This window comes from Leptinotarsa decemlineata, unplaced genomic scaffold (genome assembly GCF_025532065.1).
Source record: "Leptinotarsa decemlineata unplaced genomic scaffold, Ldec_3_MD MMD2_tig00000199_RagTag_RagTag, whole genome shotgun sequence".
Classification (NCBI taxonomy): Eukaryota; Metazoa; Arthropoda; class Insecta; order Coleoptera; family Chrysomelidae; genus Leptinotarsa; species Leptinotarsa decemlineata.
In genome coordinates, this window is record NW_027412544.1 from 1,291,101 (window position 1) to 1,363,189 (window position 72,089).

General features: G+C 34.0%; 1 long non-coding RNA gene across 1 annotated transcript; it reads left to right on the forward strand.

The window, feature by feature from the left end:
• The first annotated feature begins 6,555 nt into the window (after window positions 1-6,555).
• Window positions 6,556-30,893, forward strand: LOC141481496 (uncharacterized). Its single transcript, XR_012465020.1, has 3 exons — window positions 6,556-6,754; window positions 15,253-15,498; window positions 30,614-30,893. It is a non-coding gene; the product is annotated as an uncharacterized lncRNA (long non-coding RNA).
• Window positions 30,894-72,089: the final 41,196 nt, after the last annotated feature.

Below are 72,089 nucleotides of genomic sequence, written 5' to 3' on the forward strand. Positions count from 1 at the left end.
CCACTGAACGAAAACCTAATGATCACATAAAAGTTATTTAAATTTCAAGTTTTTATACACAAACCCTCGCTATTTGTTGACGGACGCTGAAACTAAAATATTTTTACCTCATCCTGAAACAACTCACCATCATACCATTCGAATCTATTGGTATGTTTATGTTTCATTATTTTCAGTTAGAAAATAACAGGTAACTGCTCAATATATCAACAGTAACATCTAGGGTTGAATAAACGATAACAGAAGAAAACGTTTTGCGAAATCGTAATCTGTCTTGGAACCCTTGGAACCATTTCATATGTGTGTCATTAAATTTTTACGTATCTATTTTATTCCATTAAATCATTCATTCTTTCATCATGAAGTATATACCGCCAATTTTTCTCCGTCCAACTTTCTTTCTTTCAATCCAACACTAAATATGTATTGCAAATCAGTGATTCACATGGTTTGTGGTTTCATATTGAAAAACAATAAAATTTCAATTCGGAAAGACGAATAACAGGGACGATTTCAAAGCTACCAGACCTTAAAAATCAAAGAGGATCAGTGACAATGCAATATTGAATGCTATGATGAACAAAATCATTAATCACAGATTCCAAAGAACTACCAATTCATTGTCTCTCAATAGAAATGACAACGATAAACCGAGTCTCCAACAAGAAAAATCTGATCGGGCCATTTTCCGCTCATCTCGTCACATCAAACAGAACGGAGACTTTCTGAAAGGCCGTCTCATCACATGAAAATGACAGCGAAATCCAGAAAATTTATTGTCTCGTAATAAAAAAACTGACAGTTTTTCAACGACGCAGCGCACTCCAATGGTTTTTTTCACCTACAGACCATTTATTCTTAACTAATAGTCTAGTTCAATAGGGTCATTTTATTCGGAATATCATCTAAAAATTTATGAAACTTTTGAAGTTATGACCAATTAGGTAAAACAATAGTGATTTGGTATTTTGCATGTATCTTAAAAATTTGTATTGTATTTCAACCGATTCAATCTGGCTCTCAAGGAAAAAATGATTATTATCTAGACACAAGAGTAAACAATAATCCACCAGCAAAAAAGTTCTTCACTTCTAGGAGCAAATTGAGAAATTTTATTCTTTATTTTTTTATTTGATCGAAAGAAATATGAAATTAAAAATATGAATGAGGCATCCGAAAAGTTTTTCAGTTATCCCAATTTTCTGTGTACTCATTGCTATAGGTTGAGTATTAACTATTTTTTGTTAACTTTTAATTACCATTGTTTACAAATTGTTATGATCAAAGACAAAGTTGAATTGAAATCGATCCTTTTTTTAAATGAAGATTCGAAAATTAAAAAAAGATTTCTTGAAAAACAATTATTACTCTAAAATTCATTCAATAATTGAATTTCACTAGTTCGGACTTCCATTGTCTACTATATAAAATGATTTGAAATTCCTGAAACAAGTAAAAAAGAGTAATTAAAAAAGAATAGTTGAAAATAACAATTATATTAAGCAACAATAAACCTGAAATAAAATAATAGTGAAATAACCTACAAGTAAAAATATAATAATTGAATAAATAAAAATTAAAGGAATCAAAAAAGAAAATAATAAAGAATAAAAAAGTGTAGCGATTCCAAGTCACGTTAGTTCACGACGTTTCGATTGTTGGTATCTACAATCGTCTTCGGGTGATGACTGGACTGATTCCCCCGAGAGATGACTATTTTATAGGTCATCACCCGAAGACGATTGTAGATACCAACAATCGAAACGTCGTGAACTAACGTGACTTGGAATCTCTACACTTTTTTTATTCTTTATTATTTTCTTTTTTCATTCCTTTAATTTTTATTTATTCAATTATTATATTTTTACTTGTAGGTTATTTCACTATCATTTTATTTCAGGTTTATTGTTGCTTAATATAATTGTTATTTTCAACTATTCTTTTTTAATTACTCTTTTTTACTTGTTTCAGGGATTTCAAATCATTTTATATAGTAGACAATGGAAGTCCGAACTAGTGAAATTCATCACGAAACATTGTCAATCACCTTCAAACAAATCATTCAATAATTGATGTGTTTACTGCTGAATAATATAATTGAGGAACCATAGAAAAAATAGTATCATTTTTTATACAAAAAACAAAATTATTTGAAAATATATAGTGAAAGTTTTTATCATAAAAAAATTAATGTCTGTTTTTATTACTTATTTGCTTATAACTATTCATTTAATAAACAAAGTATCATCAAAAACGTTTTGAATATTGTGAAAGAACACTTCAAACAAACACTATAATTACTGATTATGTTGAATGATTCCTTAATATCGATATTTCAAAGCAAAAAATTACAGAGAATATTTAGCAAGGGACATTTTAAGGACTGAATTCCATCATTTTTTCAAAAATTGGTTAAACAATGTATTTGTTCATAACAATATTATAAACAAAACAATAGGGAAAAACATCAATATAATTACCATGACTGAGCTTTAAGCGAAACTAAAAATTGTAATAATTGAAAAATTGCTGGTTGCTTCATTCACATTTTCAATTCCAAAATTGTTGATAAAGAAGTTTCAAATCAAAATATTCTTATTTCTTCGAGGATATATGAAGCCTTTAAACAATATCTCCAAGCAGTATAAAATAATCCCAGGTTTTTAATTTAAAAATTATCTATCTTTTTATGTTACCAACCAGCAAATTAATCAATAACCAAAAGCATAGTTAATTGAAAAATTGCGGTGAAATTTTCACTAATTCTTCTTCCTAGATAATATATATATTAATAATAGTATTCAATTTGTGAACATTCACTTGAAAATGTAGATTATATATACAGTATATTCCATAATTATATGCGAATATTCAAGGGTGTAATTCTACACAAAAAAATAATGATAGGTTACAATATAAATTAATGTCAAAAAATGTTCCATCACGAAAATACAAGGGTAGGAATTATTGGTAACCATTTCAATGGTCATTCTTTTTGCCGGGACGACAGGCTTACTTCAACTTCCTTCAACAACAACTGCCACTGCTTCTCGAAAATGTACCTTTGACAACAAGGCATGTAATGCGGTATGTGGTTATATGGTGCACCAGTACATTTCAGTGTACTGGTTCGTAATTATTTGCAAACTGTTTACCCAAATCTTTGAATTGACCGCAGTAGGCCTCAAGAATGGCCCCAAGATCTCTAGATCCCAGTAGCTTAGATTTCTTTTGATGAGGAAATCTTAAGACGCTAGTGTGAGACGCAGCATCTGATGAAATGAAAAATACGTCTAGAAAACGAGTGCGAAGTTTCATAAAAAAAAGGTGAAGCTTCATTATTAAGTGTCGCTGCCTAACCAATTAAAAAACTGAAGTAAGATCCAATTCTATACAATAACTTTTTACAATAAATTCTCTGACAGTAGAAGGGGTTTTTACTCAAAAACGAAGTATCGTACAAAAAACTTACGAGGACTTTTTCATCTCAAATTGAACGAGAAGTTCAAAAATTGATTTTATGTGAGAAAAATCCGTATGTGTATCATTTTTCTCTTCAAAAATATCATATATGAGTCAATTCCCATACTTAATACGCCACTGCTGAAGTTGAACGTTTCTTTTATTGAAAAATATAAACTTTAATCAACCGTTCCTGCTACCAAAGGTTACTACACTATCCTAATTTTAATTTTTTTTCAAAAACTTCAATACCTCGTACTTTCGCAACGAAACGTTTTTGGGCCTCAGTTTATTTAGCAACACATTACTTCTTCATGTAGATCGCATATCATTATCGCATATCATTAAGGAACACCCTGTATATTGATGGTAAAGTTTCGGAACTTCAAGATATTCGTAGAAAAGCAAATCACTCAATCGTTCCTAACTTTTGCAATTGTTGTCGGTCTTTCTTCAGACGCTTCATAACCGAATGAAATTCCAAATCGAATGTATTGTAATTTTAATTTTCAACCTTTGAGCACTTGTGGACTAGACTATAAGAGAAGTGTCTTCTGCTCTAACGGCATTCGACTGTTTCTGATAGCGTTTCGCGACGCTGGCACAACGCAACGGGGTCGAAACGTTATCCGCGACGAAAAGATATTTTCGGTAAGAGAATGACCAAAAGTCAGCACTGTCTAGGGACCCATTTCTCGGCACTTTCGTTTTCTCTTCGCACGTTTTGTGGACTTACATCACGCGATTTGGTCATTGTGTCGGGGGTAGAAGCGCATAAAGATGACAAAACCTCTCTTTAACTATGATGGGCTGCCCAGTTCAAGAAATAACAAGAGAATTGTAGATTGTGGGCATCCGACAACTCTATAATTCAAAATGAATGGTGGACGAAAGTTGAATTTACTATTATTGAGAGCCGTAGAAATAATTCCTGAGCAGAAGTAAATTTTATAGATACCATTCAAGGGTTATACCCCGGTGCACCACGTGCACCAATTCGATGTTGAAAAGCAAAATTCTGAAAACTATGGAATTGACCGCATTTTTGATAAATTGGACTCGTTGTACTGTGGATATTATATCTTGAAAGAGAGAAGTCAATGTAAACTCAAAAAATCTACATTTTAGGATTCATTTGTGAAATAATTCAAAATTAGACATTTTTCATAAATTATAATCAGTACCTATGCTAAAAATTGAACAATTTTCACAAATAAAATGTTTATTCTAGACACATTTTGACAAAACCATATCTTCTTCGAAAGTAATTATAATTAGATGCCTGTCACATTGTCAGGGCTTCTAACGAGTACCGGTTTTATGACCAATTAAAAGTTGAAATAGGTTGGTGAATGGAATCGTGAAACAAATACACACAAGTTCATCAAAGTATTCATTATCAATTATATAAATTTCTAGGAACATGTCATTCACTACTGTTTAATAAGAGTACTAGTTTTTTTCCAATAAAATGCGATCTGACGTGTCAACTATATAAATAGTTTCCAAAATTGAAATGTGAGATATATTTTCCGGTAACCCCATATTTGAAAAACAATTTGAGTATAAAAGGTTGGTGTAGGCGACATAGGAGTGCAAAATATGAATTCGTTAATATTGTTGCTTCATCTCTGAATGTTTTGTATTGGTTCTAGTTGTATTAGAATTGTTTTTGCAGAAAACTGTGACACAAATTACCCTAATGAAATATTCTCCAACTCCTGGTTAACCAATTGAAGCGAATTTAATGACTTGATTTCAAAATTAATCGTAAAAAACAATGATACTGCACTGTTTCAACTTGCTCTTCGGTCTATCACCGTGAACCATGAAAAAACTCAGTTGTCTTTGAGAAACAAAACTCTCAGCCTTTGGACCTCAATGACGTACTACCTAATGATGTGAAACAGTTAAACTGAAGTATCTTAAATATAAAAATAAATAAGATAGGTCAGGGAAATACTGACAAATGCACAAGCATTTGTTATACCGTTTCAATTTGAATAAGGCTATGGCTGTGATTCAATCAAATAAGCCGAATGAATGTTATTTACGAACTGTTATCGATGGGATGGATGGATTCAACCCATTCCGTGACAAAAAGTCGTAATTTCATAAATTAATTGAGTATTTTTTTCTTATAATGTTATCCGTATATGCTACTGGTCAACAAAGCCTGTCATCATATTTATTAAAAAATAATAAGAAGTTGAAGACGAGTGTAAAGTATACCTGGAGACACCTTATGAGTGAAATTTTATATCAATACCCTTTCGTATACTATGTTGTACAGCTTCTTTACGTTTTGATTTAAAAAAAAATTAGTTATGTTCATATATTCAAGTAGTTGTTTCAGATATTTTTTTTCTTATGGATTTTATCTGAGAGGATCTACACATCTTTGTAAAGAGTTTGTATTCATGCATTCTTCTCCATTCTTCTTCCTATATAATTTTGGAGAAATAGAAAGCCAAAACATTTACTTCCAAAAACTAAATCATACAAAATATAGAGAAGTAATTCAACTAGAAATTCTTTTAGTTTTTTTTTATTCTTCATATTATTTGTTTTTTCAACACAATTTTCATTTTATCTCTCGAAAATTGTATATGTTTGCAAGTTTTCTTCTCAAATTTTTTGGATATGTATTTTACTTTTGACTAACTCGTTCAATATTTCGATGGTACCTATTAGTCTTGGTTTTCTTAAATTTTCCACATAATCAAATAATAGGCTCACGTACAAAAAATATAGTTGATGCATTACTGAATATTAATATAGGTTAAATTGTTAGCTAGAGTTTGAAGATTAATATCCTAGAAAATTGTAGATTTTGAATCTATACTTGCTTTATCACAAACTGTCATGGATTCTCAAAATGTTTTCAAAAGCGGATAGAGTGTTTTGCAATGTCACGACTCAAATTATCTATACTGATGACGTCAACTAGATGGATGACACGCGTGTCTAGAAGAGTGCTACAGCTCAGGTGTATGGAAGGACTTTTGAATGGAAACACTAACAAAATAAACACTTAATTTTATATTTCCAGTACCTGTGAAACTGAGAACGACAATGGATTTAAATGGCCCACTAAAGTGAGTCAGTATCCGAATCTATTGTTGTTTACGAGACTTGAATTTGCATAACACTGAATAATCTTTCCAGATTCTCAAATCATTTAGGTGTACCATTTGAAATCACTGGTAAGACGAAGCCTAATTGCACTCGGCAAATATCCTATCCTTGGAAATTATTTGAAATTCAGGGAAGTCCTAATTTTGAATACCAGGTTTGTAACACTTTTTTGAAAAAACGGAAACTGAAGATAGATTTAGAAACTGAATACCGCCAAACGTAGTTTCGCAATATCCACGATCAAAGAACACTCTTGCCGTTGGGAACTTTTCCGAATTGTAAAGCACGTGCCCGATTCAAAGTATGAAAACCTCCGTTTCCCAGAGCTGAATTCAAATCGCTAATTAAAAAGAGCTCCAGCTACGCCACCGCATTCGAAAAAGCCTTCCTCTAACAGCTGTTTGACCCATTGACAAACAACCATATATTTTTTACAGCCATTTTTCATACGGCAAGCCTTTCCATCCGCTAATTCGCACACGCTGTACCATTTATCAGCATTGCGCGCAGAGTATCCGATTCTGGTTAAGCTTCGAAATTGTTACCGATCCACGTACGAATATATATAGGTCTCTTTCTCTCTGTATTTTATATTTCGCCATTTGGACTGTTTGATTTTGAATGGGTGCTATTGGCAGTTTATGTGTGAAAAATAAAGCTCCCGATATCATTTCTGGTCAGGAACGAAGGAACGGAGCACGTTGTGTGTTTCTATTATTTATTCTGCGGATTCCAGGTGGTTGTGCAGCATTAGTTTCGAGTCTATCGTGAGTGGTAGTTTCCCGATAGGCGAAGAGGGTGAATGAAAAACCTCAAATATATTGGTGAGGCTGGAAGAGGAACATTATAAATAGATTTACTTGTCGGATAATCCACCACATCAGTCACAATTTACGAGTATTCAGTCGAGTGTTCAACCATCTCTGAACGATTTATACATAAAACTTTTTTTTACTATAAATATTATAACCGATGTTCAATGCTGTTTGAACTGAACAATATCGTCATACATAAGATACTTTCCTCAAACAAACCATTTTGAATAAACTGCCAGTTTGATATAACTCTTGAACAAAACTATGTAGAAACTTACTCTTGCCTGAAATTTAAACTATTTCGAATATCTTCTATTATATATATATATATATATATATATATATATATATATATATATATATATATATATATATAGATTTTTGATCAATAACTGAAGGTAGTATATGGAAGGTAGGGACTAACGGTACTTTCAGTCAAACACGTTCAAAAAACAAACTTACTCTATTCCACAAATCGCCAAACTTTCGTCTCTGAATAGAGACTTCGTCAGGACAATAAAATGAAATACAATAGAAATGAACTGAAAACATGGACAATACCAGTAATCTGAGTTTTACAATTTAAAATTGAATATTGATGATAAAACATCACAAAATTAGTGTATTGATGTTAATAATGTCATTTTCTTTATATTTGTAATGTCATGTTCAAAGCTTACTGTAATGTCAAGAGTGACACAATCATTGAAAAGATTTCTATTTCATAAATGCTCATTGAATGAATTTTATACAATGTGATTTCTAGTAAATAATTGTTAATTATACTCAGATTTTTAAAGTCTGTTTTTTTGTTTATATTATTGGGAATTTTGTTGATAAGGACCATTTCGTCAAAAAGCCTTTTAGCTTTTTTTAATGTTATTTTTTATAATATCCTTTTTCCCTGGAATGAAAATTGTACATTTCTTGAGGAATGAATCATTATTATCATTACTGAAGTTTTTGTTCAAGTTGAAAGAAAGACTAGTTTTTGAAAAAACAATTTTTTTGGTTTTCACTTCTCCATCTTCATACAAAAAACTTTCAAAGGAACGAATAAAGCAATTAGGTTCAAAATAAACTGTTTACGAAGATCTGTAGATTAGGAATATAAGTTACAAACAAATTAGGCTCTACTATTGAGTCTTCAACTACCCTAAATATAACAAACCAAATTTTAAGTAAATCATCAGGTATGTTTCTCAAAAATTTGTATGAATTTATATGATGGAATTGGCCGATATTTAATGAAAATCCGTAACGCTTTCAGGTAACACTTCACTGTGAGATTTTCATTGAACAGTTTACAAAACCACTACACGTGTTTCGCTATATAATAGCTTTCTCGAGCGAGTTCAGAGTTCATATCGAACAGATATAAATGAGATGACAAAAATATGTCTAACTAACCACTTTGTAATATAAATATTGGATTTCATGTAAATCACTTTTCATCATTAAATTTTGTACTCAAACATTCGTAATAGAATTGAAACATATTATATTGTTCCAATTAACGATGCACAACGCGCATGAGTGAGTATTCAGGTGAAAATTAACTCACATAGGAAACTTTAAATTTCCAGGTGTAGTTCGAGAAATTTCTGACGGAAACACTGTAGTCGTAAAATACTCATCAGCACCTTTTAAGACAACGAAATGTCTTCAATTATTATGTTACGTATTGTTCTTGTATATAATGAATGTTTCAATTCCATAACACATATTTAGAGCATATTTCCGTTCCATTGAATGTTCATATTTGGAAGTAATACTAGAGTACTCAGTAATTACTTTCTTTCTTCTGAAGTTCCCCACTTTCTGTAAAATGAAAAAAATTCTCTCCTGAAATATACTCGCTCTTCGATTGAGATAAATAATACGAGGTTCGGCTATTAAATAACGAGAGACTGGTTACGAAAAAAGGTTTTATTATAAAAATTATTCTACATTCGAATGCTCCCCTTCAATATACTCCCCTCCCCTCATCGCACACCTTTCCATACGTTTTTTCCATTGATCAAAGCACAGCTGGAAGTCTTCTTCGGTGAGGGCCTTCAAGAGCTCTGCTGTTTTTTGCTTTACCGCTTCCATCGACTCAAATCGGGTCCCTTTCAAAGTAGATGTTATATTCGTAATCAAAAAAAAGTTGCACGGTGTCAAATCTGGCGAGTACGGCGCGTTTTCGAGCACTGGAGTACGTTTATCGGTCATCACAGATAGCGCGTTTTGGCAAGTGCGTTGTCCTGGCCCTCGTTCTCGCAGTGTTGCCAAAACTGACAAATAGAAAGTCTGGTTGACAGTCTGACCCTTTGGAACCCATTCAGTCATCACGATACCGTTCGAAAAGAACGATCAACATTGACTTGAATTTTTATTTGGACATCCTTGCTCTCTCGGCCCTCACTGAAGCGCTTACACCACTCAAAAACACGCGCACGAGTACAGAATTGTCCCCATAGGCCTCTTGCAACAATTTATAGCATTCAGTAGGAGTTTTTTTAATTCAACGAGAAATTTGAAATTGGTACGTTGCTCCGGTTTTTCGTCACACATGGTTTTTGGAACGATTAAAACCATGTCCGTTTCAAACCGCTACTGCACAAATACTATAATAGAGAAGACTTCCAAATACCCAACGCACTACTCGTTTTTCTCCACACCTCTAGGGACCCCTCTAGGAGCGCAGAGTCGTTATTTAATAGCCGGACCTCGTAATATGATAAAGTAAAATTGAGTTTCCTGATTTTTCATTTTCAAGTGGTATCAGATTTTACCATTCAGCACTTGGTTGTTTATCGAAACTAAGTTAAGAGTTCCGAATTAGATATTCCCTTTTGAATGAGTTGCCATCTCATAATGATTCAACAACAAAAATATTTCCCAGCACTCATTCAAATATTTGATTTTTCAAGATGGATCACAAAATTTTATCAATATTCAGTTGCAAAAATTCAATTCATTCTTCCGGAAATTCAGCGCTACTATCTTAATATCAGATCGAAACGTGCATCTTTCCATAACCTCCATAAAGGATCCGTTGTGAGAGAACCTAAAAAAGTTGTTATTGAATAAACTGTTATACATTTTCCGGTGCTTGCAGAAAAATAAGTGGAACACTCGAGCAGCTGTCAAAGGGCTTCTTAGGTGTCTGTGAACTGTGATACGAATAGAGAGGGCTTTGTGCGGAGCTGTCGGAGCAGAAATTACATGAAACAAAATATGTATATCGAAGACTGGATAAATATTTATTATAATGGCGTTTTATGATTCGGGAAAAATGCTCGTCAGATAGAGAGTCTGAATGATGTGTTTTCGTAGCAGCAAAGTTTTGTGTTTGTTTTGTGTGACAGGAGAAATTCAATTGAAACTGAAATTTAATTGAGAAAAATATTCACTATGATAGTTGTTAATAATCAACTACTAACCTGCCAAGGACTCAGACAAATAATAGTTCAAAGAGTTGAATACAAATACTTTCTATTTCAGGCAACTACTACTTTCTGTCTATACATGTCTGTAATGAGAGCATTTGAAATGTAGCTGTCACTATAATTGAGAAGCCTGGCGGAAAGCACAATCGTTCAGTTGAATTTTGATAAATTTCAAGAAAGTACTGTCCTCACAAATTAGGTTAGGTCTGAAGTGTGTGGGTCTATTCGACCCTCCACCGCAACCCGCAAGGGTTTATTATGGCTCTCACCTATTCACACTCGACCAAATAAACCCAGCTTCTTAACAAAGCCGATTAGTTTGTATGGTGAGTGGTTTTCGGGTCAGATGGTAAGAGTACGGCTCTACCGAAGTCTAAAAACCTGATTCGGTTCCCAGCCGAGCAGGCACAAAGTATATGCTCTGCTATTTCATCATTTTCCAAACAGAGGCGACACACACTGTCTTCCGACAGTCCGTGTGCGACAGTTACGTGTAAGAAGGCCTGTTAGACATCGTAGTTCATCCCTACTGTAGTCCAACAACTGTTTGGTATCAAGTTTCGAAGTGTAAATGAACGCCTTGGAGTGAGCCAATCCTGGAGGTTTCTGCCAGAAGTCCATAAATCTTTTTGCCATCCAGGTGTTCAATCTTTGTTTGGCAAAGCCTAAAGCGATGCCAATGACAGGTTCTGGTCCGATGAAGCTACTTGCAGCACCCTTCTTTGCAGGGGCAGCCTCATTGCCTTCCAGGCTAGTATCGCCAGGAATCCAGACCGGAGACAATCTGTTAAGTCTTCCTATCGAGGAGAGTCGTTTTTGGCAATTTGCTACCAATTTAGACGTTGCTCGGTAGGAGCTAAGAATGTGATAAAGATTTAAGTCACATATTTTACATTTCAAATAGGTTACCTAATTCGAATTATATTCAATTGTCTTTTCCACAATTCTACGTATAGAAACGTTACAGGTTCATTAAACTCATCTCGATCTAATTATGTATTACTGCAATCTTTTCAGTACATTGAACTGATTGCAGTTCAAATATATAACAATTAGATAAGTGATGAGCAACCAATTTTGTATAACCCCGATTCTGACGAGTGATTAGTGTGCATGTAGGTACTCTTCGATGTAAGATGTCAACTCGAATACGAATCAAAACGAAACCCTTGGTAATGACTTGTTTCAATTGAACTACCTGGAAAACCCAACACTTCATGACTGTCCGAGAATATTTTTATTGACTTATGTATGAGGTTGGATTCTTCTAATCTCTCCGCACACAATTCAATAGAGTAAATTTCCGCTTGAAATACAGTCGCACAGGTTCCTAGGCACGTTAATATCTCTATCCTGGGTATGCGACTGAAAACACCTGCACTAGAACTGGTAGGTGTTTTTGATTCATCTGTAAACCAACAACTATCTGCTCTTAATATTTCCTTCTCCCGGAGGATACAGTCCTGTCTACTAGGGAACAGTACTTTATGACGCAGTTCGTAGTTCACAGTTGGAGGCATAAAATCAGAGGTCATTTCCAGAATGTTATTACTTCCAGTGTCAGCCAACAGTCTGTTGCACTCTGCATTAAATTGATTTGTGCAACTGGCAATGTGCACAAGTCTGTATGCAGTCCATCTAGCCTCCCTTTCCAGAAAAAATGTCAGGAGGAGGTAGATCTAGAAGGATCTCCATGGCCGCTGACGGTGTGGTACTGATGGCACCACTGATAGCCAGACAAGCCTGTTTCTATGTGCCGTTTTCTGTAAAGCCTTCGGCCACCATAAGTGATCATTGGTCTGACAGTTATAACATAAATCTAATGGATTTGTTTGGGACCTAAACCCCAAATTTTACCACAAATCCTTCAACATGTCCATAGAGACAGTTTGGCTTTGTGTAAAACTTTTTCCAAGGAAGCGTTCCAGGTGAGTCTTTTATCAAGGACAATGCCAAGATATTTCACCTCCGTTCCAAATGGAATGACCTCACCATTTAGGGAAAGTGGTCCTAGATCGTCCAATTTTCTCCTCCTGGTGAAGGGGATTATCACAGTTCTGCTGGGGTTGATAGACACTGGTAAAAATTTTTCCACCGGTACCGGTGGCAATTTAATTACCGCCCATATTAGCGAGAAATTACTTTCATGTCTGATCTCACATTCCATGCGGAATATTATTTTGTAATTCTACCCCGAAGACAAGTGTGGAATTTTTCAGTGTAATTTTTCATTTTGAGTGTACTTTTGTGTTGAAATAAAACTTTATAGGGTAAATTTGCGATATAAATTTATATCGAGATATTACACTCTTGACAGAATTTTACAGTAGAAGTTTACACTCTTATATAATTTCACAGTGGAATTCAATACTCTGATAAAATTTTACGGTGTAATTTTTCATTTACGGGTTATATTACCTTGGGATATTCCGTTGTAAGAAAGTCCGTATTCAGAGTAGTTTTGAAGACAATGATACCTCAATCGGATATTGACTCTTGACTCTTAAGTGGCCATTTTTCCTCATGATTTAGATAATTGAATGCACAAGACATATCACACATTGATATATTAAAATATATATATATATATATATATATATATATATATATATATATATATATATATATATATATATATATATATATATACAAAATAAGTTCATATACATTCTTGAAATGAAATTCTACAAAACATTTTTTTTTATTTTCAAAAAAGTCAAATAACAGTACAAAATAAAAAAAACATTCTTCAAACTAACACATTTTCTTTCTTGCTCATGGTGGTATTATTCGGAAAGAGAAATGAAAGTAATATATCTTTTTCTTTTTTTCCTGAATTTCTGTTATTATCCTAAAAGAGAAATGAAATATCATCAAATGAATAGGTTTTGAAATCTAAAAACACAGTAAGTTGACGAACACACATTCCTAGAGAGAAACTACTACTAGTTTGACTTCAATATTAATATTTCTCAAAAATTTTTGATACATATTCAACCGTTTAAATAAAAAATTAGATTTTTCCAAATGTTTTCCAACATCTGAAATATAGCAAATATAGCTATAATGATATGGTATGAAGTGGTGAAGTGTTTTGTTCACCTCTTCAACAGAAACAAAAAGGTCCTAAAGTGTTTCTCGATTCCTTCAATTTTGAGTTCCAACTTGCCTCCCATCGCAAAAATGTTTTCAAGTTCAATAATAAGAATCACAAATCCTCAAATTTATCCAAAATTATGAGAGATACGAATAAAACGTTCAGATATTTTTTAGGTGAATGGAATTACGATTTAACATTGTCGATATTTGCAACCACCAATACGAAACTTTATTCCTCATCGAAATTCATTTTTAAAATGGATCGTGCATACGGCGTCACTGATGAGTCACGCCACTGCTATCGAGTATATCTCTTTTTCTCAATACCATTCAGTAATTATCACAAACATTTTCAAATATATGTTCTGTAATTATTTGAAAATCAGTTAAAATAATATATGTTGTACTATTCCATACAGTATGAAATAATTCGCGATGTGAGGTTAGGATATACTTGTAATAAAACAACACTCTATAATGCATAACGAGAAAACTCAATGAATTCATCTGTTTATTGGACTAGTTATTGAAATTCTACAAGAAATGTACTCACCTTCTTTACTTATTTTCACCAACAACAAAAATATTCTAATGCACACGTCAGACAAACCGATGCGCTTCTGTAGACAAGAATGAACAATACAATAATCACTCACAAATACAAGCGTAACTTTACATTCGATAAAGAGATGGCGAAAATTTACATTTCACTAAGAGGGAATACCCATCGTCCAGTTAGTAATTCTCTCCACATGGAATAATACGTTATGATTTCACACATATATTAGATGAATATTTAATTCTCAATGAAAAGTACATTGCCTACTGAAATTACGCTCGGGGATGTGAATTATTCAATAGAGAGAGTATATTTTCAATAAAACTGAAGTAATTTTTTTCGTTCGAAATGAAAATTCCGAGGTGAATTTCAATCATTTTTCCCGGTGGACATTTGCTCCCTCAGACATCAACTGTAAACAACGTCCAACGAGCTTTGGAGAATATTACAAGCTACCCCTCCCGACGTGGACCCTGCCAAGATGACAAGGTCATCTGCATAAGTTTACAGATCTACTTTTCTTATGTCGAGGGCATCAAGCAGACTATCCATCAGGAGCGACCACAGAAGGAAAGATAGTACCCCACCTTGATGGCAGCCCCTGGTAACCCTGAACCTAATTACACAAATTACAAATGATTTGAATGAATTTAATGATCTATGAATACGCGTTAGAACTAAACCTTTTAAAAACGGTACAATTAATTTGGTAGAAATTGAATTAACATGTGGTTTTTTTTTTCAGTAATACTGGCTGTAATAGAAAATTCAATCAGTATTGTTGTCAACGTTATAATCCTAGGAATATACTTTATGGCAAAGTTTTACATCCTTTTTCTGAAAGGTACTTTTCTCACAAGTTGGGAATGATTCTCCAAAATCCAAAATAATTAGTGAAGAACTAGAGGCCCTGAATGGCCTACAGAAAACCAACGCCATGAAGTTTCTACGTGCACAAAAAAGGAATAGTACTGCTTTGATTGGCATATAGGTATGTTTAAAAGCAAGAATATGTTCCAGATTGGAACATGTTCAATTGAAAGACCAAAAAAATCCTTTGTTCTGATTTCTATTAGTTTCTTATTTGTTACAACCGGTATCGGTTTGCTAAACCATTCTCAAGTTTACTTACGAATCATTCCAGCTGTGCAGTTATGTGTTTTTCTTAGCAAGTATTTAATATTTTAATCGCGGAACTTGAAAGTAAAAATAATTTTGGGTGTTTAATTTGAAAAAAAATGAGTTATTAATGCGTTACAACCATATACATACAACTTTAAGAAGTCTTTTGAGATTTGTTATATCAAATCATATTTTGAAGTGAATACTACTTTTTTTTCACTTTTAAACCGACTCAAAGATGTACGGCTATGGAGCAAGTACTTGAAAATGATTTATTGCTCCTCTGTTTGAGGATATAGACGATAAAACCTTTTTTGAGTTGATAAAAATATATAATTTTCAGTTTTTCACATTTTCTTACTAAAGTCATTTTTTAACATCTTATACAACTCTTATATATTAAAGAAATATTATTTCAAAGCATTCAATTATTTAATATAAAATAAAAGTAAGTGCTAGTTTTTTAACTCAGTCGACTGTAAAATTCATTAGCTTTATACAGTCCACATTCATCGAACAAAAATGTTATTTTTGATTTTTTGATTTCCGTCTACGCCAAGCTTACGCTCTCCGTAATCCTCCCCACAACCCCGATTCCGCAGAAGCGGGATCTTCTCCAAAGTGATGTTTGACGTTCGATGTCAAACAGTGCACCTTTCAACCCGCGGAACGTCTCTAATCTTCTTTGGAATGCGGGCATACAGGGAGCGAGCCGGATTACTAGATCAACGGATTCTCCCGACACGAGGAAGCGGCTTAGGGAGAGTTACGGTTTGTTTCGGTGTGCGACTAAATTAAGAAATATGACGCCGCGGTGCCGAACCGTGTAGCGTTATTGTGTCGAAGGAATTAATTGACGTTCATTGATAAACTTCGGGAAGGGTCGGAAAATTTGAGGTGGCTGGCCGAAACAGGAATGGGAAACATGGGGAGTTTAGGAATTTATGAGTGGATAATAATTTACCGGGAGAAAATGATATCAGTTCCATGTACTCTCTCTTCTCAAACCGGAAAAGACGATACAAAATTTACCTAATTACCCTACTAATGAAAATAAAACATTCACAACTGACTTGAAGTATAATATTTCCACTTTATCCGGTAATGCTCCCTATTAGTGGGTCTATGTTTTTTGGAAAAGAAAAGTTTTGGAGAAAAGGTTCTCTCGAAACAGATACTTTGGTATAAACGTTGAATTACAAAAAAAATACTTTCGAAACGTATACTTTTATATATATATATATATATATATATATATATATATATATATATATATATATATATATATATATACATACATATATATATATATATATATATATATATATATATATATATATATAAAGTTTATATGCTCAATTTATTGTTTTAACTCATTTTTTTACTGTTAGTATGAATTGTAATATTTTCGATGGCAAAAAAACCAACAACTCAATAAATTATAGTCCCGAAGAAACTTCCCATTAGAAGCGAAAGCTTGGCAAAGTAGAACAGGGATTTGATTTTTAATTTTTTGACTGAGAGACCCCGTTAATCAATTTTGCTGTATATATATATATATATATATATATATATATATATATATATATATATATATATATATATATATATATATATATATAATTCAATTGCAATTGCAGTCAATTGCAAAGATGGACAACAACTGGTTACCAAAAATGAAAAACTTCACATATACACGGTGTTACCAACAGGAGTTAACCGCACATTTGTGGTTTCAATTAGACGACCAAGCATTCCCAAGCATCATCTAACATCAGCACGTAGGCAGCTATAGATACCTGCGTGACTTCCGGGTCCAGGATATGAATACAGAGATATAGATGTTATTGAGTACGTATGATATAAATCTATAAATCAAAAGGGGAAATTATATCATGATTTATATCATACACACTCAATAACATCTATATCTCTGTTTTCAGAGACCCGGAAGGCACGCAGGTAGCTATAGCTGCCTACGTGGTGATGTTAGATAATGCCTGGGAATGCTATGTCTTCTAATTGAAACCACAAATGTGCGGTTAGCTCCTGTTGCTGACACCGTGCATATGTGAAATTTTTCATTTTTGGTTACCAGTTGTTGTCCATATTTGCAATTGGCTGCACCGCGGTGCTGAGGCCAATAGCCAGAAACACGTGTCCGCGGTTTGCCTCCATTTTTTGAGTGTTCTGTCCACGAATTTTCCCTTTTGATTTATATCATACACACTCAATAACATCTATATATATATATATATATATATATATATATATATATATATATATATATATATATATATACGGCAAAATAGATTAACAGGGTATCTCAGTCAAAAAATCAAAAATCAAACTCTGCTTTACTTTGCCAAGCTTTCGCTTCTAATGGGAAGTTTCTTCAGGGATTCATTCATTCACAGGATTCCTACACAATATGCCACATGAATGAGGTAAAATGACGGATGACGGAACACCGTCATCCTCACTGGTGAACATCCAATGTTTCGCCGTGAGACACTTGCCTTATCAGCAATTCAGTACCAAATCTGGATAACATTATAAAAAAACTCAATTCGTTCATAAAATTACTACTTTATGTCACGGAATGAGTTCAATCTACACATGTCATCGATGACAGTACGTAATGACATTCATTCGCTTATTTGATTGAATCCCAGCCAAAGGAATCTTGTTTAAATTGAAAAGAGTATATTTTTAGAAGAGGTCAATATAGGAAGTGGATACAGATGGCTCTGACTCTGTGGTGGAATAAATAATATTAAGGTTACACTTGTCATCTTTGACATGTTGTTGTATTGTGTATTACTAATAAGTATTTCCTTTCGAAAATAAACGAAGAAAGATTTCCATTGCAACCGAATGAGAATGTACTTTACTTTGATTTGATTACAAGTCAAATTCAAGTCAAGTAGTTCCGTTGGATCTGTCAAGTCAAGTAGTAAAATATTATTTATATTATATAGTTAGACTTTCAGCAATGCATATTTCTTTTCTTTAACTTGCCATGGAAGTGGAGGGTAAAAAGGTAAAACGTATGTTCTTGTAAGATCGTTCTCTTGATCTCTTTTCGTTACAGTATGGACCTCTATGAGATTCAATATAACTACTCACTTAAAACTAATTATAGTGAAAATAATACAACATTTCCATACACATACATTAATTTATAGCTTCTGATGACGCCAACTTAGTTGGTGAAATTGGTCAATTGTATACTTCATTTCAATAAAATATGAATCCATCAAGTAACTCAATTTACGAAGGTTCATTAACTTTGGTCATGAACACTGGCAATTGCACAATCGAACGGCGCAAAAGTCGACAAGTGCACGCGAATGCCCCAAAACCATCAAGGTAACATTCGAAGTACTTTCTTGGCTCCCATAAAAATGATTAACGCCCGAATTATTTGACGTCTCGTGAAATATCGCCGCAATAAATATTTAAGTAATCGCGTCGCCATTAGGTTCGCGTCAAATGCAGCCCTGAAACATAAGGACCGAGCATGCGATATTTTTGGAAAGAAAGCATTTCCCCCGAACAGAAATGCACCGGCATTTACGCCAAATCAAACAAAATAATCGGCTCACTGCGCCGGAAGGCCTTTTGCGGGGGTCGAGAAAGAGGATTTCAGATGTGGGATTGCAGAAGTGGGAAAGACCAAGGGCTCGGTATGGATATGGATGTGTCTGGTAACGCTTTGTGGGATTTTCGTAGTGGCTTTATCCCCGCGGAAAAAAATTATTAGGTATTCACATCACTGAACATACATTCAGGGAAGAAGATTTCCAGAAGTTGAAAGAATCGTTAATGATCAGGGACAGGGAAGTTAGGCAAGTTTTTATAAATCACACATTATTGCAAATGATTTGTAACTTTATATCGATGAACAGAAAAAAATCAGTATAACCTCATACATTTTTTCTACTGACAAAAGCTCCAAAATGTATGAAAAAATTATGTTGTTATTCAAAACCTGCTGATTTTCTCTAAAAACTAGTGTTATTTTCCGGACAGTTATGAGATGGGAATTCGAGGAAAAAGCAAAGACGTCAGGTCCACCTTTTTTTGTATCTGAAACTGGATATCGTTGGCACGGTTAGAATTTGAACAGTTTGGATCGTAGTTTGGACAATCTCTTTTCTTTGAAACATTGCTAATCTACAAGAATATTCATAATTAAGTTTGTAGTCACCTTCATCCTCAGGAAAAATAGCAAATTCGTAAAGACTCTATGTTGTCTTAGAAAATTGTGTTATCTTTAATTTATTCAATGTGTTGAAATCAAATTAAATTTTCTCATAACATTAGTAACAGGAATGAATGAATATATCTATTTTTATACAGACATTAATGTGTAAAGGTAAAGCATCAATACAACATTATTAATACGTGAAATATACGAATTACAACTAGTGAGTAAAATAAAATGTAATCCTTAGAATGAAAATATTTTTTTCAATTCGTTAAATTACACATGTATAAACAAACATTTATACAAACATGCATACCATTATACATTGATGGACACATCCCATACTTATGTAGAAGCTCACACTAGACCCTTGTACTAATGCAAAGTAAGCAAAAAAAAATTCAACACACCAGTGTGTACATTGAATGATATTGAACATATCGGTACGTAACTTCTGATAGTTATTCATAATGTAGTCATTTTTGACATTAAAATATAGTTGTATTGTGAAGTAGTGTCCAATCAAAATCGTTTTAAACCTTCAGTTTTATATAATTGAGTGTATATGTTGGGGTGATCTTTCATGAAATGTTTTTAAAATTGTTCGAATTGGTTTAATGTACATTTTTTTCTAATACAGGTAAATTAATTGAATCTGTATTATTTGTTTAGTTGTGATTTAACTGACACTCAATTTTAAATTCTGTTTTATAATTATTTGGATGTTTTTGGTTCCCTTGAGATATGTTTTATCTGAAAAAGCCTGCGATATGACAAAATGTGCAATAAGATTTTTTTATTGAAAATAATTGAATACTTTCGACAGTGGTTTTTACCATTTTTCTACTAAGAAATATTTTTTTTGTGATATCAACGCTAATAATTTCGAAACCCTGAATTAGCTATGAACTATGGAATATTGTATAAAATTTTTATTCTCTGGCATGTTCAAACGTAAATTATTTACTGTTGATTATTTGATGCATGGAGAGACAATTCTTTAGAATTATGTTTGAAAAATCTTTAAACAACAGAATATGTTAACAGTCAGTGCGTCATTATTTTTCTCAAAGAAAGGGTAGTGGTGATATCAACTTTTATTATCAGTTTTATATTTCAAGAAACCTTAAATGAAAAATAATCATAATTTTGAAAAAATATTGAAAAGTCACTCCAGTTTTGTTAAAAAATACGTTTTTCTGTTAACCACCTGTCGCCCATGTCACTCAATTAAAAAAAAATAGTAGTGGCTTCTCGGCGTCGAGTAAGCGACACTACTGTTTTTCTTATTAAAATGATACGTAAACGTTGCCCAACCTTGATACTTTTTCCGGTTCAAAAGTTGAGAAGGGAGAATGACTTTCAGGTCTACACTGTATAATATGATCATAAATATTATGACTTTACAAAATTGTGTAAATATTATAGTGAAAAATTGTATGAATATTTTTAGGTTTCTACTACACCATTTTGATACAAAAAAATGTGGGAATCTTCCAAAAATTAATCACTCCTAAAAATATAACCCCTTCAATTCAAATGTATAAATATTATAGTGGAAAATTGTATAAATATAAATGGAAAACGACCCCCAAAATCCCAATACTATTGACCTGATTTATCTTGATTTATCTGTACCAATTCATGTGTTAGGAGAACTCGTTAGGGAAAAACACGAAGGATTCTTTAGGTTTTTAATCACACCCGTTAGGATAAAGAATTGAAACACTTGTGTAATCCACTAATCCCGAGTGGAACCCAAGACCAGATGCCGAGCAACAAACTCCTTCCAAAGAAAAAAGACAAAACGCACCCTTTTCATACCCTCAATTTCGCCCTTATGCCGGAGTCAGAAGAGGAGAAAGTGCCATGCCGAGAGATGGCCTTTTTATCATGTTCCATCCAGAAAAAAACCGGCGCCGGATAAAGAGGGTCTCTCCTGATAAGGAAGTATCTGGAAGCTTTATCAATTCTTTTTTGCGTCTTCGGCCGCAATCTGGTCGATTGTTTTTGTGGGAGTTTTCGTTATCCTTTAAGCGTCCCAATTAATAATTTAATCGAAAAGCGTTGCGCCTTTGTTTTTTAATACGGCCAAGCGAGCGTGGATGCTGCAGGATTAAAGAAAGCCGGGATGTTCTGTGCGAATTGAAGGATTATTTATTTTGTCAAAATATTTGCAGATTAATTTGCGACTCCTGAAAATAACCATGACTTTGATAAAAATATATCTATTGCGATAAAAAAAAGTTAGTTCATAGTTGAAAATTCAAACATCAAATACAAACACGTGATTTGTATTATCAGAAGAAAACGTGATTATTTTTTGTGTTCCTAGCATTGAGGGGAGTGAATGTTTCCGAAAAAAATTATTTGTTTGTTCAAGCGGTTCTTAAGATTTTAATTCACTTTTATGTTTTCAATTTTCAAGAAAAATTTTATTGGGAAAAGCGAAGACATTTGTTTTATGTATAATAAATAGTAATGTAATCAAAAACTTGTAAGGGTGAACATCTGTAACTTTGGCACTTGACCAACCTGGCAATTCATACCAAAAGTTTTCATCAAAACATGGTTTCAGAATGAAATATATTTTTTGAAAATTACACAGTTGAAAAGGGTTAGCTTCGAGAAGCAATTTTAAAGTACTTTTTAATGGTGTTTCACGAATAGGAAGGTTGACTTTCAAATTTCTGGAGTAGGGGTTCAAGAGGCAGAGATTGTGAGTTTTTTTCAATTTCAAGGTACGTTTTCTATTGATAAATTTTATAATTGACACAGTTCAGTACACATTCATAAGCAGAAAAAGATCATATTTCGGATCATGGGTAACCGATCTTATTACATTAAGAAATATTGTTCAAAAAAATAATTGTTTTTCATCGGTATTGTGATAGCTTGAATTCCACCTAAATAACTATCAAATTCCCTCACGATATATCTGTATCAATTTCTGTTAGCAGCAACTGAGTGTTATTATTATACTTAGCAACACCTCACACAATGGGGCATCTCCTTATTATGGCAGACTGGATAACAATTATCCAATACGGTGGATACGCAGACGTGGTTCCTAAGAATAGCCTGCTAGATCATCCGATTTGACCTCTTCGAATTTTTTTTTTTAGGGATTCCTGAAATATGAAGAATCTATACATTACCTACACAACACCAGTCGATTCCAACACTCATAGATAGATAAAGAGGTCTTTGCAGAGAATTACTCTAGATACATTCCGTAATGCAAAAAATTAATTTGTGTCCTCTCGGCGACGAGTGATGCCACACTATTGTTTTTGTAAGCACACTTTCGAAAATTGGTGGAAGTAATTTGCGTTTTTGAATGTTGTGTCTGCTAAAATGCTCCCTGCAGAGCTCAAATGTCAGCTACTACCAATTGGTATTGTTAATAAATACGAAGCGTCGCGTCATAACTCATATCCCAAATGTGTGATATTCCTTACGTTTATGCTTTTCTAAAATGAGCTCCAACATAAAATTCTATTTTTTGATGTTTTATAATATCTCTCGATTCGATAAACTAAAGTTTGAAAGAAAAGATTGTCTTCAAGTTTTATAAAAACAGCAATTAGGGTCTTCATTTCAAATAACCATCAATATTAATATGTAATGAATGGAAAAGGGCCTGAGGCAGAGTCCTGAGGAACCCCTGATGTTGCAGATGATTTTCATTACGACTGAGTTTTATTCGAGGATTTATTAATAACTGAGCTATTTGAGGAAATCTGCATGTACACAGAGATGATTTTGTCGTTGATGAAATTGGTGAATCTACCAATGATGCCTTTCCTTAAGTTGTCACATGTATTGAGATTAGTAGGACTGAATTTATAAAAAAAATTGAATTTACTTTATGTATCTTTTCACTTTATGTATCTTTTGATTTTTCTCATTAGAGAATGACAACTTATTTTTTGGAACCGCTATAATAGTTTATTTAGGGTTGAATAAAATAAATCTCTACGTTTTTCTCACACATAGTCAGTGGGCATACGCCCTTCGTGGTATTAGCCTGGGGAGTAGATGTTTTCTGATAGGTGGCAGTCCATTAACCTACAGTGTAGGGAGCTGAGACTGGCCTGAACGAATTGTTTTAGATGATTTCAATCTCTATGTGTTCATATCTCAACTTGAAAGTTACTTCTTTTTCAACATCTAGAGTGATATTTTGTCATTTTCTTCAAAACTTTGATAATAACTCAGCTAAACAAATAAGGATACATTACCATGGATTTAAGATATTCAAAGACATGTTAATATATGTTGTTCAGATTTTCATAACCTTATTAAAGCTACTCTCGATGCTAAGGCTTCAGAAACCATTTGTCCCATTAAATTGCATTGATTCAGCTTTTAAATGATATGTAGCTTTCTCTCGAAATCGCTAATTGGCATGAAAACTATACTTTTCAGGAGTTTATGCGATTTGACGAACGTCATTGTCATAGACAATGACGTCATTGTCATAGACACTGACAGGCTAATTTTATATCTTAACACTTATTACAAATAAATCCTAGCTAAACATATTTTTGGACATAGATTTCCTTTTTTTAAGACGCTTTTATTAGCTTCACCTGTATGTATGTATGTTTGTTTGTTTGTAACTCCAGAATTATCGACATTATTGCTTGATCTATTCGCGGGTAGATGGCGCTGTACGTAACCTCCTTGATATAATTCGAACTCACTTTACATGTATTTCTTCATTTGAAAAAAGTATATTTTTATCATTATTTTATCAGGCTTTTATCAGCTTCACCTGTATGTATGTATGTTTGTTTGTTTCTAACTCTCCTTTTCATTTCATATTTATTCCCGTTTGAATGCTCGGAATCTGTATTTGCGAGAATTATCGACATTATTGATTGATCTATTCGCGGGCAGATGGCGCTGTACGTAACCTTCTTGATATAATTCGAACTCACTTTACATGTATTTCTTCATTTGAAAAAAGTTTTTTTTTATCAACACGCGCGCCTGCTGCCTTATTTGTAACCCTCTTTTGCACTCCTACTGGCTTCCTTTGGCTTGGTAGCTGATTTTCAGGCTCCCTCTGCATAATCGGAAAAAATCAATGGTCATTTTTCTAAACAATATACGGCTGATTGATCCCAAAGTTTAGATAAAATAAATATAGTTTAAAAAGACTAAAAAACACGCTTTTATAGCATTCGAAAATAAATAATGAGAAATAAATATAGTTTTTTTTAAACTACACTTATTAAAAACTATACTGAAACAACAAATGTAGTTTTTTCACTTGTACCTATAATCTACAGGTTTTTTGCCAACAATATGGCTCTTGAAAGTTTCTGTCAGATATTATTGGAAAATCGACTCAGTGTCTCTTCGATGGGCCACTCTATATAACTGTTGTATGTCTATTATCTTCATCGTACCTTCGATATCTAGTCAATAGAAACTTCATCTGTATTAAAGGTAACAAGAATCTAAACGTTATCTCTCAAACTTATCTTTCAGCGATTGCACGGTTTCCGGTCACTATAAGACACAAAACGTTTTTGTAAATGCTTTCACTTGTGTCAAGTCAACAGATTCCTTTTCCAGATAAGGATAAGCTTCTTGTTAGTCTAATTGCAAGATAAAACTTAATTGAATTGAGAAAGAATTGAATGAGTTTGGAGATAATAAAAAGGTAAACATATCTTCAGTCACTTTATACGAGCAGACAAATATTGTGAGTTACGCCATTTCTTTATCAAGATGCTATAATCAGTGAATAGGACTTTGAAATATGTGAGACCTCACTTCCGTTTAGTTAATAAACATTTGTTTGGTGTGACTCTCTTTTCGATAAAAGAAAAATATTTATTTTTCTTGGTGGAATAGTCGATATGGTGCACTTATAAAAAAATTGTTTCTCAAAATGTCCGCCGACTTTCAATTCTGGTTGAGAGCATCAGACACAGAAGCAATCACAAAATTATTTTAAACTTATATTAATTTTAAGAAACTGTTCGAAATTGATAATAGCTATCGATTAATCAATATAAAAATTGTAGTTCTTCCTGAAATCGCGAAATAAACATCACTTTACATCCAACATCTATGTTTAGTATTATACAAAGGAAACAACAGTCGGACACGTGAAAAATTTGTTAGGCAGAAAGTCTAGATGTTGATAGTATCTAATTTTTCTATTTCAATTTAATGACAAGTTCAATTTTTGCAGCGGAATGTCTAACGATGCGAAGTTCATTGGTAATGCTGATGATGATATTGATGTATAATAATTACGATTTCGCCATTTTCTATAAAACTTCATATACTAATATATATACCAAGGCGATGTGGTAACGATTGCAGTGCCCAAGTTGTTGTTCCTGTTGATCTAAAGGCTACCACAGTAGTAGACAAAACGTCATGCATAAAAACCTGCAGACCATGGCCAAAAAACCCTGAAAATAGCTTTCACACAAACAATACTTATGTTTTACATTACAAAATATTTCATTTTCAGATTTTCATTTTTGTTGAAATGAATTTTGTATCATAAAACAAATTTCTATAAACGTGGGTTACGATGTGAACATACGTTCACATACATACATTTTACCTAAAATATTACAGAAAAATTCGTTGAAACACATTAATTCATAATGAAAAAAAGAGAAATGAAACTTTCTATGTTTTTTACCACTTTTTGTAACTAACGTTACTGCAGTTTCTTCCTATACGGACATTTTCAATAAAGTAACAATAAAGTAACAATGGTTTATTACATTAGCCCTTATATACAACCCCTGTAGGTACTAATAGAGGTACTTGGCTGGATTGAGTACCTGAATTTACAGCATCAACAAATATGATTTACGTAGTCAGAGATGAACTAAAGATGTATGAACTTCTGAAGTGATACGTGGGTTTTTGTCCCAACTTTTATATTGGGTGAACGGAGAGAAGTTTCAACAAATAAATTAGGGAGGGCGAAAAAAGTTTTTCAAAATAGAAAGATTAATTCAACATCTGCCAACAATCTTTAGGGTGCGATGCATGAGTTCAATCATAAATACGTTCAATCACAAATGAGTAAATTTGGAAGAGAATATAAAACAATATATATTTTGGAGATATTTAGAGATCAACAAATTGAAAATTCAGAACTACTGCTCAGTGACCACTCATCATTGACTTGGTTCCCTATGTGGCTTGGGAAGTTATTAACATAACCTACCCAGAACACAATGACCGTAATATTACATGCCGTTGACACAAAAAACAGTATGTGTACTTCAGATTTAGTATCTCTTGTATCTGTTTAAAATCTGTTTTTCCGTTAACCAGCTGTCGCACCCCTACGAACGACAACCCTCAGGAGTCGAAACTTTCAACGTGTGATTCCTAACACGGGTTGGACGATAGCAAGTGAAAATCGATCGTTCAGCCTGGGGCTTGAACCACCGACTTACACATCGGTCAATTCGAACCGCCGGCTACCGGACAGTTCGACGTAAAATTTTTCAACAATTTTGTATACTGCCAAGTGAATATTTTCATCAAATATCTGTCACCACTTTTAATAAAACTAACTTATATACTACACTGAAAAAATAATGCTCTGAATAACTATAGACTAGATGATTTAGAATAGACTTATTTGCTTGATGGGTGATCAAATGACGCAAACAACTTTGATAGTCTAGAACACAGACAAGTTCTTTCAACGAACTTTCCCACCATGACCAAACATTCGGAGTTCATTATTCCAAACGAATATAAACTACAGCGAATTAAACGTAACGTTAGTCGCCACTTTCACACAGGTATCGCTCTCAGGACACTAGAGATTTTTTCACAGCGTTTATGCTAGAACAAAGTTCTTAAAAATTAGATATGGTTGAACTATAGCATCACGATGTATTTTTTTAAATTTTTGATGTGAATTCTGAATGTTTCCCAGTTTGTCTGAAAATTAAAAGCTTCTAAAGGAATGCATGCCCGAATGAAATCAAGAGTTTTAGGTGAACATAACCTTGAAACGCGTTTTGTAAGACTTGTTATCAGATAGTATCTCGATGAATCTGAACAAAAAACCAGTACATAAACTTTTTCTACTCTAATGAGTGGTTCGAACTGATACAGCGATACGAGTTACAATCAGATAGACCTTATTTATTAGATAAAATGGATTGCATAGTATACGAGGGTTAATATCAATCAACGTGTTGAATACATTCCTACAGCTCAATTAGTAGTAATGCATGTAATTTATAGTTGAATGAAAAAACTATCAATCTACCAGTATTATAATATTATCTTACATTGAGATACGTATAATATTTTCTTAAAAGCTCAACAACACTGAGAAGTCACTTCTCTCCTTCAATTTTTTATAGGCGTATAACAAAGAAGACTTTGATGCTCTTGAACGTTAATGAGAATTTGACATTAACGTTTATACTTTTTCTGATGTGAACAAAAACTTTGTTTTAAAATACAATTTGTGAGTCAAGATAATTGTTAGGCGCAAATGTTCTTGGGTAAATATTTTATTCGATGATACAGGAACACAACTGTATTATTATTTCAGTATCGCTTTATTCCTGTACTTCAAACATGCCACATGTTCATTTCATTTTCTCTTCACTCGCTTCTGAACTGAACTGTAATTTTTGGAATAATGGAAGAATCTCGAACTGTGTTCGTATACATTCTTCAATTATTCCAGTGTATTTTCAACTCTCCCAGTTCATTTCGTCATTTCTGGAACACCCTGAATGGTGCTTATTATCACCTAAAGAATAATCTCAAGCTCCAATAAGTAAAAGCGAGAATAAATTTACCTCACAGTGCAAAATAGATATTTACCGCCTTTTTCTATTCTGCACCTTTGAAAGCGCGTTTCCAATGATCCGTACTGTAACACCGTACATGTTCAGCTCGTTACGAGATTAGGTACAAGGTTCGATTCCTGAAGCATTTTGAGTTTCGACCGTACCGATCATTCCGAAAAGTAACCGAACGAGGTACGAAATAACGCCGCATGAAATAGTGGTTCGGCTGGTAGGCGCGTGTCCATATGAGCCAATGGCTCATAACGTAACACCGTGCATGTTCGGCTTGTTGCAAGATGACACGGTTCGCCCAACTGGATACGCCGTACACGAGGAGACTGAAATGGGTCAGTGTGTTATCAGGGTGAGTATCTGAATGAACAAGTAAAAAAGGCGTCCTCACTTCAATTTTTAATGGACGACTGATTGTTGGGCACACTTTTTTAGTCCAATACCATCAGTCATGCTTAACAAGTTAACCGTTGCGATCCCCACCTTTGTTGAATACATTATTTTTGCTTCTCAGGAGTAGTCCGACTTTTCCATTGTCTGACTCGCATTGCTTGAAGTACTATCTATAAGTCTTAGGTTACCGTTATATAACTCTATTTTGTTCAGAAATCTTTTAAACTTAATATGTACAGTGAGCTGGGACAGTGTCTTGATTTTTTCTCAGAAGTTTCCTTCATAGAGATTTTTTCTAAGTATATTTTCCCAGTATTCTTTTTGTTTCTTCTTGAGTGTTTCCTATCCATTTTCATACCCATAATTTTATTATCACAGTACAGTTGGTACCTACAAGGCCATATAATCACCACTCATCAGCTGTTTCGTTTTCTGTCATTCCTGAGTGTTCTGCCAGTCAATTTATTCTGGGTAGTAGATTGAGAATAGAACAGTCATCTGTAGACGCCTTTTATATAAATTTATGTCGAAAATACTTTTATTTCAAGGAAAATATATTATGTGAATGTTTTCTTTTGAGTTACCATTTTAAATAATATACAGGTAAATATTATATCGATAAATCAAAGAAAACTCGATCAAACCCTCGTATAATACAAAATATGATTCACAATTCGACAAGCCATATTCATGAGATCGGAACTATCTGAAGGTATAATTAATAACGAATTAGCATTAACCGATTAAAAGTTATCGAAACAGGTGTCTATGTTATAGAAAAACACTCTGATGTGTTAATGTCGATGACTGTGGGAAGTATCATGTGGCAATAGTAGGAAATGTAGGATGTAACTTTCTTTCATCGAAATAAGTTTTATAATAGAATGAATATTAATTTATTTAAAACAGAGACTAAGGAAATCGAACGGTGAACATGCTTGTTCGAATACAACTAACCAAGCCATATTTTAATGAATGGGTGCCGATCGAGAAGTAACTCAAGATTATTTGGACATGTGGGAGAGTATAACCTTCTTGGAGATTATCGGTAGATGATACTTTGTTTTTTATTACATAAACAGTCCGAGAGGCCTGGTGAAATAATTGAAATTGAAACTTCAGTTTCAGTTTAGGTGAAGTATTGAAAGAATGTGGAATTCTTGAGCTAATAAATATATTGTTGTAACTGAAAATTACGTTAAAAAGATGAATTTGAAAGAAATAGAAAATCGTTGTGAACAACATAATAACTGGAATTCTAAAGACATTTGATTTAGAAAAATTTGATATTTGGTATAGATTTTATTTTTCACCAAGAAATATATTGAAAACTATGATAGACACTTTTTATTTAGAAGAGCATCCACTAGAATATATCTTGTGGATCTAACCCTTAACTCCGTAACGACTGGTATAAATAAAATAATGTTACTTATAAGGCAAGTGGACAGCTACGGCCCTGTCAATCGTCAGTAGTTTCCTTGAATAAATAAATTCAATTAATTGATGTAACTGATACTGATTGGTTTTCATATTTATGTTTATTATAGATCCCGGACAGTTATTTGGAATGCATCGGACGAACTAATGGAACACAATACGAGGTAGAACAGACAGTTCTGAGTCATGATAAGCAAACGCGGTGGACTAAGATAAATGGGTCTATTAAAAAATCCAAACATAAAGAAGACATTGCAAAAAGGTTGCAATCACAATAAAAAAAAAGTTTGGAAGATGTTGGTTGCCCTTTAACGGTTGTATATATTTTCCAATCAATATTTTATTGTGATATTTCACACATTAATTCAACATCAATTTGGTTATAGAACTACAAGCACAATCATTTATTTAAAAAAAAAGGATAGTAACTATTGAAACTTGTTTTTCGCCAATACACACAGTATAATAAAATACGTAAGTTTATAGCAGAGCTCAATCTATTATATACTCATAAATGTGAAGAATGATTTTCTTTGGAATTGATATATTTTTCATTTCTAGCAAAAAAAAATACTGATTTTGAAATCATAAAGTGATGATTCAAAGTTTTGTTCTACAAGTATATTCGATGATTTTGAAATAATACTTTTTTTTCATTGAAAAATACTTCTTGCAGAAAAGTGACATATACTAAATTCCACTTTCTCTGTCAAAGTTCATTGTCATCATAAAAAATCTTATCGAAATTTACAAAAACCAATTTTCATGTTTGGGACTGGAAAATGCGTCTGTCACTACTATTTATCTTCTGAAGGGAAACATTTACTCTTCTACATAAAATGTTTCCTTCATTCTGATAATATTGACAGCCAGTATGTTTAAAATCTGTTTTTCCGTTAACCAGCTGTCGCATCCCCACGAACGACAACCCGAGGTCTCGTCTTTTAACGTGTGATTCCTAACATGTGAAAAGTTATATCCCAAAATTCACTTTAAAGCTGAATTTCAAATTGATTTATGAAACTGAATGAAAATGTCAATGTATTATACTCAAACAGAGACATTTTCATTTCATTAAGATATTTAAGTAGTTCGGACTTCTACTGTCTGATTTGATTCCACTTTGATTCGAAATCTATGAAAGAACAAATGAAATTAAAACGAATAGCTAAAATATCAATTATATTAAGCAATATGAAATAAACAAGATACAAAATGAAAATGACTACAGAGTAAAAAAAAATAAAAATACAAATAAAAAATATATAATAACAAAAATAAGCGAAAATTTAAAAAGATTTCAAACTAAGTTACCTCACGACATTTCGATTGTTAGTATCCACAACCGTCTTCGGGTAATGACTGTCATCATGATGACGATTGTGAATACTAACAATCAAAACATCGCGGAAGTAACTCGGTTTGAAATCTGTTTTAATTTATTTTTATTATTTGCTTATTTTTGTTAATTTATTTTTTTATCTTTATTTCTTTTTACTCTGTAGTCATTTTCATTTTGTATTTTGTTTGAAGGATAAAACACAAGCACTACAGGAAAATCTTTAAGGTGCTATAAGAGCGGTGCCTGTGCGAAACTAACGATTCACATTGGATTTACATCGTTGGAGATTAAATCCATTTGGAAAAATGTTCTCATGAAGTTTATTCCACATACAAGCAGTTCTCCAGATGAAAGGGTTCTTGAGAATTGAAATTCCAGGTGTACTGAGTTGAACCCCAAAACGATGAGCAGCCATTTTCATTTCGTATTTTATTACTTAATGTAATTGATATTTTAGTTTTTCATTCTGACGTTATTTGTTTTTTTCATAGATTTCGAATCATAATAGAATCATATTAGACAATGAAAGTCATTGAGATATGTCTGATAATTGTAGATTTTATATATGACTTTTTTACTTTTGGTAATCACGAAAAAAATGTCAACTCGGGTTCAATCTTGAAAAGAAGCATAATATTTATAAAATTACCGAATATAAAGTTGAATACTTGCCAAAAAGCTATCCATCTCGCCGAAGACAAAATCGGGAACGTGCTTACACCAAAAAAAGAGATAAAAAATTATCGCACCTCCTACCAAATAATATAAAACAGCCAATTTGTAGTCAAAAGTGGCGACGCATTTAAAAAGAATGGGCACTGTTATTAAATTCAAGCCAAGCTCAAATTGATGACATTGCGTCTAAAAAGTTTTGTAATAACATGCACACAACCTGCTATCCACAATATTTAGCGAAATTACACGTTGTCGCCGTAAATGCCAGCAATTCCAGCGGGCGAAATTACAGGAGGCCATTTTCTCGGACGAGTTAGTGCACTCGAAAGTGATGTAAACGTTATTATCCCTGTAGAATATCTAAGATCACGCAGGATGAGGAAATGGCAAAACAATAATTTGAAATGGGTACGCTATAGTTACGGTGTGCCATGACAAGCTTATGAAGTAATCTCGACGTTTTTGTTAAACATGCTTTTGAGAAAATAATAGCTTGCTCTCGAAGTAACAGAGGTAAATAAATACCTATTCTGTGTGAGAAATGTGTTCACCAAATTACAATAGAAAAATTACTCATTTCCCTATCGATACTGTTACGAATCATAATTCAAAGTAAAAAATTTGTCAGCTGTGTCAATAAAAAAGTATATATGTATTTTTTGTTTATATTTTAATCGTTTAATGTGTCATCTACATCACCACTGAGAGTACATTTTATATAAATAACTGTGATACATTAATTATCACTATACTTACTACGATAATCAATGAAACGATTACATTTATTGTTCATCCATATTACATTCATAAAGTGGCTTGAGTCAGTGAGTGAATATGACATGTTTGATAAAATAAACGAAAATGGTCTCTAATCACATAAATTCAGAATAATATTATTCTTCTTCAAAATATGAAAAGAAATTTATAACAAGATCTACATAAGAATAAATTAAGACTGTTTATAGGTATTAAACCACATACAATATTCAGATTCTGGATATTTTAATTCCCAATTACATTGACTAATAACTGCACTTTGTTCACTTGATGTGAAAACTGTACTTTTATATAACATATCGTTTAGAGTATGAGCATCATCGGTTTTTGATTATTTAAAAATTATCATCCATTTATAATCATTGAATTTTTTTACAATTTCCAAAGTTAGGTTTAAAGGCAATGATGGACTCGAGATCTGACGAGATGATTGCCTGTGAATAAAAAGTATTATATCTACTATATTTCTACGAATACTTTTGATACAAAGTTCTTTCAATTGCATATTGATTCCTGAAGCAAAAATCTATTCGCTATAATGTCCCCATGGAAGTGTATTAAATGAATTGGGAATTATTCTACACGCTGTATTGCTTGAAATCGCTTCGTAAATAACCCATTATTAAAAAATTGTTATTGTGGGCAATCCTGAGGTGTACAATACGGTAGTACATAATTTTGATCAATGTCGTAGGGTTCAGCCAGCGTTTACAATGTAAGCGCACAAAATTTGTTTATCAGTGTTTCTCTATCTATTAAAAAACCCGCATCAAAATCCGTTGCGTAGTTTTAAAGATCCAAGCACACATAAAGACAGACAGCGGGAAGCGACTTTGTATCAAAATATCTATTGATTTGTTCACTTACCTATTTTTCTAGTCTCGTCTAGAATACTCTCTGAAATTTCTATTGACAATTACTTTCTTCCTTATAAAGATTTTTTTCATCCAAAAATGTTTCCTGAAATAATCATTGAAACGTAAGGAGGTACGAAAATGAAATCTGAAAAATTATAGGAAATCCTACACACAATATACAGTCCGGCTGTAGCTTACAAGACTGGGTAGCATGTAGTCGTACTCTTTAATTAGATAAGTACGGAATCTAATCAGAGTCTGAGCAGGAGGTAGACTCCATTTAAAAAAGAAGCAACTGAATTGCTTGTCGGCTGGAATTCAATCAAGCGGTCTGTAGTTAACTCCGATTTACTATGAGTGATTTGTATATAATTACAGGGAGAGCAGACATTTCCTCTGTATTAGAGAAATAAATACAGGGCAGACGGAGCTTTGACAAAAATGACTGCCAAATCACCTCTTCAAGTCGCTAAGAAATGATATTTTTAATTCCGGGGAATGAAAAAATTGAAAGCTCTTTATGGAACCTTTTCAGCTGTTTCGATTCAACTATATTAGTTGTACAGTACTCAAAACGAGTATTACGATCTTTTTCCACATTTTTAATGTTCACTAAAAGCTTTTCGATCATATTAATGCTACTATGCTGTGAAAAATAATTTGCGGATCAAATGAAAACATAATAGAATCAACATTTAAGAAAGGAAAATTGGTGCTTCAATAATATTAATATCATACAATATTAGAATAGACTAAACAAAAATGTTGTACCTATAATAAAATAAGAATTTCAATCAAATCATTTATAAAAGCCAGTCCATATGGGAGAAATTATCGCCTTTACTTTCTTTTGGAATATATTCACAAGTTGTATATATTTTAAGCCAAACATATCCAATAAAATATTTTGTATTTTGGAGCGACGGATCCGTATCTTCAGTTTCTCCGTCACTGCAATTTTTCCTTATCGATTTTTCATTGCCGATTGAGATTTCCAACGATACAAAGGATTTTGAAAAAGAAAATGGAGTCCGTTTCACATTTTTTCGAAAACTCATGGTAGGAGACTCACAGAAGTGTAGCAATTTGAGACTAGCTAATTATGAAAACACAAGAAATCGATAATTTTGTCAAAGATGTTATATTGATGAATGAGAAAAAAATTTCCTAAAACGGAAATTGAATCGACCTAAGTCATTTTATGGTAGATAGGTAGATCTAAAGTGAGTGGGTCTATTCGACCCTCCACCGCAAACCATAAGGGTTTATTGTGGCTCACACCTATTCACACTCGGCCAAATAAAACCAGCTTCTTAACGAAGTCGATTAGTTTGTATGATGAGTGGTCTTTCAGGCCAGATAGTGAGAGTACGAACATTTTACGGTGGTCTATGAATTGAAACAACATGATAACAACCCAATCTTCACATTTTTGAGAAGATGATTTAAATTCGAAACAGTATTGTGAGATATTGAATAAAGCAGTTCAAGGATAGTTATCTGTCTGTTTCTGTAGTCTGTTTCAGATAATATAGTTGGTAGGCAAATTACCGTTCAAGGCAGCAGTGTCATACAGAGAGTAACTTATATTTTGGAAAGGGCCAAACTTGTACAAAAATGGGGGTCATTCTAACAAATGTTTCATCGTGTTTCAAAATGTCTCAGGATGTATTTTGGTAGAATCCTAGTTATAATTATAGAATCCTAACGATATTATTATTATTATCATTATTATTATTATTCTTTGGAAAAGCTATTTCTCAGTTCATCAAAGTAGTTTCTTCTAGATAATAATACCTATTAAAATGTTGTTTTCTGTTGTCTAGCCTCCCCAATTTGGATATAAAACCAAGAAATATTTTCAAAAATCAAAAGCTGAATAATATTTTCAAGCAATGTATTACTCAAAAAGTCACCAAATTGAAATTGCCTCACTAGCAAGGAGATGTGGAGTTCTAGTTTAAGAACCGGCATAAACACGATACAATTAGACTCCTAGTATTTGAACGCGCCTATGTACTATTTCTATTAGACCATAAATAAATTTGAACTCTTAAGCTGGTGGTTCCCATTTACATATTATTTATGTTCCGGAGAACGGACATACCGCATAAAAATATTTGATGATTCTTAACGATGCATTTAGTTTCATAATGAGGGGCTTATTGAAATATATAAAGAGGTGATTACGCCCACCGTAAACGCTCGAGAGTTCGAAATTGAGATAATCTCTGAATGCCTTTACCGGTGTACGGAACACCGGCGATTACTATAAACGTCATGTTGTGCCAGAAATTTTATGAAGTGGAGGCGAGCTTTCAAGCGAAACTTCAAGTTCTTGGTTATTGTTATCGAACTGGTTTTGGCGACGCCACTGAGTCGTATCGGTGAAGGGTGGTATATAATTTGAAACTCTAGATACAAAACTCTCGACAAACCTCAAATAGTTACTTTCCTGGTTAATATCAGAAAGGATATTGAAGTACTTGTTCAAGGTTCGAGGTCAACACAACCAATAAGTAAGTTAACTAGCGCAGCTAGTGCAATTTTTTGCACAGAAATTATGATATCCAGTTCTTCTTAGACAGTGTTGCTTTGTTTTTCGTAACTATGAATTCTACTTGGTTTCTAGCATGGCAAGCCAAAATATTTCCCGGAAAGGATAAGAAGAATTGGGTCCAAGGACAATATCAGAACCTGCTTCAGATCCGGATTCACCATCCGTAGCAGTCTCACGAAAACCAGGCCACCAAACGCGGACTGCGATTCCAAGAATTGCATTTACCGGATATCCTGTGAGTGCGGCAAATTCTATATCGATGAAACTAAGAGGCCATTGATAGTCCGCTTTGCCAAAAACAAGAGAAGCACACAGTGAAGAGAAACCAGCAAATCGGGAATAGCAGAGTATGTTTGGACTCATCAACATAACGTATCAAGTGGTTCCAAGCTGAGAACATCCACAGGAAAGAATACTGGTTTGAGAGGAAGTTCAAAGAATCTGCATATATGTTGTCCAACGACACATTCAGCCAAGCTATCGTAGATATACGCAATATATAGAAACCTGTGATGAAGTGGAAAACGGTCCACTCTCGCCGAACGGTCATCTCCCGCTAGACCGGTGAAGCGGAGAGAGGGAAGAGGGGATAGGAAATAATTTGAATGACCTATAAATAGTCATCTTTCGAAGGACTAGTCCAGTCATCACCAGAAGAGAATTGTGAATACTCATACACCCAGGTACACCCAAAGAGGATTGTGGATACTGACAATTGAAATGTCGTGAAGTAACTTGTCTTGAAATCTCTTAATTTTTATTTCATTTTAATTGTTCAATATTTTGCTTATTTTATTGTAATTTCATATCAGGGTTGTTTGCTTAATTCAATTGTTATTGCCAGCTATTAATTTTGATTTTCAATTTTTGTTTTTTCAGGGATTTCAAATCAAATTATATCATATTAGACAATTGAAGTCCGAACTGATGGAATTCAAAAATGGAAAGTCTATACTTCGTTGGAATATATATAATACACCAAACCGTTATTTTAACCTTCCTCTTGCAGATGATTACTTGGTGATCGAAACACGTCGAGGTGTTGAAATAACGGTTTGGTGTTGGGAAAAAACTCTAGTAATATTCAGTTGGAGTATAGATTGAACTCTAGAAAGACAAGACAAGTTGAAGATCCTAAAAAGCACCTGTGCACTTTCATTGATACAGTTTTTAAGTATGATAGCAAGTATATCAAATTTGAGAGTCTAGCCACGAAAATGCTTGAAAATGATTTTGAAGATCTTTCCATTTGGCAAATGTATAGTGCTGAATATTACGCAGTTGGGGTGTCTCTTCAGTGCTTATTGATAATTCACTCAAAACTGAATGAGTTTGTAGCGAATCTCTCCCCAAAGAAGAGTACGGTGATTGATGAAGTATACTATTAGATGCTAAATACGCCCTGAACCTCTGAAACAGCTGTGGGGTTCATATCCGGAAGAACATACACGGGAAAACCTTTATAAAGGGAACGATCCAAAAGAGAACCGACAAAACAGAAATCGGCTTAGAACAATCATAGGGCTACTCATAGGACACTGCCCATTTGGAGGACACCGGAACAAAATAGGACTGTACAACGGAAACCTCAGTTGCAGACAATGCAACATAGGGACAGCGTGTCATACTTCATGCGAATATCAGGCTTTGGACTACAGGAGGCAAACAATTTATGGACAACCCGAATCATGTCCAGAAGAATATGATATACACCCAGCAAGAAACATATACAGAGTAGTACAGGGCACATGATTGTTGGAATGGGAGTCATGAGAAAGATGGGAGAAAATGCAATGAGGCTGCAGTGTTTTCCAGCGACTTTGGAGAGATTAACAAGTCAGACGGCTTCCAAGTAGTATAAAAAGGGGAATAGCTTTTGCATGCCATTCTCAAAGAAGGTTGGCGTCTGATTAGATAACCATTGCAGCAGGGTTGTGTTGACGCAAATTAAGCACTATGAGAATAAGGAAAAGACAGTAAAATCTAGGTGATTCCATATCAATCTTCTTCATTTCAACAATCAAAAAACACCAATCCTCAGATTAATTTCGAAAGACTCATGTGATTTGTTGAATGACTGAAATGTATAAAAATTCAAATCAAAGAGTAAAATACTGTAAGTCAAGATAACCACATGAGGATAACGTCATCTACATTAAAATTCTTCGGATTCCATTTCCATTTTTTAAACCAAAACCAGATAATTAACTGGCAAGTCAAATAAAAAATGTACTTGGTTTACAGAGTTTAAAATATTTCAATGATGGGTTTTGAATCTCTTGGAATATTTCGTGAACATGTACTTAGTGGGGTTATTTCAAAGAATTATGTACCAAAAAAATATCAAGAATTTAAATACTCAACGGAAAAGTAATTCTTGAAATTAATTATCAAAATACATTTTTTCTTTTTCTAGAATCAAAACTATCTCATGTACTGCATGAACATATATTACAAATGTATAAATGACGTTGATCTCTTGAAGAAAAACCCTTTGAAGAAGTTAAGCAAGAAGCATTTTCATGTTGCACATGAAAACAAGAATGAGAACACTATAAGTAGACCGTGTGAAACTGAAATGCTGTCTCGCCCACTTCTAAGATAAGTTTTTTGCACATGATAGTCTCTTTGAGGTAAACATCACTGATTATAAAATTCGGAACAACGAATAACAATAAAATTAAGATACGAGCAAAAGTAATTGCCAATGTCATTTCACCTGGCAATATTATTCGACAACTTCCCACTCCAGTAAGTATGACATTAGGCACGTTTTTTTAAATATGCCATTTCATTGCAGTGGGTGTTATCGTCCGTCGATAAAATATTTCATGTTATTACCGATGACAATACTGGAAATGGTGTTATGCGTTAGCAAATCCAAATAAATCACAAAATGTCTGTTGTTGAACAATATCGAAATATTGCAGCAACTTCGGACTTTATTTCAGTCGATGCCATTCGTAATATATTACATTGTGAAGAGAATATATCATCAAACAACTGCAAAACTTAGCAGAGGTGTAACGCCTGCTATCAATTGTATAATCAGAGGTCACCATAAAAAAATTCTGTAACATCTTCGTTGAAATCTACAATCAGGAAAAGCCGCAAAATTTCATGAATTAAATATATTCTCATCATGAAAGTAATTATCTGTAGATCGTTTAATTCTAGTATTTTTTCTAATAAGTAATAATTTGTCAAAGTTGAACTGGTCGATACTTGATGAAAATCCATATTAAAACTACTTAATACAGTGTATTGTATGATTTTCACTGTAAAAGGGTTTTACAAAAACCGCGACACGTATTTCGCTATACAATAGCGTAAACTGCTTGAGAAAGCTATTGTAGAGCAACACATGTCGCGGGTTTTGTAAAAGCCTTCAATAGTGAAAATAATACATTAAACTGTATTACCTAATTAGTTTTTTATTTGTCAAAGTATCACGATAAGAATGGTAAAAGAAATCGTTTCGAAAACGTTTTCACACAATTCTATCAGTTCATCTCCACAAAATTATTGAAAAGTAATGGATTCAGTTTCAATTATTCAACTACAGTTGAAATAAAAAAATCTGTGTGGAATTCCATAACTTGATTTTGATAAAGCAAATCATAGAATTCTCACCAATGGACACAGTGATTTATGTTTTATGTGAATTGGTAGAGATATCGAAAATGGTGCCTAATCTTTTTGCGATATTAAAGTTACCATTCGCTGCATATTGTATTTATTTCTTTCATAGGTCTACAAAAAAATCCGCGATAGAATATTTCCATCTTTTGATGATAGTTCACTATAACCGTTTTAATATTTGAAATAATTGTCACATAATATGGTAATTGGAAAGCTATATCAATCAAATAAATACGTTAGTTCCCTTAAGCATTTCATGAACATTATAACTGCTACTACAACAAAAAATTCAAATTGATATCTCAGGATTTATCTCAAAATCCAAACTATGCCGCGAAAAAAAATTTAAACGGTCTGATAACACGATAAGACGCGTGGTGAAGAAAGGTAGTAATTGCAATGATTTCGTATAGCAAATCATTTAAGGTTAAGGTCGCATTTTTGTTTTGTGTTGTTTTTACGTATTTTATATTGAAATTGATAGTTTGAACATAATTTTGTTTGAGTGAATTTTATAAAAGGGCATTATCATTACTAACTAGCTTCGCTCAGGGAGAAGTGAAATGAAAGGATACATTTCAAATAATATTCATTTAGAAACCCGTACCATTAAACAGCCCCACCCATACAAAAAATATTCGAATGGTTCACGATGTTCCAGAACGTGTTAGGAATCACACGTTAAAAGGTAAGACCTCGTTAGTCCTTAGCTCGCACAAGTTTGTCAACTTCTGAGAGTTGTCGTTCGTATGGGGGCGGCAGCTGATTAACGGAAAAACAGATTTTAAAACAGATTTTAAACAGATTTAAACAGATTCAACATTCGAGACTGTTTTAAAATGTTTCACAATGACGTGGTATGTTCCAGAATGTTCTAGACTATTGTGGAATGCTCTCGAATGCTCTAGAAATGTCTACAGGGCGAAACTTCCATTCCTTACAGCTTCGAAAGCTCTAATCATAAAACAAATGACATTTGAAAAATTTAGAAAATCCCTCAATAGCTAAACTAAGTTAGGGGTGAAATACAAAATTATTTTAATGGTTACAAGAGTGATTGATAAGAATAATTTAGGAAAAATCAAATTTTGTAACATGTTTTGACTGTCGTAATTCTTTTAGATGTTTGAATCAGCTATCCCTAGACTTGTATTAGTACCAGACATTATGCAGTCAAACAAGTGAACTTGTATTCAAATTATTATTGAAATACAAATGTTGTATTTCTGTTGTATTAAATGAAGCAATCGAATAATAAGGATGCAAATAATTTAAAGAACCCACAAGCCTAATGTTATCAATCCCAGAAGCAAATTCAAATTCGTGGATCGTATTATTCATAGACGAAATTTGCGCCTTTCACCCGTTTCCTAATGAATATTATATATTCAAATGAAATACTCATTTTTGTTTTTTTCAACAAAATATGAATGGTCGAGCAGTTCGAGTTTCTCCGAGAATCTCATAGCAATGATCGGATCAAGCAAAGACACACCAGCCTACTTATTTGAGTGAAAAAGGAAAACTTTTCTAATGTATTCAAAATAAAAAATGTTACTATGTTTATCACCATTGACATATAAAACCTCTTGGTGGTCCAGCTGGAAGTAGTTGATTGCAGGAAATCAGCTTGTTTACGAGTTGTTTAAATTGAAAATGTGTAAACTATCACTTTGAATTCCACTACCGCTTAGTATCGATAGGCCAACTAGTTTCGAAAATACAAAATTAACAATTCAAATTTTTATAGAAAATTCATTATGGAATGAGCTTCTCCCACAAACTCGAAAAACGTATTCATTATACCACCAGAAACTTGTTTGTTTCTCTCTTGAATTCTGAATGATTCCTTAGCGCCGCATTTGCACGTATTGATGTAATGTATGTTTTTGCCGTTCAGCGATCAACTTTTGCCTCCACCTCCACTTTATGAATACTTCAAACTTCCACAACAGTTTAATACCAACAAGCTCTTTGGGTTAATGAAATAGACACTAGTGATACCAAAACGACAGAATACGTATGGATACAAAATGATTTTCCAACACATGAAGATAATTATGAATTGAAGCAGGGCCGAATTTGTAAGTTTGGAGGCCCTGGAGCAACAAAGGAGTGGAGACCCCCAATTATTAAATATTTTCCAATTGAAAGAAATATTTTTTTCAGTAATTTTTTTCAGAAATGTATTGTCATCAAATCAAAATTATGTCAACAAAGAATTAAGTAATTTGTTGAAGTCAAATACAATTTATTGAGAAGTAAATTATGGCGTTAACTAATTAAACTTTGAGAGCTTTTTTCGACGAAAAGTGCATATTTTTCTTCCTTCACTGTGGGGGCCGTGGGCACTAGCCCCACCTGCCTTCCCCGAAATCCGACCCTTAATTGAAGTATGCTCATAAACAGAATATAGTGTGTGTCATGTGAGGCTTCTTTCGAACGTTTGAAATGAAAGAGTGAAGTTATTAAAAAATGTTTCACCTTTTAGATGAATTGGCCTCTTTTTTGAATATTTTTCCATATACATGGTATTGAATAGAAGTGTGGCACTTCAAAGTTTTTGTAAATGGAATGAGATATATTACCTTGCTCATTCGGATTCCGTCACACATGTAGTTTCAGAAAATATAGGACTGTATGGGGAAATACAAAGAGGATCGGAGGTGATGCCAAAAATAACGCCCAAAAAGCTGATCTATTCAATCGGCCATATTTTCAATAAAAATTCAAATCTTTTTTGTTTTGGAGATGTTTCGAAAATTTATTTTTTCAGTATCATGTTAGGAATCACACGTTAAAAGGTAGGACCTCGTCAGTCCTTAGCTCGCACAAGTTTCTCAACTTCTGAGAGTGGTCGTTCGTATGGGGGCGACAGCTGATTAACAGAAAAACAGATTTTTTTTCAAACAGATTATCAAAAAATAAGTTGACCATAGTCTTGCTCTTTCTAATACTGGGTATCAAAAATATGTTTTTCATTTTTACAAATTAAACATCCATATTTTCTGGAAAAGCTTCATTCAAAAATATGGGGTAGTATAGATAAATATCTAGCGGTTCGAAAGTCACAAAAAAAAATTAAACATAATTTTCATTGTACCTCCCCAGAAAAAAATTGAAAATGAAAATTTATGGTGAAATAAAATCGAGACGAATTAATTTCAGGAATATGAAGAGTGAATTATTTTTAATGACAGGTTCTTCAGGAATTGATATTTATTTTGATATCGTTAAGGTATAAACATATTATTAAAAACTCTGAAAGGGAATAATCTACAATAGAATTCAGGTCGTGAACTAGGTTTATATGGAATCGATTGGATCCGAAAAATTTCGGGCCCAAGTTTCTCATAAAATGTAACGGGAAAACTATAAAATAACATAAAGTTTCCTTGAAATATGTGTTTTTGAACACTGAATCCCCCAGTTTCCTACACACATTACTCAACGACAAAGCAATAAATAATTCTTTCATTTTTTTTCTGAGAAGGACAACTTTGTCAGTGAAATTGTTTTCGTAATTTGGCTTGCGTATTTTTATGGTATAACTCGCTGGATACACTCGGTATATACTCATGCAACTCCATATTTTCATTTAGAGCTTTTCACAGACATAATAAATATGGGGTGCTACATTGGGAAAAATTAATATTGTTTTCGAATTTTAATTCACCCAATATTATTTTGAAAATTGGCCAAATTATTGTATGACAATGAAAATAAATTTTCAAAACAATGTTAAAACAAAACCGATGTGGCTTCGTTTCTGAGATACCTACAGAGCGTTGAAGTTTAAAAAAATGGTTTTTATGAAATATTATATATTTGTGAAAGTCAGATTTGTCAATTAGCAGTAATTCCATCCAAATAAGCGCCTTATTAATTCAAAACACTAGCAAATCTCAAACAAATAGGTGAAAGGACATTTATAATATTTTATGATGAATACCGATATTTTCAATTTCACGCCCTGTATCTCAGAAACGAAGCAACTCCGGACATATGTTTATAGAATTTTTTTTGAGCGACCCAACGAATCACCCTATGAAGTTTCGTACCGTAGTTAGGAAACCTCCTGTATACCGAATTGGCTTCTGTCTGGAGGTTTCAAAAGCAGTATGGTTTAAAACGGTTTTCATCGCATCAAGGTTTGAAATGTTTGAAGGTGGTTGACAATGTTTTGTGGTGTATTTCATCAGTTCGGACTTCCATTGTCTAATATAATATAAATTGATTCGAAATATCTGAAAAAAATTAAAAAGATTTACCGAAAATAACAATTTTATTAAACAAAAAACTGAAATTACAAAGAAATAACATACAAGCTACAACCAAAAAAATTGAAATATTAATAAAACCTGAAAATTAAAAATATTAATTAAACAAAATGAAAAATAAAAATCAAAAGATTCCAAACCAAGTTACGTCACGACGTTTCGATTGTTAGTATCCACAATCTTCTTCGGGTGATAACCTACGAGATCTGACTATTTATAGGTTATTCGAATGCTTTCACCTATCCTATCTTCCCTCTCTCCGCTTTATTGGTTTTAGCGGGAGATGACCGTTTGTCGGGAGTTTTTTCAGGGATTTCAAATCAACTTATATTACATTAGACAATGGAAGTCCGAACTGATGAAAAGGTTTGAAATGTCAATTTGGTATATCTTTGAAAACAAGTACTATAACCGGTTGCCTCAAATTCAGAATACTAAGAATATTTTCAGGCCATAAGGAGAAATCGAGAGAAACAGTATTCTTGTTGAACCGAAATACAGTATTTCCATGTCTTCTTTTGGTATTCACAATTTGCAGTAACCAACTATAATACATGTTACATACTATATATTATACAGTATACTAAAAAGTTTTCTATATAATTATTATTTATCAAGAGATACCGTCAAATGTCATGCCATTCGCTTCTTTACCTGTATTTCCATTCATTCAAAGTTTAACTATAGCTCCATCTCGATAAACGCCACCGAGATCTCTTATCTTCGAATCCTTCGATCCGTTTTTCAAGGTCTCCAAGAAAAATGCAGAACAAGGTACAACCGAAAGAGTGTCACCATAAATCGGGTGCTGTTGCTGCTTATGGCTATTTAGATTTAATCAACTGAACACGTGCTATCTTCGCTACGATTAATTTTATTACGATGATGCCACGTTCAGTAGCACTGTTGCCGAAGCAGAGTTCTTCAAACTTACATCGTCAACACCTATAGAGGAGATTAGTATAACAAAAAACCCAAATTGAACAGAGATATCAGAACAAGTACGAGTTATACAAAAAAGTATTCAGCTATGAAATTGTTAGTGCCATCGATTCTCCAATGATAGAAGCACATGGCTTTACTTCTGAAACCAGCAGACAATGTCATCAATGACTCGGGAGGCTTGGCACCCAAATACAACTTGGCCAGTTTCGCTGAAAGAAATATCTACTTCAACAAGAACGGAGTCACAACAGGAAGAATACTCAGTCCATTTCTTGGTGAAGCAATTTGAGTCGAAAGTAATGGATATCATGTCATTCAAGCTCGAAGCGTATATCATACTTTCGTTAAATGAAAAAACAGACAGTAACCCACATATCCTGAATAACAAAGCTCATTGAAACATTCGAGAACACAGGTAAGCAATCGAAATATATCAAAATTTGAGTGAAGTAGAGGAAACCTTGAAAGGTGACTAAAACAAAATGCCATCATCAAAAGAGTTATTCCATCAGAAAAACCTCGCCCAACAAGTAATCACCAACTGGAAGTAAGTATAAGTCAACCACGGGGAGGAAAACTTCTGAAGATGCCGACCCTTAGTTAAGTTAAGTTACTGTCGTTACTTGAGACTAGATATAGAAAAGGATATTTTAACTGGATCGTGCATAAAGATAGACATGGGCAGAATTCATCACAATAATTCCATACAAGAAGCATCATCATAACGGAGACCTCGAGAAAAACTTCCTATAACGCACAGTTCAGCCATTTTCTCCGACGAAATGGAGAACGGAAAACTATAAAGGCAAGGAATTTTTTGAATCCAATTGAATTTCAGTGGGTATAAAAGCATATGCAGTCTGGAGAGATTGACAAAATTGCGCTTCCTCATTTATTTCCATTTATTTCAACATACTCGTACTAGATAGTATGTTTTTATGTTTCGGATTGAAAATAGTATTTTCAAAATCATTGAATACTATAAAACGCTGAAAGAGCACAGAAACTATAGAAAAAAGTTGCTGGAATAATATAATATGCATAAAAAATTATACGTAACTACTCAAAAATCAAGAAAATTGGTGTAGGGATTTCTATTCAAATTGAAAGGGGTATATTTTCATTAATTGTTGGGAAATAAAGGCTCAGGCTTCCTTCTTCTCTATCTTCATACAAAAATATGTGGTAAAATTCCAAAGAAAGGAAGAAAGCAATCAGTTTTAAAATAAACTCTTTACAAAAATGTAACAAGTAACTTTTTACCAACTGAAAGAAAAATCTCTTTCGAAACAACTACTTTTATATGAACATTCAATTCAATTTTTTTATGGAGAAGTGGAAAGCTAGAACCTTTCTTTACCAAATATTCCTATTCACTCTGATTTTTTCGACTTTTCTTCGTTTTCACTTAAGTACTATATAAATCACGATCATAAACCTGGCAACAACTCTCAGAAACGAGAAGTTTTATTAATTCCTATTTATTGGTTGTTGCAGGGAAGTTACGATCCCCTTAAAATGTTATTCGGAATCTTCGAATGGATGCAGTTAGTAGTTGTAAATTTTCTGCGGTGGGCATGTCGAATGCCATGGCAGTGTCGTGAGAAAATTCCGCGAGATCTTCGACGATTGCAATCAAGAATGCGTAATTTTTCGAATTTCACTGCATTCGCTGACCATATTTTTCGTTCCGAATTGTAACGGGAATATACAGGGTACGGCAAACGTTCCAGAACGGTCAAATATATCCACGCCATTTCAGAGAAATTTTCGGATGATTTGCTTTTTTTCTTCTAATGTAAGATATGTTTCTGGAAATCCCCTTCTTTTCATTCCTGAGGGGTAGCGACCCTAACTTCAAAAATTCTCTGATAACGCTGCTGTTCCGTGTCAGAACGCAGTATGTAAAAATTGATGTGATACATAGAACAGACAAGAAAAAGTAAAAAAAAAGAAGATACTGTGTTTTGACCTTGACATATCTTCAGAACCACTGCTATGTTATATCTCTTAAACTAGTGAATGATGCATAAACCGGCTCTGAAATAACATTCAAACTGTACAAATATGCATACAACAATACAACCAATGTTTCATTTCTATGTCAGACACTGTGTTTTGACGTGAAGAGGCAGTATTAAAAATAACAGACCTATCTCTGATTTGAACAACTTCGCCAATCTCTTCAAGATAATCTTATACAACGGCATATATGTAAGAATATCAAATGTCATTCTAAATTCGCCAACAGGGTTTCATGAATTCCAGATTCAAGTGGTGATATACTGTCAATTCATATGTGAAAAACTTGATAACAGGGGACAGGTGGATGCGGTTTATACATATTTTTTCAAGAATCAGACAAGATTAACCATAATCTACTTCCTCGTAAACTTATGAGCTCAGGTCTTAATTCTTGATCTTATATAAATCAGTGCAAAAAATTCATACACTACAACGGGTTAAAATCGGATATGTATGTAGTTGCTACGGGAGTACCGCAAGGTTCAAACTTGGGTCCATCATTATTTTTGATTTTCATCAACGAACTTTGTGAATCATGGAATTGCACTAGGCTAATGTTTGCAGTGATTTAAAGCTTCATACAACTACTGAATGTATAAACAATTGAATTACAAAATTAGGCCAACAAATGTAAGAGTTTTACTTTTAGTAGAATTTTGATAATACCGCACGAATTTCAATAATTTTTTTTTTAACAAAAAGTCTAAGAAAAGTGTTTGGGTGCATGACCTTTCTTAGTCTGAAAAATACCTCCATATGGAGGTCTGAAAAATAAACAGAGCTAAATCATTTGGCTAAAGCGTAATGAAGGACAAACTTCTCAAGGTGAACTTTTTCAGTTTGTCCATTATTACGAATTGAAGGGGTTATATATTTTTTTTATTACATTTCAGCAGAGTCTCTCTTGATTTCATTTTATTAATTGTTCAGATTTTGGATAGTTATACACCCAAACAGTTAGATGTTCTTGTAATGGCGCAAGAAAAACCTCCCGGTGGTCGTTTCACATGTCGGTTCTTTAAAAAATGATGTTCCCAAACTTCTTCATGAGCATGAATTCACATGTATAGAGGAGGATCAGTACAAGATTTTTTTGATTGACAATTATGACAATTATGAGAATCTATCCAATGAAAGTTTTCTTTTCATTCTTTTTCTGATGAGGCAACATTAAGAAAGAATTTTTTTTAAATCGGCTACTGGATAAGTCAAAATTTGCAGTGGATGATGCGAAAGAGAATATGTAAAATTACTAAACGCTTGAAGTGTGAGCTGGAATAGTGAGTTCACGAATTGCTGGGCTACACTTTTTCTATGGAACGCTGAATGGTAAACAGTATCCAGAGTTTCCTTCGAGAATAATTATTTTCCTTTTTTATGGCACTGTTTGCTCATATAGAATATCCTCTCGCACCCGATCCATGTCACGTTCGAAAATACCTTCGGACTGGCAGACAGAGACCTAGTGAATGGCCTACAAAATCACCAGATTCAACTAAGTTAGATTCATTTTTCTTGAATTTTCTAAAAAGTAAAGTTCATTTCAATAGACCTGAAAATGTTCGGGCTTTGAAAGAAAATATTCGTCAAAAAATCATCCCAGAAAATGTTCATAGAGTAATTCGAACGTTCAGTTTGATGATTTTCCAGTGCCATATTTTGAAAATCAACACAAATTTTCTTTATCTAATTTTTTTCTATACATTTTGATTAATATTTCCGTCATTAATCCACTAATGTCGATAAACTTTTTTTGTATTATGTATGAAAAATTTATTAATCGTGATCTGCTTGTTGAATTTTTGAAGCATTGTTGTTTTATCAAAAGGTTGAGGGAAAATAGCAGTTTAAAAAATCGGCCTGTTCTATCATTTCATGGAATATTTTATTCGAAGAAGATATTCAACTGTTCTTAAGCTTTCGTACCACTTCTACTGCTTACTTGCCACGAATTTTTTCATGATCAACAACATCTTAAAATATGAAACTGTTTTAACACTAGTTAAGGTACTATTGAGGTGGTGCTCTTCTTATCTTTCCGAAATGTCAAAACATTAAACTAGTTCCTGTAAATAATTTGGGTGGCGTGTAACTAAAACACAAGTGAAGCAGATGATCAGATAATTTCCTCAATCATTTATAATTTGAATTCAGCGCGTCGCGTTTTTCATTAAAAATTTCAAATGCAAATCTTCAAAAAGCAAAAGATAAAAGAAATTAGTATATATCTTAAGCATAGTAAAAATCCAGTCCCACTACTACATTCATAAGTTCACAAAGTTTAGAGTGCAGAGCCAAGTGCAGAGCCAATTTCGTTCTTTTACCATAGGCGTGCGCTGATATAATAACGAAATTTAAGGATATTATAGAAGATTTTGTGGTAAACTTATAACCAACTAAAAAAACTTAACAATAATCACAACAGCGAATAAACTAAACCCAATATCCGACCGTTTATTATAACTAATCCGATGACCGTGGTACCGTCGAATCCTTCGATACTACAGCACTGAACGCTTGGATGAGAGTCTCATCCTAAGAGGGGTTGAAGGTCCCCGGCAACTCGGGCGGATCACGTGGTAAGAGAGCCTACTTGTTGCATTATTCTATCGTGTTTTAAGTATCTTCTTCCACTATAATTAATTGGTCAACCATTTCGAAATTGATCATTCTTGTCATATCATCTTGTTCACTAAAAGTTGGTCAACTTGTTTCAATGTTTTATATTTCCCACAAGAACTTTCTGACTTGAATTTTCGTTCGAGCCACACTTCAAGGTTATTCGTTTATGCCGTTTTCAATCAACAATTTATTTCCAGATGATCAACATTCACTTTTTTGACTTGAGAAACTCCACTAGGTCGTTCTTTCTTCGATAATGATTAATTTAAAGTTTCCTAGCAACAATAAAATCCCTATAATCGTAAACTAGGTGTTTCCTCATCATTATAACAAGCAATAAAGATAATCAATCGCCAACCATTTGTTTATTCAAACAAAACATCATATTTACTCATAATTTAACGCACCAATATTTGCCAAACCTAATTCATTAGGAAATCAAATAGTGGGAAATGTAAATTCATTGGTGAAAGAATTGCTACAGTGGTGCACAAAAGAGTTCAAACACATTAAATGAAAGAAATTTTTTCAAATCATCTTGGATGACCCAAGTTGTGAGACTATTTCGAGATCGAAAGTGTTTTAATAAATAAGTATCAACATTCTGTGGGCTTCTTGGCTTTGTACTTTTTCAACTCTTTACTAAAAATATGGGAAACTTCCGCAGACTCCGAAATTCTGTTATGGAATTCAAACAGCTACTACTGACACGTAATATGTGAAGGAGCAAATTTACTTACATGTGAATCTAAAGATCTTTAAAGCGTTTTTTCGAAGTACGAGGGTGGTTTCAAAAGTTCCCGACCTCAACATGAAGAAAGCAGCACTCGTAAATAAAAGCTAGTGAATTTCTTTGTTCATCTGTTGACAGTTACTCACCAAAGTTTCAGCCATTTTGGTCGTGCAGATGTTATGTAACAGTCGTTTGAGTGAGTTGATGTGGGTGCTTTTATGAAAATGGACAAAGTCGAGTATTGAGCTGTCATTAAATATTTGTTTTTGAAAGGCAATGCGTCTACGCAAAACAAAGATGAGTTGGATTCTGTGTATGAGGACTCTGCACTATCATTTACCACAGTGAAATTTTGGGCAGGTGAATTTAAACGTGGCCGTAAGAGCTTGGGAGACGATGAACGTCAGGGATGTCCAAAAACTGCAACTATCGACACAAACATCACCAATGGTGCTAGATGACCGCTGAATTGAAACGAGAGAGATAGCAGAGGTTATGGGCATGTCAAAAAACGAGTTTGTCACATATTTAATCAACATTCAGAGTTTTGGTGGCAATAAATTACTGTATATAAAACTTGGATACACCGTTATACGCCCAAAACAAAAATACAGTCCAAACAGTAAACTGCAAACGAGAAACCGGATTCAAAAACCAAAAACTGTTTTTCAGCTAGGAAAATGATGGCGACTGTTTTGTGGAATAGTGATGAAGTTATTTCAATCGATTATCTTCAAAAAATGAAAAAGCATCACAGAAGAATACTACGCATCATTACTTGATAAGTTGAAGGTAGAACTTGTGGAAAACAGGCCACATTTGAAGAAAAAGAAAATCCTTTTTCACCAAGACAACTCACCATCTCACACCTCAGCGGTTGCCATGGCGAAGATCCACTGCTTGATCATCCGCCTTACTCACAAGATCTTGCCCTCATCTAAAAATTGCGCTCGGACGGCAGAGATTTTTGTCAAATGAGGCAATCGCCCTCGTGAACAATTATTTTGCAGAGAAAAACGCCGAGTACCATTTGGACGGGTTACAAAGATGGGAGCATCGCTGGGAGAAGTACAAAGAGTTGAAAGGAGGAAGACTATGATGAAAAATGGAAAAAAAAACGAAAAAAATATCTAGTATGTTTGTTAGGTCGAAAAATTTTCATACTTATCTCTCGCACAAGATTACGGCTTCATATCACCGAAACAGACTTTTTGTGTAACAATGACAGTACATAATTATATTCATAAGGTTATTTGATTTGAAGGCAGCCATAGGAATTTAAAATGAGAGGGGGATTTGTTTCAGGAAGAACTATTTTCCGTTCAATTTATGCAAAACTCATTTTATTTGTTAGAAAATTAATAACGCTTATGATTTCCAAAATGATTTCTTCATTTCACCATTTTCTTCTATCAAAATCTTTTTGGTAAAAAACGCTACCTTCAATTATCCCTCAATTTGTCAACTGGTTTATGTCACTGGTTGTCAGCATCACAATTCATTTTTTTATAAATATTTTAGCCAAATACATAACCCCAGTTTTCTCTGTCATAAATGTTCCCCATCCTTTGCAGCAGCATTATAGTTTAAATTTTTGTATTCAAATTAATAGAAATAAATCCAATTTAATTTGATAACAGTTGAAGTGACAATTTAATTACCTACTACATGAATGCATTTTGCTTTTTCCGAAGAGTTTTCAGCGTGGATTGTATTTTATCATATGAATATGTAACTTTTTGAAAAATTTGAAAGAACAAATGGTATTTCATACCGTACATATTGAAAAAAAATTAGGTTAAAACATAATTTCATTAGCGTATGTACTGTGTCATCGTCACGTAATGTTTAGATCGTGTTGTAAACGGGATATAAAAAACCGGATACATACCAGTAACTCAGCGTGTTTGATGCGAATAACTGAAACCTTCATTCAAATTAAAAGAGTAAAATTTATGCCCGCTATAAACAAATTCTGTCACTATAAAAGTACTGCATCCGATGAAAATTACGTATAACAGGCCACTTTGCAGGTATTAACTTTGTGAAAAATCGTGGCAGCATAAAATACCCATCTGTCTGCTTCATGTTCTGAACAGGAAATGTTAATAGTACAATTGCACAATAAACAAACAAATACTAATAAAAATTAAAACGTTGAGTGCTTCCAATTTATAAAATATTTATGCAGGAAAGTATTCAAATATTTTCAAGTACTTATCTCCAGTTGTGAATAGATCAGTTTTTTCAATAGGAATGAAATATATGTTTTATGTCTTCATGATAGACAGAGTCTCTACCTAACATACTTAATCGACTGTGTCTCCTACCAGACCAGACCATTTCTTATAATATAACTTCTTGGTAGAATTATGCCTTCGTATTCTCCAATATCGATGCTATATTTTCTTGTAGCGTCTACCCAGGGTTCACAATTTTTTTAACCCACTAAAAAAAAGTGTGTTAGGAATCACACATTAAAAGGTAAGACCTCATTAGTCCTTAGCTCGCACAAGTTTCTCAACTTCTGAGAGTTGTCGTTCGTATGGGGGCGAGAGCTGATTAACGGAAAAAATTGAAACAGAACAGAATGTTTAATGTGTTGACGGGCCTTCCAAACAGGTTTTAGCTGTATACCTTGCTGGTATATTCCTTTGAAATTGAGAATTACAATAATAAATCGCTCTGATGAGAGGAACATGAGAATTATCAAACTTAAAAGACTTAAAACTTGGAGGAAGCTGGGACTATTGTTATCTATATGTAAGTGCGTGTTTTTGAGAGAAAAAATATTGATATTATAAGCATACAATACGCTCAATTGCAAGAACAATAAAAATCTTTGAATGACCCTAGTTATAAATTTCTATTTTAGATTGTAATTACTTCTATTTTTTTTTATTTCGAGTAGTGTTGAAATTTTTCAATTATATGAATTTTGATCTGTAAATGGAAGCTATTGGACAACAATCCATATTTTTATTATAATTATTATTTTTCGTTTGTTTCAAACTGATTTTTATTATTTTTTGTTGAATCATGAATGGACACGTGTACAAATAAGTTTTCTATGTTATACACCAAAATTAAATTGACCCAAATATATACCTTATGGATCTACCAAAAAGACCATGTGAAATTTGTAAATAAAAGAAGAAATAATTTTGACTATACTATAATTCCAAAATAGTAGGCACTGAATTCTCAAAAATGACTGACTGTTTTGCCCTAATCTATCTCTTGCAATGGCGTACAGAAATTATACTAAACTGGTGAGGAAGATAAAGTATATAGAATCACAACCTTGACAACAATGTTCGTTTTAATGCAATAATATTTCTGAGGATTTAGTGCCTACTATTATGGTATTGTACCAAGTATAGAAGAAGTATAAAACTGAAACAAAAGTCTCTCTTCACAAAACTTTATCTCAAAAAATATTTACTCCCTTGAGTTTATTTTTTGTTAAGATATTCCTCATAGAGGAATATCTCTGAAATCGTGAAGTTGGATGAATGCACGAAAAAATTAATATAAAAACAAAAAAAATTACCAAAAACTATGGAGATCCTCGACAGAAAAAACGTTACATAAAAATAACGTACTCATAATTCCAGTATAACGGATTTTACTAGAAGAACAACATATAGTACAAAAAATATATAAATGAAAAGGAAATATTTTGACCCATAAACCAATTTCTCGCTATAATATTACTTTTTTAATAAAACGAAATTGAAATGACCCTTCCAGTAACATAAAGTCAAACGTTTTGTAAGGAATGTGTAATTTGACTTTCGAAGTTTTATAGAAAGCTGATGACGAGTTGCAGATAAATGTTTTCATCCGAAACTTCGAAGTCCACCTGGATATTGACAGTGCAGCTGTATACGTCAGTACGGTATGCCCCCTCTCAACTTTTGAGCTGGAATTGCAAAGGCCGCTTTCCAAAAGCTTTCCCAAAAGCTTTTGATGTATACATCTCAGATCAGAGTATTGTTCTCATGTATAGAGCTCCTGAACACATCCTGAAACTGTTGGATTCCATCCAGAAAAGAGCCATCCGCCTGATTGGAGACGCGAACGTCACTTGCAACCTTGATAGTTTGGAATACCGAAGAAAGGTTGGGGATTTGTCTCTCCACTATACTGTTCAAGAGCAGCACATATCAGAAATACACGACAAACTATGGCTGCTTTCAGGTTCAACTCAGTACACCTAGAAATTTATTGTTCAATTGGAGAACTGCGTTTATGCGGAATAACTTGCTGAGAACATTTTTCCGAATGGATTTAATTTTCAGCGATTTGAATCCAATGTGAATCGCTACTTTCGTACAGGAACCGCTCTTACAGCGCCTTAAGGATTTTTCTGTAGTGCTTGTGTTTTGAGTCTTCAGTGTATACTACGTTGTGAAGCGTTCTTGTGTACGATAATTTTCAACTCTATCATGAATGTTTGTATTACAAAATACATGCTCTACAGACTGCACAACCTCCTATATGGGTTAACTACATTGAATAATACATATTCTTTTCTTTAGAGACTTTATAAAACCTTTTCTGCAAAATATTTTGTCGTGTTGGTCAACCCGTTGCAAAAAACGAAACCCTACAAAACGAAAACAATATAAAACATTTACGAAACATTTCATGAAGGCATAAAATGGCCGAAACTCGATTTGAGGAATAATAAAACACACATTGTAGCATTCATATGGAGCTCAATATAATTTTCATGGCAGAGGGGTAACAATAAAGCCGTTTGATCGAACAATACATTCAATAGGAACACCTTATACATTATGGATGACCAGACCATTGCTATACAGAATCAATAGTGCTTCGAGTGAGCACACGGCCAGGCAGGTGAATTAAACTCATCCATTTTCAAATTTTCGATTTAAATTAATGAGGTTAATCAATCTTGTGCGGGAGTTCGAGTCCGACTTACTGAGGATCAAAGAAAGAGATCTCACAATGTTGAATGAAGGGGGGGAGTTAGATTCAGGTTCAAAATTTATTGAACACCACGAATGTATTCATCATCTCGAAGAATGAGTTTAGTGATTTGGAATAATTGGAAAAGAATTTTTGACAGAGGGAAAATTTGTTGAATTTTTGTACAATATTTATCAAAACGAGTTTGATGGATTTCAACGTTTGATATTGCATTTAACTTAGGTTTGCAGTTTGTACCGTCATGAAAAAAATCATCTTCTGCAATTTTCTTCGAAAACTTCCAACTTCATTTCATTCAGGCAAAAGTACTGACATCAATGTGGAAGGATCATTTTTGAATGCATTTTCTCCTAACGTGGATTTTCAACCATCATCCTTTGTTGATGAGTGGAATTTTGAAGCTCTGGCGTAAAGCAAACCAAAACAAAAATATGTGTCTCGCTAAACAATTGAGCATCATCGGCAAATGGCTTCTTACGCCTATGTTAGGATTTCAGTATGCATCTAACTAACATATTGAGGATCATTAAATTGACTTCTAGTATTTTTTATCATTCCTGATTTTGTTTACTACCTGGCTAATACCTAATTTTATCTGTTTGTTGTTAGGAATGGGACCTTTGTCGCCGTTCATACATCTCGTACATAGGTATACTTAGATATCAATCAGGTAGCAGTTAACATTCTGTCAAAAATATCTTAAACTGTTTTCCGTTAACCAGCAATCGTCCCTTTACGAACGATAGTCCTCAGACTTGTGCGATCTAAGGATTAACAAGGTTTTACCTTCAACATGCAATCCCTAACACTTAAGGAAAAATAAAAATATTTTTATTTTTGATTGAATGAACTTCCAAAACACGTTGCATTTTTTTTTTTGAAAAATTGTTTGGCGATTCCAAAACTCATGTACGCCCTCAGATGTTCCCCCACTTGGTCAAGTCAGTTAGAACTTGACGAATTTGATAATTTACTCCGCTACACGACGGAATATGTTACAAACAATCATTTCAATAATGATTCATGGCTCCAAGCAACTCTTCCTGTAAAACTTGGCGGATTAGGGCTACGTTCGGCTTCTTCCTTAGCTTAACCAGCGTTTCTGTCATCAGTCAATAGTGTTTCCGATCTTATTGATTCCATCCTTCCTTCCATATTTATCAATATCAAAGACGTTTTTTATTTTGAAGGTGAATCACTTCGGCATGCTGCAACTAATATTGCTCCTCCTACAGATAAAAAGAAAATACAAAGTGTATGGGACCGACCTCTCCTGAACATTATAACTGATAAACTTCTGAAATCTACAAGTGTATACGGTAAGGCTCGTCTGAAAGAAGCAATGATCAAGGAATCGGGTGCTTGGCTGAATGCTTTACCTGTTGCATCTCTTGGAACACTATTAGACGATGAATCTTTCAGAATAGCAGTAGGACTTAAGATGGGTTCATCTATTTGTGTTTCTCATACTTGTGTTTGCGGTAGTATAGTTGATGAGAAAGGTACACATGGTTTGAGTTGCAGGAGAAGTGCAGGGCGTATATCTCGACATCACCAAGTGAACGACATATTGAAACGAGCTATGTTGTCAGCGGATGTTCCTGCGATTCTGGAACCCTTAGGTACCAGTCGAGATGATGGTAAACGACCAGATGGCATGTCTCTCATACCATGGAAATACGGTAAACCTGTGGTATGGGACTTTACCTGCGTTGACACGGTCGCGGCTTCCCATCTAGCCGAAAGTTCCAAGTCTGCTGGAACTGCAGCATTGTCTGGCGAGAAATTGAAAAGGAAAAAATACCAAAATCTTGGAAACAACTATCTGTTTCATCCAGTAGCGGTTGAAACTTTTGGTGTTTATGGCCTTAGTCTCTGTTATTCGTTCATGAACTCGGAAGGAGAATAGGCCAAGCAACGAAAGATCACCGTTCTACTTCTTTTTTGATAGAAAGAATTAGTATTGCTATTCAACGTGGCAATGCTGCTTCAGTACTTGGAACTATTCCTCCTTCACATAATTTTGATGAGATCATGCATTGCCCTAATTTCTTCGAAACAAGCCAAAATATGTGGATATTTATCAGTCTCCTATCAAGGTTAATTCACAAGTGATTGATCCACCTTCTTCTTTTTCAGTGCGGTCAGTGGTCAGTCATTCTTGGCCTCAAAAAATGAGTTGCATTCCTCGTAGAATTGGTACCATTTCAGTGGAAGCGCTTCTTGAAGCAAGAGCCGAATCGATCCCTCTACGAAACCCTTTTTCACTTGGAAGGATCGATCGCAGCTTGAGAAATGATTCTTATGGAGATTCTGTGAAACGTGTTCTTCCTTACGAATCAGTAGAGAGTTGTCCTAAAAATCTAGAGAAGAAAATTGGATTGGATAATTTAGGAAACACTTGTTACATGAATAGCATTTTACAAGTGTTGTTCATGACGAAGAGTTTCAAGAACAAAGTTTTAATAATGAACGAGAACGGAAATGTTTCCTGCTTATTCATCAAACTCAAACAACTGTTCATGCAGCTGCAGTTTCGTAAAAATGTATCATCTTTCCCTCCAACCGAATTCCTGGAGTCTTTGAAGTCCACTAAATACTCGTTAGGACAACAAGAGGATTGTTCTGAATTCTTGGGGTTCTTGTTGAATTCTCTTCGTGAGCAAAACAATAGCAAAATCAATACTCCCAGCCGCTCTGGACTGAATGATTCCGTACAACCCATCTCTTCTTGTGTTTGTAAATCTTTTGCTGGAAAAATCCTCACTTGTTTACTTTGTGGTAAATGTTCAAGAAGTACTGAAAACTTATGTGAATTTCTGGAACTTCATCTAGCTTTTCCTAATACGACTAATTACCAGTCCGTGCAAAGCTTATTGTTAAATCATCTGAAAATGGAATTTTTAACAGGTGATGATCGACTGTATTGTCAAACATGCGCCAAACTAACTGACTGTTATAAGGAAACAAGTATAGCTGAGGCACCAGTCAATCTAATAATAACACTGTTGATTTTCAAACAAGACTCAACCTCTAACGGAAGCAAGAAACTCTTTGGAAGGTTCGAAATAGATGAACATTTCAACCTAGCAGACCACTGTTATAATATTCATGCAGTCATTGTTCACTGTGGTTCTGGCGTTGAATGTGGTCATTATTACGCCTTGGTCAAAGAAGAAACGGACTGGTTTAAGTTTGACAATAGTCGTGTCACGAAGTGTTCTGGCGATGCATTGAATTTATTGGAGCCTCTGGAGACACCCTACATTTTGTTTTATGAGAGAGAGGACATTGTTAGATCAAGATCTTCAGATGATGTGGTGCTGCAGGTTTTTCCGGGTTTTCCTGCAGCTGAAAAAGCAAATGCGCCACTGGAATCAATGAAGTCGCCCCGGAGCGCCAATTAATTTTTATTGTTGTATTTATTTTATTTTTATCGTTGAATAAAAATAAAAATTTTTATTATTATTTTATCACGCTTTTATTAGCTTCACCTGTATGTGGTTGTTGGTTTGTTTGTTTGTTTTTAACTCTCCCTTTCATTTCACATTTATTCCCATTTGAATGTCAGGATCTGTATTTGACAGAATTATCGACATTATTGCTTGATCTATTCGCGGGCAGATGGCGCTGTACATAACCTCCTTGTTACATGTATTTCTTCATTTGAAAAAAGCATTTTTTTTATTAACACGCGCGCCTGCTGCCTTATTTGTAACCCTCTTTTGCGCGCCTGCTGCCCTCCTTGGGCTTTGTAGCTGATTTTCAGGCTCCCTCTCCGGAATATAGTTTAAAAAGATTAAAAAAAACACGCTTTTATAGCATACCAAACTAAAAAACACACTGTTAAAGAACATCGAACTAAAAAGTGTAATTTTTTTAATAAGCTTAAAACAAAAACGAACGAAAAATACTAGTATTATTGTGAAAAAAGCGTGGGCGCTTTGTGCCATATTTTTTGTATATCAAGCGCCCGTCGCCTTTCGTTGGTGTTTTAAGCTTATTTAAAAAAAAATTATTTTTTTAGTTCGATGTTCTTTAAAAACGTGTTTTTTAGTTTTTTAAACTATATTTATTTTGCTTCGGACGCCATTGACTTCCTAATCAACGAAGTAAAACTAAAGATAGCTGAAAAAGTTCATATCAAAAAGAAAAATTATTGTTATTGAAAAACAGTTCTTCAATAAAATTATAGATATGGACTATTATTCAGGTATTTTGAGATATTTAATATGACTTTTGAGAACGCTTATTTTCAACCGAAGCCAACAATTGATCCAAATTCAATTCATCATATACCTATACAAAATACTTATTGATATGAAGGAATGAAAAAAAGTGTCTCGGACATAATGAAACGTGAAATAAAAAAAAAAAAGAAATATAAACCTAAAAAACATAACAAAGTGTAAATTTTTCGGATTAATTATTATTACAAGGTAAATTTAAAAAACGGCTTGATTAAAAGGTATTTTAAATTATAAAAAGTTCGGCATGTGATTCTTGAAGTTCGCCAATGAAGAAACAATAAATGAAATGGGTTCGTGATTTTTGTAAAACTGATATTCTTTAGTGTTCAATATTGTTAGTACAATGTAATATAAATGAATAATTTAACACTGACCTCAGTATATTTTAGTCATGTAACTAGAAAAAACCAAATCTGACACTGACCTGAAAAAGTTGAAAAATCATCAATTTCATAATTACGTGGATTCCATTCTGAAGCCTGCAATATATACTTCAACACAGCAATTTGACAAATCGAAGAGACCGTCAAACATAACGATGATATAACAAATCTTAATGTTCATCAAGGAAAATCTCTAGAATTTGCCTGGTATGTACAATTTTCCTTGTGTGACTATGATTATATAAAGCATGAATGAGAAATTACAGAAAAGCATTTCAAATCATGTCAATCTGCGATGTTTTGCTTGTTTATATTCACAATCATCTTCAAACAGTTATTGAAATAACTAAGAGAGCACTATCTTGAGATCATTAAAGTGGAGACAATTTTTTTAGGTAGCTCAAGGGATTTTTATTTTATAAGGCCTCAAAAATTATCGACTCAATTCCATTGAGATTCGGGACCAAAACATCCAATCTATGTTCTATTCTTAATCTCTTCCAACTCTTTAAAATAATATTTCTACAAATATGATCTACAATCAGCACACCCTGATTACTTCAATAACTTGAACTGGGCATTTTTTTTCGTCTTGGAAAGGGGATTGCACAAACGACATATTCCCTTTGGCCAATAGTGTCTTGTCCAAGTAGTTGCGAATTGTTTATTGACTGTCTTGAGAACTCCAATAAATTAATCCTAACTTATCGACCGACGTGTCATTTTTGACCCCGTTTTAGCGCCTGTTGGACGCTGGAATAACGATCGGGCCTCGAACAAATATAATAAATAAACGGTTGATTGCTTAATCATGCGTACCCTATTTTCGAGTATTCACCTACAAAACGCAAATGAAATGCACAATGTGTTCAGGATTTGGAGTCAAAGTGAAAGTTCATAAACACTCTGATTTCCTTTCCACAAAAAAATGACATTCATTCAATAAAAAAGTAATTGTTCAATTATATGATGGAATTGGCCGCGATAATTGATGAACATCCATAACTAACGTATTCGAAAAACACTTTATTGTGAGATATTGACTAAACGATTTTACAAAAACGTAACACGTGTTTCGCCATACAATGGCTTCTTCACAATGAAGACACACCCGAAGAAGCCATTGTATGGCGAAACACGTGTTGCGTTTTTGTAAAATTGTTTAGTGAAAATCTAACAATGAAGTGCTTTTGAATATGTTAATTGTTCAATTAATATTATCTGTGCTTAAATTTATGCCCATGTGATATGTCTTATGGTATTTTGTCAACCTAATTCTAATCAAGTAAACTTTGAGAATTAATTTTAATCTATATGGATGATTTTTAATGTAGATAATATAAATGACATTCAACTGGTAATGATCTGAAAGTTATTTGATTTACTGGATACCTACTTTTATATTTACTCAATACATATTTTTGACATCTGACAATATTGAAATTATTATTATAGGTTCCATTTTGATCCTAAATGTCTAAATTTCTGGTTATTAGGAAGACGAATCATGTGCAACTAGCGAAGAAAATATGAAAGAGCATCATTTACTCACAGGTCTGACCAGATTCTGAAACCGTCATTCCTGTGAATCGGCCTCACAGTATTATTGTGAGGTATTGAGAAAACAAATTATTCAAGGTGAAAAAGTGTATTTTTTTATTTGAAATGTGCCCTTGAAACAATAGAATGATAAATTTTGTTGAAAAAAATTAGAGCTGTAAGGAGTTAGGGTTTTAACTGAACTACAACATTAAACAGAACTCATTTGTAGCTAAAAGGTATGAAAATGTGAAATGCCAATTTTTGTGGATTTTTCGAAACGGCGACGGGCGCGGATAGGAATTCATTGTGCATTGTATTATTTTAAAAACTTTCTAAACTTCCTAAACAACATATCAAAAATTCGAAATTAATATACCTATTGTGAGTAAACCCTCTATTTTGCTCTCTATTTGTTAAACTAATCTAATAATGATGATAATATTTTTCCTGTTCACCATTTTTATAAATCAGAAATGTTGCACAAATGTTGTAACTGAGGTAAAAAAATAATACATGAGACAATACATAAAATGTTCATAACAAATTAATGGCAATCCGATAACAGATAACAAGTGCACTGTTTCTGTTCTTCCACTGATTCCAAGAAAGTTGTAAATAACGATTTAGGTGAATAACTTTCAGCAGATTTTGTCTGAATTAAGGACAAATCGAACAGTAGGTTAGGTTAGGTTAGGTTAGGTCCAAAGTGAGTGGGTCTATTTGACCCTCCACCGCAACCCACAAGGGTTTATTGTAGCTCACAACTATTCACACTCGACAAAATAAACCCAGCTTTTTAACGAAGCCGATTAGTTTGTATGGTGAGTGGTTTTTCAGGTCAGATGGTAAGAGTACTGCTCTGCCGAACTCTGAAAACCTGATTCGGCCACAGCGGGTCAGGCACAAAGTATGTGCTCTGTTGTTTCATTATTTTCCAAACAGAGGCGACACACACTCTCTTTCGACAGTCCCGAGTCTCTGCATATGACAGTGACCCGTAAGAAGGTCTGTTAGACATCGTAGTTTATCTCTACTGTAGTACAACAACTGTTTGGTATCAAGCTTCGAAGGGTGAATAAACGCCTTGGAGTGAGACAATCCTGGAAGATTCTGCCAGAAGTCCATAAATCTTCTTGCCATCCAGATGTTCAATGTTTGTTTGGCAAAGCGATGCCAATGACAGGTTCTGGTCCGATGAAGCTGCTTGCAGCACCCTCCTTTGCAAGGGAGTCAGCAGCCTCATTGCCTTCCAGGCCAGTATGGCCAGGAATCCAGACCAGAGACAATCTGTTAAGTCTTCCTATCGAGGACAGTCATTTTTGGCAATTTGCTATAAATTTAGACGTTGCTCGGTAGGAACCAAGAGCTTTCAACGCCGCTTGACTGTCCGAGAATATTTTTATTGACTTGTGTATGAGGTTGGATTCTTCCAATTTCTCCACACACAATTCAATATCGTAAATTTTCGCTTGAAATACAGTCGCATAGGTTCCTAGGCAGGAACCTGCCTAGGAACCTATGCGACTGTTCTGGGTCTGTGACTGAAAACACCTACACCCGAACCAGAAGGTGTTTTTGATCCATCTGTGAACTAACAACTATCTGCTCTTAATACTTCCTTCTCCTGGAGGATCCAGTCCTCTCTACTCGGGAACAGTACTCTATAAGGCAGTTCGTAGTTGACAGTTAGAGGCATGAAATCAGAGGTCATTTCCAGAATGCTGTGACTTCCAGTGTCAACCAACAAGTCTATATATATGCAGTGCATCTAGCCTCTCTCTCCAGAAAAATGTGGGGAGGAGGTAGATCTAGAAGGATCTCCATGGCTGCTGACAGTGTGGTACTGATGGAAGCACTGATGGCCAGACAAGCCTGTCTCTGTAAGCCAGAGAGCTTGCTGGGAATAGTAAGAAAATATTTTCAAATGCGGTTTTTTCTATTGGTTGAGAAAGGGATCAAAAATGTTCGTAGATAAACAAATTAGTTTTATGCCAACGTTTCGGACTTTATTAAATCCATCGTCAGGGCTCAAACATTAGTTATTCATGTCAAAAAAACGTTTAAAAAATATGTGTCAGACAACATAGGTACAAACGAAAATGAGGACTTACCAAATGAAAACACATACACCACAGACACATTAAAAACCAGGCAAAAGTAAGAAAATAGTCGAAAGATGAAAATGAAAAGTAGGTCAGGAGGAAAGTAACGAAATAGAGGTGCTAAATTAAATTCACTGCATGCTGACCAAATATTCTTTGGATGTGTGGCTAAATGCTTCTCTGGGTAAATTCAAAAGTGAACTAACAAGTTTATAGATATTATTGATGCGTGATGCGATATTGTAGGAAAAAGAACAGCAGTATATTTCTTTGAAATGTTTTGGGATTGACTACGAATTTACAGACTGTGTACGTCCATTCTGAATTTTATTTTTTTGTGTAAATAGGGGGGTGTACCTGACGTTATGTGAGTATGTTGTAGAATATGCAAGCCATAAGATATCTCTGGTGTTCATCGTGAGCCACAGTTGTTTAAGTTTTTCTGTAACTGATATGCGTTCAAATTTACGAATTCCGTAGATAAGTCATTTTTTTTGCTGTTTGAGAAGTCGCTAATATCAGAAGAAGAAAAAAGAAACTGAATACCAAAAACTCTTGGTTCTCAAAACTGTTTTTGAGTTTCAATTTCGCTGCCAGAGGCTGGAGGCAATCGGTCCGACTGAAATAGAAGAGTACTGTTGTACATTTTTTTAAAAAAAACTTCTTTACCGTATGTTAAAAATAAGAATATGGGCAGCACGCACGAAAGATTTTCAAAATCACATATAAAACAGCCCAAGTGGTCATATCTAATGAATAGTTATTCTCTGCTTTTTGGAAATAAAATTCCATGAAGGCCGGTCTGCATTAATGGGGGTTTCGCTCAAAATTCCAAACCAGTTTTAATAAATCATCAGCCATTGACATAAAAACGATAGAAGTTCATTATTTGTCAACACTCCATCGTTTGTAACTGTCACCATACATTTCACAAAACCGTTTACGGTTCTTTTAAATTCATCGGAAATTCGTTTACATTTAATTCAATAATAGATAATGGCAAAAAACGTATTGGAATCGCGGTGCGCGGGATATGATTTGCATTATTAATGATCAATAACATTGACGGGTTACAGAGGTGTAAAATGGGGTCACAATAAATTAAAATGGTTTACTAGATCAAATACAATCGAAACAAAGAATAGGTATTTCAATCAATTTGGAGTGAGAACAATTACAGCTTGTCAAATCTAGGAAGATACTTGGGAATTTTTGCTCTCTCTTCAGCTAGTACGGTACTACCATTTGATATATTGAGTTTTTGAAAATGTCATGTTGATTTCATCCCATGTTGTTCAGAGTTATGATTTTTATAATTATTTTTTATTTATTTTGAAATTTTTTTTGTAATGAATTTCGAAAGAATGTCTTATGTAGAGCGAAATGAACGGGGACAATTTAAAATTTTATGTTTTTCAAAAATTCGTTACTCTGCTCTGTACTTTGACAAGTTCTACATATTATTACAAATGAAAGACATACATTGTGCACACGACAGATGGACGGACAGACGAACAAAGAACCCGGTTAGAGCAAAATTAGTGAAGAAAATTTCTATTTTACGATTCTGAACACTTTCTGCAAAGCAACTATGAAATCATTCAGGAAAAACATTGTCATGATCTGTAACTAGAGACAATACATATTTTGAAAACGTCTACTAATTCTCCTTTGTGTCACGAAACATTTTTTGTAGAGAGCCCTATGCAGCAAGCCAGAAGATAAATTAAATCATTATGAAAGAAAAATGGAACATTATAGTTTTTCCAAGAGAAAACAAAAAAGGAAACGAAAGATCTTCCGCCATCTCACGTATAATGAGCGGGAATTAATTCATTTTTAATGATCTTGAAATGTTTCAGATACTCCGCCTATGTATAATTTTCACATCTGTAAACACGAGTAGATGGCGAATAAATAAATTTACATAGTTTATGAACATTATAAATCATAATAAACTGGTATGTGGACACAAAATGAGAATAATGTCCCTGTAATAATTTTCTGAAAATTCTGGCGCTAATTTGAAAGCAACTCATTTGAAATGCAATTCGGTGGGTAATTAATACGCCCTCATTAACATTTTCAATGGCAACACGATTCCTAATTAAAAAGAAGCATTTGTTGGCATTTCCGGTATCTGTTCATTTTGGAAATTTATGACTTATGAATCAATTGGAAGCAATTCGTGCTTTTGTTCATTAAATTTCGCCGATGTATGGGCTCAGTTCCTAAACACACTCTGAAGCTACTGTACATGGTGTTTATTAAACATGCAGCAAAAATTTAAGTTGTGGAATTGGTCGCGGTGGTACATTCATTCAATAAAAAAGTAATTGTTCAATTATATGATGGAATTGGCCGATAATTGATGAAAATCCATAACTAACGTATTCTTAAAACACTTTATTGTGAGATATTGACTAAACGATTTTACAAAAACGTAACACGTGTTTCGCCATACAATGGCTTCTTCACAGTGAAGACACACCCGAAGAAGCCATTGTATGGCGAAACACGTCTTGCGTTTTTGTAAAATCGTTTAGTGAAAATCTAACAATAAAGTATTTTTGAATATGTTAATTGTTCAATTAATATTATCTGTGCTTAAATTTATGCCCATGATTTCTTTACTGCTAGCCTTCAAGCATAGCCCACTGACAAGAAAGTTTTTCTTCCTTATCCAGAGGAATCGGGCAAATTTCGGATATGCAGTTGGTTAGTACCTCGTCCACTAGATGGAGTGACATTTTGTTGTTCGCTCCTACTGAGGAAGAGGAACGAAATACTCTAAAAGAATTCTGATTTTCAATTATGGAATATCAATGACTTTAGGTCGATGATGGCCTCTATCTTGCACTGACGAGTGCCTAATGAGCCCGAAACCGGTCTGCAAGTGTGTCCGTTCTAAAATAGAAGGTCGACTCTTTCAGTTGTATTGCCAATTGCATATGCAGGACATTTTCTGTGAAGATTCCTGCACTGACGCCTGTCTGATATAATCCAAAGCCCTTCGTGGTATTAGCCAGGGGAGTAGTTGTTTTCTGATAGGCGTCAGTCCATTCAACCTACTGTATAGGTATATCCGAGACTGGCTTGACCGTTTAAAGTTCATTTCTTTAGATTTCTTTACTGCTAGCCTTCAAGCATAGCCCACTGACAAGAAAGTTTTTCTTCCTTATCCAGAGGAATCGGGCAAATTTCGGATATGCAGTTGGTTAGTACCTCGTCCACTAGATGGAGTGACATTTTGTTGTTCGCTCCTACTGAGGAAGAGGAACGAAATACTCTAAAAGAATTCTGATTTTCAATTATGGAATATTAATGACTTTAGGTCGATGATCTTGCACTGACGAGTGCTTAATGAGCCCGAAACCGGTCTGCAAGTGTGCCCGTTCCAAAATTGAAAGCCGACTCTTTCAATTGTATTGTCAATTGCATATGCAGGGAATTTTCTGTGAAGATTCCTGCACTGACGCCTGTCGGATATAATCCAAAGCCCATCGTGGTATTAGCCAGGGGAGTAGTTGTTTTCTGATAGGCGTCAGTCCATTCAACCTACTGTATAAGTATATCCGAGACTGGCTTGACCGTTTAAAGTTCATTTCTTTTGATTTATGCTATCATGTGTGGTATATAACATAATTCAAATGTCTGCCACGGCTTCACTTCGTGGAGCACATCCGATTTTTCGTCCAATTTTTCATGACTCTGGCGCATAAATCAGGCTGAATTCGACCGATGGCATGTGTTACGTTGGCCTCGAGGACCGCTGTAGTTTGTGGCTTATTCGCATACACATGTGACTTAAGAAAAAGTCTAACGGGGTCAAATCACATGATCTCTGTGGCCAGTTCACATCGCCTTTACGTGAGATGAACCAATGTGCCACGAGCTGTGTGGTATGTAGCTCTGTCCTGTTGAAACCACCTGTCGTTGATGTCCAGATCATCTAAGTCAGGCCAAAAGAAGTTGGTAATGATCGACCTATAGTGCTTGCTCGCCGCTGACAGTGATGACCTGGCCAACGTCGTTCTCAAAGAAATGTGGACCGATGACGCTGCCAGCGTCACCAAACGGTGACTTTTTCGGGATGCATTGGACGCTCTTGAATATCATGTGGATTGGTATCGTCCCAAATTCGACAATTATGCTTGTTTGGGCTTCATAGCTAAAGATGATTTTCGATGAAAATTAGGGTCAGTTGACAACTGCTCCAGAGCCCATCCAGCGAACACACGTCGTTGTCTATGGTTGTTTACTTTTTGTTCCTGGGTCAGTTGAATTTTGTAAGTGTGCAGGTCCAAGTCACAACGCAAAATTTGCCAAGATGTGGTCTGTGAAAGGCCTAATTCTTGTGACCGACGCGAATCCGACTGCTTCGGATTCTCCTGCACACTCTCACAGACAACGGCAATGGTTTCGGCAAATATTGTCGACATACGGGTACTGTTCCAACGTTTACTGAATCAGTGGACTCGAATTTATCCACCACATTGTCAATAGTCCTCTCGGTATAACGGAAGAAGCGCGCGGTACGTTGCCCGAACAGAACACCCATTTTGATGAAATATTTTTTTTATTTTCACGTGTTGTTGAATGATATATCCATCCATGGTCATTTGGCAAAACAGACTGAATAAATGACAACTAATATGATAGATGTAGCTTTAACAAGATGACCGGTATCAATTGTCAAAGTTCTGAAATTCCTGTATGGAAGACCTAATAGAAATTTGCCCTTACTATAACTTTTATGAAGTTATGGACTGAACTTTTAATTTCATTCTTCAGATCGTGGAATGTGCAAGTATCCGAAAAAAGTCAAAAAATCAATGAGTGTTAGAGGTTTTGTGATATCTCACAGAAATGAGAATACTCAAAATCACTACAAGAAGATTAGTGATACCACGCCGAACTGTAAGTACTTAATTTGAAAAGTTCTCTTCAATGAAACTATTTAGTTTTTATGTATTACCATACAACTTCTCCTTTGAGATGTACATATTAGAAAGCACGGACTTGAAAGCAATTATTCAAAGTCAAAATTTAATTTCGTGTTCGAGCTAGGAACGGTCGGACTTCTGAAGATTATGAATAATATCGTTTTAGGGCCCATTTAGGAAATACTTAATAAATAATGTATGACTTTCCTTTGCCATTGATGTTTCGGACAGTAACTATGGTAGTAGTTGGCCATGCATCATCTCGGTAATAAATTCAATGACACAGGATGTGTTACAACTTAAATGGGTCTTGCTGCGTGTATCCTACAAGGCATAATGCGTATAATAACAGGGTCACCCAATAATATTTCTTGACAAAGGAAGTATGTTTGTTTATGTGAAGAAACAGCATGTCTATTATTTTGGGTTATTTATTTTCTATCTTGATATGAAGGGCAGCGAACTTTCACGGAATGAAAACTATTTTTTTATCTATATGTACAACTGGTTTTGGGTTACACAGGGGTTACCCAACATCGATCACCCCATATACTTAGAGAAACAATAGCTTCACCTCATTATTAATTGACAGTGTAATTCAAATAAATAGCATAACTGATAATGAGAGTAGAACTAAAGCAAATGACAATATATAATTAGTTTCAGACACAATGAAAGCTGAAGATATTAGTTCAATCAATAATTCATTCCTAAATTAGGAAATATTAGGAGTTGCGAGTGTTACAATATTATAACATTATAATAAAAAAGATATAGTAATAACTAAGCAATAAAAAAAAACACAGATGATAACAAATTCGTAATCACCGTTTTTAAATCGACAAAAATATACTACTTATCAAACTATGAATATATGTGTGGGGTTTTTCCTACAACTAATTAGTTTAGAACCATTTCATTTCTTTATTGATTTTTATTTTGTATTATAAATTTTTCTTAGAAAAATAACTTTTCATAACTCTTTTATCGAGCAGTCGTCCAAAATATCCATCAGCTTGGGTTTTTTTGATTCTTTTATTTCAATTTTTGTATTTTGTATTTTTTAAACGCATATCATTGAAATGCTCACTTCTCTTGAAATGAAAGTTTATTGTGGAAAAACAGATGAATATTTAGAACTACACCCTTGGGATATTTCGAGTAGGTACTCATCGTAAACACTCTTATGGATTGAGGCAATAAATTTGGGCCAAAGTGGTTGACCCTTCTTGACTATATTTATGACCCCCATTGTCAGTGATGATTTTTCGAGAGTTAGAGCGCCCGTACACGAGCCACATTTTGCGGTCGGATCGACCACACAATTGCAGTCGCGTTCCAGCGAACTCAAGCCGCCCATAAGAAATACTGTACTACACGTACACGGGCGTTCACAAAAGTCGAAATGGACGTCTGCAGTCAACTTGCTGCTGATCTCCGCCGAGATGTCATCGCGGCATCCGCCGTACACTAACCACAAACTTGCAGTCGTACCCAACCGCGTACACCGTCGTGTACTTTTTCTCATATTGGTCTCACAGCATTCAATTTTTAATGTCAGTTGCCTCAACTGCAATTGCGGTTTATATGACCGCAAGTCGACCACAAAAATGTGGTTGGGTCAACCGCGAAGTGCAGTCAACGTGACCAATTGTTGTGGTTGCCTCAACTACAAATATGTGGCCCGTGTACGGCCAGACCTTCTTCAAACACATTTTTTGGCCGATGCATTCATTCTATTCTAGGATTTCATTCGGGAACTCCTTCTTATTCTGGGGTTTCCGCCAAGAACTAAACCCGCTCTAGAGTCTCCTCGCTGACTGAGAAAAGACGTTAGTTCCTCGAGGTTACCCTGTTATTTTCTTTTTCGTGTTTTGTTAGTCGTTGTTATTTGTTAATAAATTTTTTTATTGATAAACGCTGTGTTCGTCTGATTAATAATTCACTCTCTCTGATTCTTCCTTAACTTCCTAACTGATTCTTCCTTAAAATTTTTTTAAGACGTTATTGTAATTAGTCATTATTACTATATAAGCATAATTGTTGAACTCCTCTCGTGTTATTTTCAATTAGAAATGAGTGATATATATACCTACGGGCAGTGAGAGCTGCATAAGAGTGAAATGTCTTCATTGTTATTTGAGTACATTGTAACGAATCTGAAGCCGCCCCTGACCCATACGCCAGCCAATTCATCGAATAGAGACATGACTCACCGCGATGGAATGCAGTCTGAAACCGCCGGGAAAAGTCTAGGCGAGTACCGAACAGACTACAGAATTCTACAATGGACCTTTACCGATATAAAAAGCCGGTTTCTCGTCCAGACAGGGCAGTTGAATTTAGAAAGTGAATCGAGCGGTTGAACAAGGAATTCGAATAGTGGAAATAAATTAAGCGTTAGTTGCTAAGTGTTGAATACAAATTAGTTTGTGATAGTGGAATATCGTTAGAAATAAATTTGTTTGAGACGGTAAATTCTTTAATTTGTTATATCATTTCAATCGCGAATACCAAGGCCAAAAAATAGCGATTAAAAATGGTGGATTCCTAATTTCAGGTTGAAAATTACGTTTTCGTGTTTAGCCATGCCACATTTCGAAAAATCAGTTTTCTTTACCTCATGATGAATTTTTTTTTGGTAGCCGTAATTTCGATTTGAATATTTCACACCATTGTATGTTTGGAATTAGGTTATAAATATATGTGAAAGATAGATCAAAATGAAAAATAAGTTTTTTGTATGAAAAAAACTTTTTGCCAAGTATGACTTTTTTACAAATAGAAAATCTCACGTGCGAACTCAATGCATCAATTCATTCCTATATTCCAAGTCTGTTGTGCAATATTTGTCAAATAATGATGCTTCTCCAACTAGGGGTAAAGTATTTTTCACGGCAACTTTGACATCGAAAATTCTTAAAAACAACAAGGAACACGACG